The sequence below is a fragment of the Falco punctatus genome (genome assembly GCF_963210335.1).
Source record: "Falco punctatus genome assembly, contig: scaffold_91, whole genome shotgun sequence".
NCBI classification, from domain to species: Eukaryota; Metazoa; Chordata; class Aves; order Falconiformes; family Falconidae; genus Falco; species Falco punctatus.
This window is the reverse complement of record NW_027660237.1, coordinates 207,453-277,468: the sequence shown is the minus strand read 5'-3', so window position 1 is coordinate 277,468 and position 70,016 is coordinate 207,453. Positions and strand designations below refer to the sequence as shown.

General features: G+C 52.0%; 3 protein-coding genes across 3 annotated transcripts; all 3 read left to right on the top strand.

Moving 5' to 3' along the window:
- The first annotated feature begins 33,114 nt into the window (after positions 1-33,114).
- On the top strand, positions 33,115-44,521 carry LOC308057427 (heat shock factor protein 5-like). The gene is made up of 6 exons (XM_080411533.1): positions 33,115-33,415; positions 33,843-34,067; positions 34,167-34,360; positions 37,199-37,573; positions 40,807-40,904; positions 41,284-44,521. The coding sequence occupies exons 3-6, from the start codon at positions 34,240-34,242 to the stop codon at positions 41,311-41,313; spliced, it is 624 nt and encodes a 207-aa protein (XP_080267659.1). The 5' UTR covers positions 33,115-33,415; positions 33,843-34,067; positions 34,167-34,239; the 3' UTR covers positions 41,314-44,521.
- A 6,660-nt stretch (positions 44,522-51,181) lies between these two features.
- LOC308057435 (uncharacterized protein) lies at positions 51,182-56,829 on the top strand (the record flags this gene model as incomplete). The annotated part of the gene is made up of 12 exons (XM_080411539.1): positions 51,182-51,283; positions 52,431-52,623; positions 53,114-53,193; positions 53,369-53,494; positions 53,639-53,718; positions 53,835-53,955; positions 54,288-54,380; positions 54,789-54,893; positions 55,331-55,499; positions 56,067-56,368; positions 56,576-56,725; positions 56,809-56,829. The coding sequence occupies 12 exons, from the start codon at positions 51,182-51,184 to the stop codon at positions 56,827-56,829; spliced, it is 1,542 nt and encodes a 513-aa protein (XP_080267665.1).
- LOC308057436 (maestro heat-like repeat-containing protein family member 7) lies at positions 56,380-59,761 on the top strand. The gene is made up of 7 exons (XM_080411540.1): positions 56,380-57,076; positions 57,413-57,557; positions 57,673-57,810; positions 58,016-58,192; positions 58,289-58,444; positions 58,621-58,722; positions 59,000-59,761. Exons 1-7 carry the CDS (start codon positions 56,874-56,876, stop codon positions 59,240-59,242), a joined length of 1,164 nt encoding a protein of 387 aa, XP_080267666.1. The 5' UTR covers positions 56,380-56,873; the 3' UTR covers positions 59,243-59,761.
- Positions 59,762-70,016: the final 10,255 nt, after the last annotated feature.

Here is a 70,016-nt window from a genome sequence, read left to right as displayed (position 1 = left end):
ACGCTTTGCTGAGCATCCCCTACTGCTGCTCTCCTGGAGAGCACTTACACTCCCGGCTGCAGGCACCGAGGACGCTTCTGAAGGCTGGAGGGCTTTGCCGGAGCGCCTTCTACCTCAGAGAGAAGGATCTGGCATCGTGCTGACTGTGTAAACCCACAAACCTCCCGGTACAGACGAGAGCGTGCAGATGCCAGCAAGTCAGGAGGGAGCAGCAGGTCTTTCTGCCAGGCAGATAAACTGACACAGAGCAGAGCTGTCAAGGTTGGCCCAGGGCAGCTGCAGGCTTCATGTCCTGGGTGCCAAATGAGATGTGACATTTATTTAAGACTCTTGGTTGTTTAATATGTAAGTCTGGAGGAAAAAAAAAAAAAAAAACAAACCACAACAAAACAATCTCTGTACTGTAACAGCAATGTAGCCCTAGGTATTTCACTTGATGGGACAATGTCCATGGGTCTGTGGTTTGGGATGCTTTGCTGCCATGAAAGCACGTTTACTGAAGCCAGACGTACCTGCCCTATCGTTACTTACACAACACGATCTTATTACAGGCTGTCAGTTCTCTCATTCTTGCATTCTTACATGAGCAGGACACAGCTCACTCTGCAACCTGAACAAAGCGACACCTGAACTTGAAATTAAAAGAGAGGCTTCTTATACAGCAGTAGAGCAGATGCTTTTGGCTGTGCACTCCTGAGCGATGCTTTTTGAGACAGCAGGAACACCACCGTGTTTTATTCCAGCATCCATCTGCATGGCTATGGACACCGGTATCTTAGCACATCATGGTAACTTTTAACTATCTGAAAGTAAGAAATCCAGCACTGGGCCATCCTCTGTGGGGCCTGTTGTGCAGGAGGAGAGGGAATTTACAGAAGAGCTAAAATATCTTTCCCTTGATCAAAGCAAACCCTTGAACACGATTTCAAAACAAATTTCAGGTTTTATGAAGAATGTGTTCCTAGCATTCAACAGCCAGTACCTTCCTCCATCGATTACTGCTCTAAATATTAGGAAGCTGGTAGCCAGATGGATACGGCTGAAGAGAAACAAAACAGCACTCTGCTGCCTTTCGTCCTCACCATAATATTCTTCTTCTATCCCTGTAACTCTCTCCTTGCTGAATTTGGATTTTAAACCTTTTTAGGAGTGCATGACAATCAGGTTCAGAATATTTGGGTAACAGGGAAAGCAAGTTTAAGTTAATTTGCCCAGTTTGTCAGAAAACTATGCCTGGCTCTCACCTCTTCTAAAAGAGTCAGGTCCTGCTGCTTTTTCACTGAAAATACAAGCAAGCAACGAAAGCCAAGCTCTTCACTCAGAAGAGTGTCATTGTACCTCCACATCGATCCTCTGAGCAGCTCTTTTGCTCCTGCTACTATCACGATACCCAACTGCCTCACCACCGCCAGCATATTCTGGTTTTTCAAACAGCATGCAAAGGTCTACTGGTACCACTTCACCACCGGAGACGGGAGTCATTTCACCAGGCTAACGATCTCTGGAAAGCGAGAGGAGTCCCCTGCGGCTGGATCCAGCCCTCCCCACCATATGCTTTTTGCTGCACCTCCCATAGAGCTACCTCGATCAGAGTCAGGAGCGCTGCTCTGAGCTGTTTTGCTGTCAGGAAGCTAATGGCATCACCTTCAAAGTGTGCTGGATCTCTGACAAAGGCCACCTGTCAGTCCCCACGTTCGTATTTCCAGCACTAGAGCAAAACACAGGGCACTGACAGTCATTTTTAAGTGTTTCTCTGAGGCAGTGCTCATGAGCTACCTTCAGACATCATTAAAACCATCGCGCTGGTTACTCCAGCCCTAAGAGCAGCTTGTTTATAAACCTCACCGTTAAATAACTGCTGCCAACACAGGGGTTTCTGCAGGACCATTGCCCAGGCTACAACAAAGCTCAGGGCACCCTAATCATCACTGCTGCCACAGCTGATGCTGTCAACAGCTAAAGTCCCCAGCAAAGCCCCCTCCGAGCCCATGCAGCCCATCGCAAGGAAAGGATCTGCTACCCCAGGGCATTGCAAGCCACCGTGAGACAACAGATGGGGAGGAAAAGGGAGATGGAGAGCAATGACCAGCCACAGCGTCTACGGGACAGGTCGCAGGCTCTTCAGACAGCTCTCCTGCACTTAGGAGTCACTTTGCTTTCCACCAGGCTCCTTGCTGTGCATCCTCCTGTAATGGATCACCCAAAGTATTACCCATTACCTCCTCCGCACCGTGCTTAGGAAGGGCTGTTGGCTTTGTTACAGGATGAAATACTCCAGCGCAGGAATATCTGGGAGCCAGCACAGAGGCTTTGTGCTGCCCAGCGTGAAGGAGACTCGCAGAATGGATTGAAAGGACAATGAAACTGTTGGATAACGCAAGACAGCGCTGCCGCATATCCAGGATGCCGTGGGCTATTTTTAATCATTATTGGTACTACAGCCATGGTACGCTGGGGTCCCTGGTCAGCTGAAACATTGCTTTTGGCCCACGGGGAAAAACAGAGCAGGAATCTTCATTCTGATTGCCTGGCAAAGGCATGCTTAATACGACACTTCATAAATCAATCACCCTTCAAGCTACTCCTCTGCTTCTCAGCAAACGCTGATTGATCCATGAGGAAAGGAGACTAATGAATGGTCAGTTCTGCCCCGAAATGCATCCAGGGTTCATGGCACCTAAGAACGTACTAGTGATTTCCATTGATGATAGAAGAGACAAGCTGCAGTCCAGGATGCCCTGCAAAGAGATGAGAACTACATTCTTCCAGAAATCCTTCACAGGCTAAGAACGGGATAGGCGGCGTCACATGGAAGTCTGCTTCTGGGGATGAACAAAACAGCCAAAAGGGGACTTTTAACCTCCAAATAGCCCTCTTAGCACCCACCCCCCAGCCGTGCTCCTGCAGTCAACTCCACAGGTTGCTTTAGCAGCATTTTTGTCAGAAGGGGTGTTACGTAGTTTTGGAGATATATAGCCATGGGAAAAAAAAAAAAAAGATCAAGCAAATGAAGCACAAACCTAATTTCTCTTCTTCTACCCTCAAAGCGACAGACCATCGGCTTTGAAACACAAGGCCCTAGAGAGGGGCGAAGGCCATACTCTGTTTGCAAGAAATGTAACAACCTTATCTAAAACAGTATATATAAAGAAAAATCATTGTTACAAGCAGATGTGGAAAAGGGGAACAAAGACAGGAAACTGTTGTTAACTGTTAGCTGATCTGACATAAAGGAACACTTTGGAGACCAATTATACTCGCCCATCAATCTAATTGATTTGAACTCTAAAAGCCTATATAACCAATTATTTGTATAAAGTATTAGTTACCAATCCTCAGTCCATTGCAGTGCTGCTGTGATTAAGATGCAAAGTCAACATATAATTGCACAAACTCCTATTTACACCTTTTTTTGCCTACAGTATATGCCACCCTGCACTTGCTTTGAAGCAGACATACAAGAACATAAAAGTCCGACAGAAACTAGCCAATCCTGCTGGGAATTCTCACAAGTGAAGGAAGAAAAGCACAACATGCACTCACGACCCGAGACAAGCAGAAAGGAAAATCCCTTTGCAAAGTTCTTAAATGCCTGGCAGTCCAAGGGAAAGCTAGAGCAGCCTCTTGTAATAACCACGGTGTCAGAGCCTGGCTTACACCTTTGGATAACACAGGAAACAAGATCTTTAAAAACTCACCAAACAAAACAAGTTTGTCTGCGTCTGCTAGCACTAAACACAAATGGAAATAATAACATCAGTTCATGCACTACAGTGAAACTTTAGAGCCAAGAGAGGCTGCTGCTTAGGGAAGCAGAAGGTTTCCTCATCTCTCAGCACTGGTAAGAAGCCACTACAAGCCTGCCTGGTGTTGAAGGATCGGAGAATTGTGTGGCGATGAAGAGCTACAGACCTGACCAGCAGTGGCACACAGCGGTGGCCACCAGAAGCTATGGGGCTGTTGCCGTGAATATAGCTCGATAGCAACCGAACACACTGCGACATCAGAGCCCCTGTGAACGCTCACACCAGACCAAGGTTAAAACCAGAAATGGTTTTGGCATTCCCACCCTGGTAGCCTGCACAACACAGGCACAGCTCAGGTCAAGATGCAGCGAGGCAGAGGGTTTGCTCAGGCAAGTCCTGAGCCTCCTCCACTCCGGCTGGAGTCGGTACAAACCGCGAGGGCTCAGCAACCTGAGTGATCTCAGGAACGTGAAACACAACACAGCAAGGGCTGAACCTCAGCTAAACCCTGCTGCCTATCCACATCCATCAGTGGGTTTGCAGAGAAAAAAGACAAAGAAAAAGGCTTGATCTAGAGGCTAAGTCAATAGGATTTTCATTTTGTTTTCAAACAAGTTCCTGGAAGCTACTGATGGCAGTGCCAGCCTGGCAAGATGACAGGACCTTCGGTAGAAAGGGGGTTCTTAAAGGAAAGAGAAGAGAGGCATGCAGAGGTGGTTGTCTTCTCCAAAGTCTGCACAAAACCACAGACTAATATCACAGCGAGGTAATGTTTTACTCTTGTGCGTAGCTGAGATGCCCAGAGGTGATGGCACATCCGTGCTGCCGTTACTTGTGAGTAGCTGAGATGCCCAGAGGTGATGGCACATCCGTGCTGCCGTTACTTGTGAGTAGCTGAGATGCCCAGAGGTGATGGCACATCCGTGCTGCCGTTACTTGTTCAGCCTCAAACATCAATAAACACGTAGGGCTGGGATTTAATGAGCTTCCTGCGTGTGTACAGTGGCCACTAACACACCGCCAAGCCCTTGCAGAGGTGGCCTCATTTACCAAAGTAAGCTGATTCAGCTAAGTCCAGCATCAATTTCAGCTGAAGAAAGGGATTCAGCATCCCAACACACCAACATTCCCGGCTGGGAACCCCATGCTGATCTGTGCAGGAGCTGAGCAGTCAGTAACGCCCCTGACAATTCCCCTCGGCCCATTTGCAACGCGATGCAGCCCCTACTGCAGTTTCCCACCGTGGCCGAGATGCAGAGGCTGTGCTTGCCCTGCTGCCAGCTGAGCACGCCTGGTTCTGTAGTTACCGTCATCTTCACCAAACCCAAATGGCTCTAACACACCACATCAAACTCTCTGTCGTGCCACAGGTGACTGAAGAGCTCCACATCAGCTCCCTAATTAATCGTGGTTCATATGCCTTGATTTTTCCTGTGATCTCATGCCTCATTTCCCCCCATTTGTGAAGAAACCTCGGTGATTTCTCAAGCTGGTGGTTATCACTCACAGCTCCAGAGGCTGCCGCAGCACAGAGAAGCTGCCTGTGGTTGGACCGAGAAGGGCAGAGGCACCTCAGGGCAGTGGCTCAGGCTGTCCTGTGTAGGGCAGAAGACCCAGATCCTCTTCTGACATCCCCTGCCACCCTGAGCACTGCTGCCACACTAAATACAGTGATCCCCAGCCAGTTCTTCCAGATCTACTGTTGAGAGAGGGGTCTGCCGGAGTCAAGAAATTACTCAATACGAGTTATGCATCTTGCTCATCTTTATTGGCTTCTAATACTTCTTATACAGCCTCAATACACAAGCATGTTCCCAAAGCAAACATATATTGGTTATTAGCCCCTAAGCACGCGCTGCTCTCACACCACTAATTATCATGATTAGAACAAGCATTCTATCCATGCAGCTACTTGCGTTAGCCATGTTTTAGCCTTGCGGTTTGCTACTCCCTTTATTCCCATCCCGCTCCCTATCTCCCTTGGCCTTGCACCTGTCTTCCCTGACAGCTGCAGCTTGTTACAGCCACGGCCTGTTAGTACAACAAAGTTACTTGGTCTCAGGATTCAGGAGTAGATCAAGGCCACTTTCTTGTTAACTTCAGCACAACAACTTCAGCACAATTCTAATTCCAGGCCTGGATTGTGCAGATCTTTAGGGATTCTATGGCCACGCTTCTGCAGCCATTCTTCTACAATCAACCCAAGAAATTCTTCTGTTATTATTTTTTATGCTTACGTTGCCCTAAGGAGATCTTGTCTATCGTGCAAGTGTTGGTGCTGGCTTAGAGGAAGGGGAAGATCTGAGGCCAGCTCGTCACGCTTACTGACCAACCCAAACCACACATCCCAGTAGCTCTCCAGTGCTCAGTACCAACCCCCCTGCAGCAGCCCCCCGCGTGCGGGCAGCCTAAGCAGCAGCTGCCGGCCAGCCTTCGGGACTGGGGGGCTGGCGGGACCCTGCCAGGGAGGAGACGGCTCCAGCAGGGCTTGCTTCTCCACGCTGCAGGCTGGAATCACCACCCCTGACGTGTTCGACAAACACACAGATGTGGTGCTTCGGGACATGGTTGAGCGGTGGGCTTGGCAATCCGGGTTAAGTTGGACTTGGTCATCTTCAAGGTCTTTTCCAGCCTCAATCATTCTATGATTCTACGAGGCTGATGGCATTTGCCCCACGCCTAGCAAGCAGCAATGGGGAAGAAACGGTGCTGGGGACCCCCTGCTGTCAGGGCCAGGCAGCAAAGCTCAGGGGCAGGGGAACAAGGCAGCCAGAGCCCTCCCTGACCCAGGGCAAGGCAAGCTCTGCTCCACATCATCTCCGGCTCCCAGCGTGCTGCACTGAAGAAGCCTATTTAGCTGCTCTCTCCTGCCATACAGGAATAACCTGAATCTGGCACAGAGCAAGTTTTGCTGCCCAGGGCTCAGGAGGGGAGACATGACTTCACCCACTTCCTATGGGGACAGGAACTGAGCCAGCGCAGGAAAACTCACTCTGATTAACAACCACGGAGCCAGAATCAGACCCTGCTCGCACTTTCTACCTGCCCTTGAAGCAAGTAATTGAGGGGCCAAGGCTGAACTCCCCCAACTGTGCCCTGGGCGTGCAGAACCACAAAGGATGCTCTGAGCCTGGGTCTGCCATCCACAGCAAACAAGCCAAGATTTGCTTTAGCACAGCTCCTGCTCAGCAGCTGTCAGCCCTCCTGCAAGTTGTGTGGGAAGTTGAGGGAAAACAGGGCATTCATCTGCCAAACACCTAGATGGTTCCTCAGCAGGCTTTTAGCACAAGGCTGGAGGCTTCCAGCAGGACTAAAACCACCGAGAACTACTCCTGAGCCACACACGTTACCTCTCTTCTGGGGAAACCACTTTTTGGGGCTCTGAACCAAGGGGAGACAGAAGAGTAATGGAATAGACAGTCCTGCTTGAGGGCTGCCTCCTCTTGGGTATGCTGTCTTCTAAAATACTCCTATGGGTATGGGTTCTGATCTCCCCCCTCAAAGAGGGTGAGATCCTGCCCCCAGGCTTTTGCTTCTGCATTAGACTCACGGAGCTACTGAAAGAGAGCCATCTGCATCATTACTTTTATTACTGACAGCAATAAAAGCATCTCAATATATAGCGCCTGTCAGCCATGCACAAGCTCAGTGGTGCTTTGCTAATTACTGAAGTTTTCTGTGCTGACAAAGAGATGCCAAGGAATGCAGCAACCGATGGGGAAAAACTGCACAGAGGAATTTCAGTGCCGCACCACAGATCCCCTGGGCTAGAAGCGTGTTGTAGCACCTTGCCACAAGGGCCAGTGGGCACTGCAGGCACCCACATACAGGCACAGGATCTGGTCCTACACCTTGAAGACCACCCATCATACTATACTAGGTACTCTTTGGAGACAGGAGTCTAATGTGAGTCAGCATTTAGGGAGCTCTGAGTAGAGAAGCAATTCTCCTTTCACAACTCCAAGCATCTCTCTGGCACCTCCTGTCTCTGGCAGCCTTCTGCACCTGCATGGAGCACCTGCCGTAGACGTTATTGTTTCTGGATGGCATTGGACTGGTGGATTTGCTTTGCACCTCTGGCACACCTCTGGGAACCCGTCATGCATCTCCTCAGCCACGTGTCCCTGAGCAAAGCTCACCTTCCCACACCAAGCTGGTGCTACGCTGCCAGGTTGCAATAAATGTTGTTACTGCAGCAAACTGGGTTTGGTGTACAATCAGCAGCACTCAGGGCAAGCAGCTTGGGCATCATCTCACTTGAGCAGGACTTGACAGCTGAAAGAATATCGAAACTTTATGAATACTGACTTGGTTGAGACTAGGACTTACCTCCATAAACTTATTTTCCCACATCCACACGGTCCACACAGGGTGGGCTGAACGTCATCTGGGAAAGGCCAAGCGACCGACAGGACTTTCAGTGGAATTGAAACCTTTTCCAAACCTGTACGAGTGCTTCGCACGCAGGTTTCAGAAACCCTTTCAAGTACCATAATCTGATGTTAAGGTGCTGGGCAGGGATATGCTGGAGCCCAGAACATCCCAAGTCACCCTCATTTCAGTACGAGCTGGGATTTTTCACACCCAGACACATGTACACAGGTGAAAAGGAGGAGTTTAGGCATGTAAAGCACTGAAGGACAAGTTTTCATTGTAAATCATTACGCTCGTAGCAGCAAACATTTTCTCCACACTCATCCATAAATTTGTAGCAACAGAACCGCCACCACACACACAGTCTATCCAGGGGACAGTACCTGTGCTCCTAAGCAGCCCAAGGGACACACAATTTAAAGCAACCAAATCATACGCTAAGGGAAAAATTGTGACTTGTTCACATGGAAGAGCTCCATGCTTGCTTAAGCAATGCTAGGGACAGATCTGACCCAGCTTCAGCAGAAATTTAAGCAATGTTCACCTGATTCTGCGTAAGTCACCCTAAGAAGGGTGTGATCCATTGAGAACTACTGCTGCCTGCGAGCAAGTCAGTACCGATACACAGCAAAGCGAAGGAAACGCCTCCCAACACCTTAAACTGCTGGTTTGCTCTTAGCACTTCTGTTTCTTAATAAACACTCTGTTGGTGGCTCCGAAAGAGCAACCCAGCTGCTTTCTGTACGCACGTCGCAGGGAGCCTGCCGTGGTGCCGGACACATTAGCCAGGGCTCGCCGCGCGAGGTCAGGGAACGCTGTCTGGTGCTCTGCACTACTCCTGCAATAAGCTCTGCACCACACCTCGAAAGACTGATTGATTACACGTTTCTGCTTCACTTTAGCAATTAATCTCAGCAGCCTTTCACTTACCTGTGTGCTTCAAAGCTAGAGAGATAATCCCTTCATTATCCCCTTGCTCTCCTTCGCAATTCGTAGTTTATTTCAAAATAACTGTCACATTGTACTGGCAGGCAGGAATGAAATCCCAGGGAGCTGCCCATGTTCCTGGGAAATCACCCATCTCAGAGCCAGCAGAGAGTTTATCTCCGTGGCCTACCCACACAAATCACTTTTGCAAAGATTGACTATGGAAGAACCAGCTGTTTCAGTAAGAACAAGACTCTCAGGTTTTTCAAAGCAAGCCACAAAGATCCTGGCCCTAATTATTCACTCACTCTGTTCCGTCACAAAGTATAAACCCTACGGCCCTAGTCTCCACCGTCACTGCTCATCTGCCCCAGAGAAATTCTAGCCCTCTCAATTTCATCCTATAGATTCTGTATAGGCATACAAATAAGGCACTTTCTTGTGCTTCCCTAGCTGATATTTCATTTATTCTTCCTAGAAACTGTTACCCAAAACAATAAGCTCCTCTGAGTGAGCATAAACCATTCTCCGTGAATATGTCAATAACTGGAAAACATTAGACAAAGCTGAAATAAGTCGTAAGGCTACATAAGCGTTTGGAAGATACAGGAGCATTTGTAACTTCCACAAACCCAAGACAACTAAAATGCTCTTTGCCGGGCTAAAGCAGCACACAGTATCACCTCGGTTAGGACACCACACTTCCAAGGACCAACGCTGAGGAAGAGGGACAAACCAAACCTCCCTCTCAGGCGAGAGGAAACACACGCCAAGTGCCTTCATGCAACTGAGGAAGCGTCTCGTTCGGCACCACAACGTACCCCTGCTGAGCCAAGGCCGACAGAAGCATTTTAACATGACGCCTTTTCCTAAAGATATTCCCCGCTTACTCTTGAGTGAAGCTTAAAGCTGATGGTGTTTCTGTGGCCTGATCTTGGCTTCTGCTAGCCTAATATAAATTTTACACCTATCTCAGGAGGCAGCGAGCTCTTCCTCCCAAATCCCAAGAGCCCTCAAGTCCTGGCGGCATTAGTCCTGATGTCGTGAGCTGTGGGATGCAGGTGGGTAGATGTCGCGACAGAGGGAAGACACAGTCACTCGATATGAGTGATCAGCAGACTTCGTTTATTGTCCCTTACAGTCACCTTTTATGCCTTCTTATAATTAGCTCATACATATTACAAAAGTTAAGCTCATTATTAGTTAGTTGCCTAAATACCAAGCCTGCCCCTAGTTTCTCTTCTGTAGTTATCTGTTCCCACCTGCAACATTCTTTTCCCACCAAAATCTTCCTGTTATTGTGTAACAAGGACAGCCAAAGACAGTGTATTTTTCTTTACTTCAGATAAGCTGAGAGCGATGTGCATTTTTGTCCAGCCAGCTGGACTATGTCTATGAGACCTTTTTCAGCTACCCAGTCATCCACAGGTAGAGGGCAAAAAGAAAGAACAAGGGTCTGCGGCAAAACAACGTAGAAGCAGTGCAGGGGACAGATCTGTAAGAGACAGTGGCATTGCAGCGAGTCTGACAGAGGCACGCATTCCCACGTCGCGCTTCAAACATAGCACCGCCAAGGAATGAAGCTTCACACGTGCATATGCACACCGTAACGGAGAATCAAGGTTCCTCCCGCCTCCGACTCAGCAACTCCCAGCAAAACTGGATTCCAAAAAACCTCATTCCTGCTTGAGGGGATGCACTTTAAAAGCCCCCCTAAACACCAACTATTTGTCCCTTTTCTTTGAGGCAAAGCCGGGACAGGGGAGATACACCTGGAGAGGGAGTTAAGGTGACCAGGACAACAGGGAATGATGGTAGATGACAGTCATGGGGGGGCTGGGTGGAGAGCACCCAGCCGACACCAGCATCCCCCAGGGAGAGGCCGGCACACAGCCACACAGAACAAGGGCACACTCAGCCTTTGTCCCTTACCTGTTCACTTGAAGCACCAAAACATACTGAGGTTCTGAAATACAAGGTTTTAGAAGTAGTCTGCAAAGCAAGCTTCACATTTTTCTGCTTTGAAAGGTCTCTGTTTTGAAGGACGCAGAGACTGGGCACCATGCAGTGCCCAGACCTTACCTGTGTCGTAGTGTACTGTCAGGGACCCGGAATAATCACCAGTCTTCTGTGGGTGGAAGTCCACTGTTACTTGCATGGCATTGCCAATCCCAAGAGTCCCAGCAGAGCGATCAACAGAGAAAGGGCTGCAACACAGAGAGGCACATCAGGATTACTGTGGGACATTTGGGGACTACGCTCCTTCTGCCGTCTAGCTCACTCCAGCTCACCTCTATTAGCAAGGGGCCAAGAAACCACAGTCGGCAGCAGAAAAAGAGAACATACAGGGCCAGGAACTGAGCCACCGACCCAACTCCTGAAGAGCTCCAGCCTAAGCTATAAAGATCCTAAGCTATAAAATGACCTCATCTCCCCCATACCCTGCATCCAGTTCTCTGCAGCAAGGCTCAAGAGTCTGACTGCTAGCGATACGATCGGAGGAGGGTTTTTGAAGGGCACAGAGATGGCAAGAGTTATTTGCATGCACAACTTGACACTGAGTTCCTGAGGAATCCGTCTTTTCCTGCCACCTATAAACCTCAAGAGATACAAATGTCAAGGTGATACCTGTCCCAGTGAGATTACAGCCTGGAAATCAGACAGGGAGAACAGAAGTTTATTCTTGAAGAACAGAAAATAATTAAACTCCAATTGGCAGAATTAATCTTTTTTTTTTTTTTTTTTTTTTTTTTTTTTTACCTTGAAAGCATCCTGGTTTTGCCTAAGAAAGGGCACATTTTATCAGCATTTCAATGAAAGCTGCTCTAAGCCAAGAAAAATCTGTAGGAGTGCAAAGGCACATTGGAGTGATACAGAAACAAGAAAACAAGACACAAAAGGAGTACCCATTTACAGCCTGAACAATTAAATCTCTAGCTAAATGAAGCACCATTACCAGGAGCATTTCAAGGCACCTTTAACAGGAGGTTTTCGGTGTATTCACAAGCAATGCAGTCTGGGGCTCTGGGTTGTGATCCAGGCTTGGTAACTGTTTGCTTGGCGTACTAGAGAAATTCTGTGCAATGCGTTGGAAATAATGATGAAAAGGTGTTGGTGTACTTTGGATTTAACAAGAGCAGTTATGATTTGTGGCCAGGTAAACAGCTCTCAGCTGACAGACACATAATTCAGTCCTTTAATGCTCAGGGGAAAGTCAGATGCAACATGTTTCTGCACAACAGCAGCTGGGCTTTGTGGCTCTTGTACAGCCTCACTTAGAAAGCAAAAGTTATTTGGTTTAGCGCTTTGCCGGTGGTCAATTAACCTTAAAAATATGTTCTGCAGAGTTTCCCAGTGATTGGGGAATGCAGCCCACAAAAATAATGTGAAAAACTGGAGCCATGTGCAAGCTGAGCTTCGTTCATGTAAGCAGTGACAGCTGATGAAATTGCTGGAGTTCCTGCTCATTAAGGAGATATTGCTGCAATTAGGGGCCTGACCTGCTCCCATTACAACTAGCAAGAACATCACCAGTGACTAATGGGGAAGCACTGGGCCTGCAATGTTCACGTGCTGGACCTGAGACTTTTGAGAGGGAGGAGGAAAGCCAAGGTGCCGCCAGCCTCAGAACCGGACTGCTCTCCATGGCCCTGCACCTGCACTGGGGGTTGTGCCTGGTTATACTGGGCAGGGCTCTGCTGGTGCTCGGCTGGCATCACTGCCTGCTGGGGGAAAGGCACAGAAAAATTCCCCCCCACCTCTTTTATTTTGTTGTTTTTACCAGAAACATTGCCGGAACAGAAAAGTTGCTGGTTAAGGGCCACACTTCAGCACTACCTCCCACCCCATCCCCTTCCTACTCCATCCCCTTGTCTGCATACCCCTGCCCTCAGATAGCTGGGATGGGAATGACACTCCCGAGGATGACTTCAGGGGATGCCCGAGAAAGTAGATACCTTCACATCTTCAAATTACCAGAGAAGAGGATCCCACCGAGGTCAGGACTCATTCTCAGGACTGAGAAACAGAGCGCAAGTCAGACGCTGCACCTCCTGCCTCCCACCCCACGCTGTACCCACAGGACAACTTGGTTCCTGCTGTAGCAGGAGCTTGTTATCCCTCATGTAGACCTGGTTCTCCAAGACCCAGAGGGATGTAAGCTCCATGCTTAAACTGAACTCTGAACTTCAGTGCACGTCACTAAGCTGTTCCCTGCAGCCTACAGATAAGAGATGCTAAGGAAACGTCCCTGACACACTAATAGCCACATGAAAGCCACTGCCAAGAGATGAAGCTGGCAGGCTAAACTCTGGCCTTTTAGCCATTAATTGTGAGCTGCTCTTTAGGATAATTCTTGTCCTGTTAGATCTACCCTTGTAATGAATAACTACTGCTCCTGAAAAGACAGGAAAGATAAGGTTTGGAGGTTTTTTAACAGCTTCTCTTCTGACATCCTTTTTAACTATGCCCATTTGTACGTTTGCTTTGTTGTACAACATCTAAACTGTCACAGGTCCAGATCTCCCAGCGGTGCCTTGCAATCCCTGGCTTGTATAAACTCATCTAGCTGCACCAATCTGAGGGAGACCTTCCCGCCAGAACCTGCTGAGATCATGCCCGTAATTGCCCTTCAGAAAGGGAACACCACCAGATTAGTAAGCAATTTCGTTGTGATCTGTCTTGGTGTTTACATCTTGCTTGCTTTCACCAGGCATCAGCTCCCCATCTTGACAAAGCTGGGCAAAAGTTAAATCCCATGAGGATACCACGGGCAAAATACTCCTGACAAGTCAGAAACACAACTGACAAGTGAACAACGCTGACAATTCTGTGGCTCAGGATTTCCCGACTACCGTGCTGCCTTTTCTCCTGCAACCATACGTTTAGTCAGTGCAGTGTGCAAGGAGGCTGCAACATACTTCGTCCCATGGTATGGTTCTCTTCTACAGCCACAACCCCTTTAGTCCACTGGTGCCTTAATTTGCATTATAAAATCATCTGAGTTTGTGAGAATTGATTTCATTAAAAGCTGCCTCCCACCCCAAGACCGACAGTAAAATTACTGGTTTGAATTGCCTCATCTGTCAACTAAGACCTATTGCAGGAAAAAAACCCAAAGATCATTTAATCTTGGCATACAGAATTTTTTGGTAATGGTATAAAAGCCAAAGTTGAGCACTGTAATGCGGCGAATGAAGAGACGGGACGCAGCTTGATGCAAGCAGATGTCAATTTATTGTACAGAAGCACGAGGTTTTCTAGACTTTCAGAAGCTGCGCGTTTTAAACAGATTGGTTCTTGAAGCTAAGCCTTGCATACTAGAGGCAATCCCTGATTGGTGGTTAACTGCCATCAATTAACAGCAAGGTGTTACCTTTCCTTGGCGCCATCCGTCTCCCACCCCCCTGTGCTCTGCAAACATGCCTCATCATGTTAATTGTTGTCTAGACAAGCTCGAGCACATTCCCCTCAGCTAACTGATTGCCACGCATGGTCCTAGTTTCCAGCCCGCTCCTGCACTGTAACCATTCCAGTAAACACAGTCTGTTAGGGCAAAGCATCCAAGACTCCATCTCCATACTGAAAAAATCCTGCACAGAGCCAGCATCTGACAAGCTCTCTCTTTCCCTCTTTCCCTGCACATAGGCTCTGTTGTCACATCCCTGTACATCCCATGGTAACTCTCCAATCCCACGCCTCCATGTAGTATAATGGGTACTGCAGGGAGGGATGCAAGGCGGCTCCTAGCACTGTGCCAAGTAGGATCATTTCCTGAGCTTCCAGAGCTTGATGGGACATTCCTAAATGGAGCTTCTCAGACAGATCCTCTCTAACGCCGTAGCACAGCACAGCACAATGTAACATCAGGAAAAGGCAGTGCTGCACTGAGATCTGCTTCCAGGCAAGCTTGGGGGAGTACAGTCGAGATACCGGACTGCTGGGCTGCTATTCAGGGGACACAGCAGAACTGCATGCAGCCGAGGGATGGGAAATGCAAACACCTCTATTTGGGATGGAAGAATCCCTGGCAGTACAGGCTGGTGGGCACGAAAACCTTTCTACGGAAAGGGAGCTTAGGGGCTGCAGCACAGGACGTACAGGGAGATGCTGGGATAAATGGCTTTGCACAGCCTTGAGAAGGAAAGACGAAGGTTGGTATCACTTGGTCTTACTTTTCGTGTTGTGTGCACACCTGGTCAAACTTTGACACTTGCTTTGAGCACTGTGTTTGCTCAGATGATCTCCAGAGGTCTCTTCCAAAGTTATTCTATGATTTTATCTTCTCCAGCAGCCCAATTCCATTTCACATGTTCCCCAAATTTCCAATATTTCCTATACACCTGTGCATATATATAGGCAGATGGTAGACAGACAGGCATTAGAGGAACTCAACCTTTAAGAAAGTTCCCAATGAGGAATTCATTATGACATTTTGCTGAACACTTAAAGCCAAAAAAAAAAAAAAAAAACCCAAACCAAAAAAAACCCGAGCAAAAAGACAGGAACCTCAGAGTATTTAAAAAGAAATCTGAATGAAAGTGGGGGTGACCTAATTAGAATAAAAAAGTAAAACGCTGCTTATATTCAAAGATCATCAGTTTGAAATTTCAAACTGGCTTTCAGAAGTTCATAACGAAATGGAAGAGATGCCTTTGGCTGACATGGGAAATCTTACCAGCTTTGATCTCTGCGCACATGCAATCCAGTTATTCAGAATTGTACTTTCTTGTGTAGTTTGAAATAAAGCTTTCATAACGCTTCCCATCCCTTTGTTGCAAATCAGGACTGAAACATTCAATTGCTGAAGTTCAGCATAAAAATCGTATCAAGCAGGATTCAACATACGCTGGATCACTCAACAGAACAGTTGGCAAGGACATTGCCAAGAGATGCTACACACGACTGGGTACTTGTTTTGGTGGTGACGACTAGATCTGGAAATCCCAGAGGGAAGCTGTACAGGGATTTACAAGGTCCTGCCTACGTATTTCCACAGTGACAAGCAGCAGCCTGCTTGAATAGCATCCTGGAAGCCTGCTTCCATAGCCTTGCCAGGCTTTGGTAGGAGCCTCTTGGACCTTCACGCTTCCCAGGAGCAAGAGCAAAGAGCCTTCTCTTGACCCCTGTTTTCCTGGGGAAGAAACTGAAGCAACTCAGGTGCACTAAGGCAGACAGTCTTTGCTGCGTTCTGGACCTCAGCTCCTGCACCAAGACCTCTGGGACCAAGCAACTCGGAGCTAACTACCAGCCAGCTGAACTGGTTTCCTTGCAGGTGCAGTGTCCAAAATGCATTACCTTCTCCAGTTCAGCAAACTGGAAAAACAGTGACTGTCTTCTGAGACCAACAGGAACAGTACAGGCTGTCCACGACACAGCACACATCGGGCGCTTGACCAGGAGACTGCCGAAATACCACGTGCTTGTGGCCTCCCAAGGAACGCGTATATTTGGCCAACAGGGCCACATACCCATTTCAGAAGGTACTGAAGATCAAGGAGGTTGCCGGTAGCTACTACAAAGTGCTAGAGCACTTTCCAGGAGATCTGAGAGAGACAAAGCTCTACAAGAGGCTCCCACCCCACATACCAGGTATTTGCTGCACCTTTTGCCTGTGCGCCCATTGGCATTCTGCTTTGGGGCTAAAGTGCAGTTTTGAAGCTGCTGCCAGCTCATCTCCACTTAAGAGCTCATTCTAATGAAGAGTATTGGATCCCAGGGACCAGATCAAACCTACTGGAAAACCAGGTTCTGGACCCCACAGGGTTTTTGTCAGGGTCTCAATACCAATTGCTTTGATCTATCATCTCTGATTGCACTTGCTACTCTAGACAAACTGCTGATAAAGCTGCTGATAAATGTCTCTTCCACCAGCTCAGAGCTTGCCCATTTCTTAGCACTGCCCTTGGTCTGCAGGAACTGAGCTCCTAGAGCTGTCGTCTGCCCCGCAGGATCTTCCACAGCCCAAGGGCAGTCCAGCTGCCTTCTTACAATTGCTCTTTCAGTCTAACAGAATCAGCCTTGCACGACTGTGCTCTGAAGACACCGTTGCACTATAAAACTCCACTCTGCAGCTTGCAGAGTTTAAGCAGAGGTTGCGCCATGCTTCAAACACTATAATCAACAGCAAAACCCACGTGCCCTGCCCATCTCCAGCCACGGCAGCAGCACGGCAGCTCACATGCTCTGGTTCCTTTTTGTCGCTGTTTCCTATTATCACAGAACAGTGTTTTGCACAAAAAGAGATGAGCTCCCTACCTCTGCGTGCTGATGCAGTAGCGGGCCACCCGGTTACCAACGTTGCGAACCAGCAGCGTTTTCTGGGTGCTGTACTTGACAGGACAGGCTGAGAAGTTCACCTGGTCAGGGAAGTCCAGGATAGCTCGGGCACCTATAGCTCGGATAGGCACAACAAACTTCTCCCTTTCTGTGATGCAGATGAGCTTGTGGAAATAAACCTGCAGGGAAAGAAACAATCTCAGCACAATGCTTTTAGCACCATTCCCACGGCAGAAGGAAAACTGCTGTTTTCTAGGACTGTAGCAGTATCATTCAGTAACGCAATAGTACCTTTTACCTTCATGAGCTTTCATTCCAGTAGCATGACTTGCACAGGGTCGTTAACTTGCAAAGAAGAAACAAGCCCACTGATTCACCTGCTTTCGCAGCAAGCTGGCAGCACCACAATTATCTGATGCTTTGATTCTGAGACACCAGAACAGTCTCTTCGTGCAAGGGATCACAGCACTAATGGAACCTGCTTCAATCGCCACCGCAGACTATTGGAAGCACCACTGAGAACCCAGCTGTGCCACAGCACTAACTCCAATGCCAGCAACGCGGCGACCTTGTTGAAGTTTGGCAGGGGATGCTCAGGTACGTTTTCAAAAGGACTTCACCACATACGTGATCAACGGTCAGTCGCTGGGGAAATACTTCACAAGCTGGTGACGTACGGAATTAGACAATTGCGGCAGCGTCAGGGCAGTGTAGGGTACGGGTGTATTTCCTGCCCCTTCTCACAGCGTTATAGGGCCAAGGCTGGGGACACGCACCCTTCAAAAGCCACCTGGTCCATCTCCCCACACCAGAGCTGGCTCAGCTCCAGACCCAAACTGTTTTTGCGAGAGGTTTCACAAGTACCTAAAAGCGCTAACAGTTCCACCCCTGCCCTCAGCAGCCTACGCCAGCTCTGCGCTAGAGTTAAAGGGTGTCAGTTCTTCCTGTGTCTGAACTCCGTTTCCCTTTACATCTCACCCAGCCTCAGGGGACACAGAGACATCTCTGGCTGATGCCTTAATCACACCCCTCTGTAAGGTCTGTTCTAGAGGAGTAAGTGACGGCGTGCCTGGTTAGCACACCCACCCCAGGCAGGCGGCATCGGGAGCTGCACACGGGGGACACTCAGACACCCCGCCAGAGCAAAGCCAGCTGTGCAGTCCCAGCCACTGCCTTCTGCAGAACAGAGCCAGGCAATCCCCCCCGCGCCCCGGCTGTCTGGTGTTTAGCAGCAGGAAGGCAAATCAAATTACCAAAATCATGTTACTGTAGAGATGAGCAGAGCAGTCTCCAGATGTATGGCGTGGTGTCGCTGCGCTGGAACTATCACCTTGCCCCCACTGAAATCAGTGGTCAAACTGCTGCCATAGGGCCAGGAGCCATTACCCCCAGCAGCGCTCTTGTTGATGAGCTGATAAAAGCTCTGCTTCTCATCACTCACCGGCTGCCCTGATGTTTTCCTCAGTGCTTTTAATTAATTTGATATTTTTGTCATTGTTGAAGCAGCAAGCACTTTGATTTAGGAATTGCATACAGCAGCAAACTCCCTTCAGCAGAACTGATCCAGACTCCTCCACGGCTGGGATTTCTGCTCCCATCCCCATCCCCTCCTGGAAGGGCCCTAAGGCAGCCAGCCCAGGCACAGACACGTACCTATTGCTCTAACACAGGCGCTGACAGCCAGCGCCTCACCCGCCACCCAGCACCTCGCCTACCACCTGCTCAGCTGGGGTTTAAGGTTGTCAACACAGATGCTGCCCCATCCAAGACAAAAAGAATAATCTCTTTTTCTAGACATCTCAAATATTCACCCTAGAAACTGCACAAGGGCTTTTGCTTTTCCTATTTGGAAGGTAAAATACTAGGAAGGGAACTGCAGCAAGCAACCTGCATGATTTAATACCGCATTTCAGGAAAGCGTTTCACCTTCAGCAAGTCATTCTGAATTGGCAATTTTGTACTCAATCTTGCAGCTAAGCCCTCTAAAGTAAAAGCTATGGGCAGCCCATATGAATTTAAAGCACCTGTTATCTGGGTACTTCACGTCCTGCACTGTTTCGATCCTCAGAAACTCATTAGCAAATGAAGAATGTTATTTGCTTTTGTTGTTGTTGTTGTTCTTTTGGCCACACTACTGTAACAAAGGCATTGCAAAGCCAATTGAAAGCTACCTGCCTTATTAAGTCTTGGCATGCAATATTTACTTAGCTCCCTCTTTCAGGTGCCAGGTAGGCAGGGGAGGATGCAAGTTCAGATCAGCAGGAGGATAAAGAAAAAAGGAACTTCAACAACTGGAGCTACTTGAAGGAAGTAAAAGGAAGTAACTGTCAAGTCGTTGTCATTGCTAAGGAGCAAATGGATCAACAGCAATGCAATTAAGAGCCCAAGAAATAAACCCCCCCCAAAAGCAAGCACAGGCAGCCTTCCCAGCTCCCTTGCTGGTGAGGGGCACTGGGACCACCTGCACAGCAACGCACAAGGAAAGGGAATTCTTTCTCCATGGACCTGAGGGCAAGGCTAAAGCAGCAAGGATTTGGTTTCACAGAGACAACCACAACCTTGAGAGAGAGATGCCTCTCGCCATTCCTGCAGATGCACATTATGCTCCAAGCCCCCTCTCCAGGGACACCGTGGGACATGGCATCCCGTGCAAGGCTTGACTCAGCCCTTCAGAGCGGGCTGACCCTTCAGCCACGCTCTACCACCCCACCAAAGTGGGACCTTGCACCAGGCTGAATGCAGCGTCAGCTCAAACAGGGGGAAAGCCAAGGCAGAGGGGTGCTAGGCAGAAGCTGGCTGCTTGTGTCGCTGTGAACCCATGGTCCCTTAAGCTTTTGAAAGCTGAATTGCCCTCCCTTGGGGGTAAGAGGTTGCAAAGTCTCTACTGCAGCACTGCCTCGTGTTACCAGGGCGCTAACTCTGCTACACACTTGCTTGCAGCCTAGGGGCACAGTTGAGACCAGTGCAAAATGTTGTTCTGCTTTGCAACTGCAAACCCTTAGCAGACTGTTTAAGACCAGGTTTCTAAATAAACGTGCCTGGATGACAGAGGGGTTGCATCCCATCTATGCTTTAAAGTTTGTTGTGTTTAGACACAGCTTCAGGCTATAGGTTTTCATGCAAATACGACTTCATCCTTCATACAACTCCCCTCTCAATTTCAAGGAAGATCCAGACAGTTGTACGATGGTTCCCCTTCTCGTGCTCCCCTGTGACAAGCAGTATATTACAAGCTCTGGCCTTCCAGGTATCACCACTGGCATCTGAACTGGCACCCACTCAGACTGAAGCGGCTGCTCGTCTTTGGTGCTGTTTCAGGCTCTTTGTAAACTCAGGCTAACAGTAATTACTGTCACAGCAATATCAACCCTAACTGCCCAGAACCCCAAACTCAGATGTCAGTTTCCCTGCATAACCTATCCCAAAGGCTTCACTGAACTCCTTGCAGCAGCCAACCTGCACAGAAAAGATCCTTGTAGCATGAGGTAACACGGCAAGCCAAGCAGGGAAAGCTCCCGCTGAAACCCTGATATCAGAAAGGCTGGAAAATAAGGGCCATCACAAGACAGGAGAGACCGGAGGATGAAGATCCGTTTGCAGCAGAGGGGGTGCCCCTGCGCCTGCCCCCCTCACCTGCCGGTTCGCAGGAGTCTTTGAAATGAGTCACTTGGCTTCAGGTTCCTGTGGCGCCGGGCCATTTGCCTTGGTCTTCTGCTCCTTTCCTCCTCACAAGAGTCATCTTAAAAGTATTTGTGGAATAGTTTCTGTGCACAACAAAACATCTAACAGGGCTGGGCTGACTTTTAAAGGACTTATTTTCAGTAATGCAATAACTCGCTGTCCTGTCGTATTCCATAGTAACCAATGAGCATTAATTCAGTCTCCACCGAGCATCAGCAATGAATTTCACAAACCTCACAGACTGAACTTGCATTGCCTGAAAACAGTGCACTGCTACAGGGAAAAGAGCAAGAGGACAACACAGAATAAGCTCTGCTATGTTTTTATGTGCTTCTTACTTCCTTCTTCCTTTACAATAAACTATTAATAAGCCTGTAGGACGCACAAATGGAAGTATTTCTGTCTGTTGTTTATCTGCCAGTCAGTGCCACAATGGTTTCCAATTCAGCAGAGGCCGTCAGACCATAACGCAAGAACACACGGGAACGTGGGCTGGCACGAGAACACCCACGCTGTACAACTGGAGCCATAAAACAGAAACGTGCAAATCAGAAGCAGCAAGAGTAACAAATTGGAAATGTTGCCCAGCAGAAAAATTAGCAGTTCATTTATAACACAAGTGCCAATAAACCAAGAGGCACACCAGCTATTTCTTTTCTGACAGTCTGAGCACGTGGCACGTTCCCAAATGACTGCGAGACAGTAGGAAACTGCTCATTTTCCAAGAAAGGGCTACGTGGCATTTCAGCCACTAACAACTCACATGGCCCGATTAATTAGGGCTTAGCCACAATTTTACTCCTTTCAATCAGGAGTGACTTCACTGAAGTCAGACTTACTCCAGGGAAGAACAGATTCAAAGCAAGAGAATTATACAAACCAACTCCCCATCAGGAAGACCCGGACCCCAGTTCACTGGGTTACCCACAGTCCCTGTGGATCGTGCAGCATCAGGGATGTAGGGGTTGTTCAAAGGCAGCACTCCTGAGCCTTCCACAACTAACACAGATACTCTGCAGGCAAGCAACTGCAAGCCCAGCACAGGTGGCTTTACAGAACCATTTCCCAAAGCCTGCCTCTTGGCCAAGGGCTTTGCAAGGTGCTCTGCACCTCCTGACCACGCTGTGGATGCATTTCTAGCTGAGCGACAGCACTGCGGGACTTTGCTGACTCACACTCCATCAAGTATGAGACAAAAAGTCTGATTTGTATAACATTCTGGTTCTGCTGTACAATCCCCATGCGCTCCTCACCAAGCAGCCCACATCCCTCCCCCAATGCCCTGCAAGGAGCACAAAACCCAGTTTGGCAGAAACCGCCGTGGTGTCGCTGCAGCTGTGCAGAGGACCTTGCTGGCACAGCTCCCTAATGCCACACACTCACCAGTTCAAGGGCAAGACAAGTGACAAAGTACTGGACATGAGTGCTCCTGGGGGTTCTCTCACCCTACTTCTATTTGGGGTGATGTTCATCTGTTGCTCTGCTGCTTCTCTCTAGTTGAAGAGCAGCAATTTGCCCTTCATGGGAACCAATTTACTTCCACACCCAAAACGAATGCTAATTCATACTAATAAATCACATTTTAAAGGAAGCAGTGCCCTCTGCAAAGCCTACCTCGGTGAGATTAAGCTCTTATGTCACTTGGGCAGTATGGAGAACTGCCCTAGGCCAACATCATTTTTACCTTCCATACGAATGACGTAAAACCATTTCTCAGTCCCTCCCCAAAGCAACAGATCATTTCACAAGCTCAGGGAGCCAGGGACCGCAGGGCATTTCCTCTCTAGTTTGCTACAGCCACGCTGTTTGAGGATAGGACAGGGCATTAAACTAAATCTAAGCAGCGAACGCAAGATGAGAGAACAGCTGTGCCCAAAGGGATCCTGCGCCTCTGGCCTGGTGCGGAAACGCCAGCTGGCTCAGAGCGACCCCCTCACCTTGCATCACCCACAAATTTACACAAAGAACCGTGCCAAGAGGCAGCAAAGTGCTGGTGCAAAGAATCAGCCTGTCTGTCTGTGTTCCCCTGTAGGACAAGGCCTCAAGGACAGGAGTCCAAGTACTGATAGCCTGATGAATAGAGACTTGTTAGAACTTGCAGGGCACAAGCCCTGGGAACCAAGGAACAAGCTAACTGCAGACCCCTGAGCCGTTACAGCTGAGGAGGCAGCCAGGCGGACAGAGAAACAAGTAGCCAGATAAGGGAACGGATGGCGCCGATATGTAACTTTGTTAATCAAGAAAGCCGCCTAGAAAGAAACCTCCTAATTTGGGAATAGAAATTGTTGCTATGTCAAGGTAAACTAATAAGTTCCTATTGTTCTAACGGTGTGCCTTAAATATCAACCAATCCCTGTTTTTTACGCTTAAGATTTAACCAATCAGTGTGTAATATGTAGAAGGTAGAAACGTATAATTGTAAGAAAATCACTAATAAACCGACAACTTGCTTGCATCAAGCTGCGTCCCGTCTCTTCATTCGCCGCAAATTGGTGACCCCGACATGATCCGGTGAAGGATCTGATGTGGACGGACTCTCGAATCGCCTATCTGAGCGACATGCAATGGATCCCACAGAACTTTGAATGATCCGCTGAAAGGAAGCGGGAGCCGGCCTGAACACCCTCCGGAGTTGAGAGGTGAGCTGTGGGAAATCCGTAATGGGGAATCAGGCTTCGTCCCCGGAAAGAGACGTATATGAGCTTATGAAAGGTCTCCCTAACAAACATGAGAAAAGTATTTCTGGGCATGACCTTAAAGCAATGCTTAAGTGGGTGCAAGTAAATATGCCTGCAGTGACCGCAACTACAATTTTTATGCGGGAACTTTGGGACGACACAGGGGTGAAATTGTGGGATTCTGCGACAAAAGGCAATACTGAGTCCCACCGTCTGCTCTCTTCATGGAGAGTTATTTTTGAGACTCTGAAAGCACAAAAAGAAAAGGCAGAGGAAGGAGAGGAGGAGGAGTCGCAAGCTCCTATAGCCCTGTCCTTATCAGCCTCTAAATCACAGTGCTCTAAACCCCTGGGTGTCAATGCAGTGGAGTATCTGCCAGAAGAAGACCCCTTTGACCCGGGACCAGTAGAGCCTGAACAAGAACCTGATTTATACCCTCCTGATCTACGTGATGTGTGGGCAAAAATAAAGAAACAAGCCTTAAAGGAGGGGGATCTAGAAATGGCTAAAACTACAGTTGCTCCGGTCTTGTATTCTCAGGGTCGGGCAGGGGGAGCACGATGGGAGGCTCTTTCTTTTTCGGTTGTTAAAGAACTGCGCCGCACGGTTACGGAACGTGGTATTTCTTCTCCCTGTTTTATAAGTCTGTTATCTTCTGTGTTTGATGCTTATGTCATGACTCCTCATGATTTGAAATCTTTAGCACGATTGCTGCTAACCCCGACTCAGTACACGTTATGGGAGTCGCACTGGAGAGGGGGACTGCAAGCACTCCTGCTCACGTACGTTAACCATAATGATGCTGCATCAGCTGCGCTGGCAATAGAGCATCTTGCGGGCACCGGTGCACGTGCTGATCCGGTAGCGCAGGCTCAACACTGCCCCCGTGCGGCTCTCGAGGCAATTAGAGAAGAGGCGAAAAAGGCTTTTTTCCAGGTCTCTGACGTACAAAAGCCACAAAAAGCCTTTACTAACATCACTCAGGAGTCTCGAGAACCTTATATGCAGTTTATTGATAGACTAAAACAGGCTTTGGAACGCCAAGTAGATAATGCGGAAGCTCGGGATATATTGTTAACAAAACTAGCTGTTGAAAATGCTAATGTTGATTGTAAAAGGCTACTGAAGTCTCTTCCCAACCCGAACCCCGCTCTGGTGGAAATGGTGGAAGCATGTAACCGAATCGGTACGGTTGACCACAAGTTTGAAGCTATGGCTGCTGCTTTTGCAGCGATGCGTGGTGTGGGGAATTGCTATGGTTGTGGTAAGCCTGGTCATCTAAAGAGAAATTGTCTTGTGAGGGCTGCGGGGAATAAACAACAACCTCCTCGTCCTGGATTTTGTCCGATATGTCGGAAAGGGTGTGATTATGCTAATCGATGTCGATCTAAGTATGACTTCCAGGGACAACTGATACAGGGAAACCGACCGTGGAGCGCGGGGCAGCTAATCACTAATAAACTGACAACTTGCTTTCATCAAGCTGCATCCCATCTCTTCATTCGCCGCACTGACCAACTTTTTGTTTGGCTTCAACCACCGCTGGAAACCTGAGTGATTTCCCTCCCATTATGAAGGCAAGATCCATGGTGGATGGAGATCCAGAATCATTCATGCTGGAAGGGACCTCAGGAGGTGTCCAGGCCTACATGCTGCTCAGAGAGCGATCAGTTATGGGGTTGAAGCAAGTAGCTCAGGCTTTCCTTCAAGTGGGGCTTGAAAAGCTCCAAGGATGGACATGTCACAAGCTCTGTGGGACATCTGCTCCACTGCTTGACTGTCTTCATGGGGAAGGACATTGTCTTCCCTTGCTTCAGCTGATGCCCATTGGCCCTCACAGTCCCATCAAGCACAACAGGCAAGAACCTGGCTGCCTTTTCCTGCTGATATGGCCCAAGAAGATATGGGAAGGCTGTTATTAGGTGTCCCCAAAGCCCCCTCTTCTCCTGGCTTTGCACCTTTCAAACAAATAAGGCCCACGGCATCCTGGGCTGCATTAGGAAGAGCACTGCCCAAGGGTTGGTAGAGGTGATCTTTCCTCTCTACTCAGCCCTGCTACAATTTGTCTTGCTGACTTGCCCTTGATTTCTACTTTACCAACGTCACCCATACTTGACTCAAACGTGCCATCCACATTTTCACCACTCCTGCCTTGTCTTTTTGTTCAAAACAAGTCCAGGAGAGCTCTTGCACTATGTTGGTCAGGGATCTTCTTCCACCTTCCCTTCAACAAAGGCCTTCAAGTAAAGGTCCCTTTCTCTAGTGCTCTAAAGGAGATATTGCTCTCCTTCTAACCTTCATGAGGTGCTTGAGAGAATCTGAGCAGAAGACCTTTGTACATGGAGGAGTTAGTGATGAGTGTCACAGAAAATCTGAGCAGGCCTGTGCTGTGCTCCACGTACCTCTTGGCCTTCAGGCTGGGCTGTGCTGAGTGTTTCCCTGGGTTGCAGAACAAGCCATACTGGAAGAAGAAATCTGCAGGAAGCTGCTGGTGAATGGCCAACCGCACGCCCTTACCTTTGTCTGGGACTGCAGTTACCAACTCCCAAGTGAACATCTCCTCTTAGAACACGAGAAGTGATGACTAGAATGGGTTTCCCTGGCAGAAAGCACTTCAAGAGCTGACAGGAGCGGTGTGGGATAACCCTTCTGCAGGCAGGATCTGCACCACTTGCTGCACCACCCTCCCAACGCTGGAAACTCCGTGTTCCCAGCCTCGGAAGGGACGGCATACAGCTGACACGGTTGTCTCTGTGTGTAGAGAGTTTGCTCTAACCAAGGCCATTTGAAATGACACTTTGTCTCAGAGTCCAAGTGCCTTTCTTACTGCAGCCATAACCAGCTGGGCTGCTGATGGCCCATCCCCCAAGGGAACTGGACACTCCAGGGACCTCAAACTTGCCTTCATGGCCACGTGCCTCCAAGTGGCCTATGAGCTTCTCAGATGTAATGGGTGTCACAATGATAGCCCAGATCATCAGCCTGCGTGTGGCCTCGGTTACTCCTTGGTTAGCGGCTCCTGAATGGGAGAAGGCAGTGACAAAGAGACGCGCAGCAATGGAAGAGATGGCCAAGGACCCTGCAGGTGCCATGAAGGCTCTGCAGGAAGAAGTGTGAGAAATAGCCCCTATAGCTTTTCAAAATGGAATGGCATTAGATATGAAGCTGGCGGCTGAAGGCAGAGTCTGTGCTGTTGTTGATACCAGTTGTTGTGTATATGTAGATCAAAGTGGGAGAATTTCTACAGATATATGTGTTAAAAAAAATAAAAGAACACATCCCAATATTGCTCATGAGTTCCAGAAATTTCACGCCTTCTATGAAATTGAAGACATTTGGAATACGCTGACGTCCTGGTTTCCTGGTTTACAGCTCTGGGTTAAGAAGTTCATCTCTAGATGCCTTTCTCCTCTTTCTCTGTGATCACTCCAATCCATTTTACCTATGTAGCTTCTGCTTTAAGGTTCAGAGAGGAAAAGTTGGACTGTCTTTCAGTAGTGTCTGTAATTTTCCCTATGGGCAACTCTTCAGTTGTGGCAATAGACTTCATGGGGATCTGCACGAACTAGCAATAATACAGCTGAGAAATGTATTTTTTATTTATTAATTTCTATCCCAGTCCCCTCACCACCACCACCATCCACCATTCACCATTAGCAATCCCTCTTTTAGTTCTGGTTACACCCCATACTCTAAGGAAATCAGGCAATATTTACTGCCAAGAATTTGCTACATTCAGCTCTAATAGTGAGGCTGGAGAGTTGAGGAGCAAGGCTGTCCACACAGTGTTTAGCTCCAGGGACTGATTTTCCTACCTGTCCGCACCTCCTCAGGAGACACTCTGCATCAATAGCAATTGGGAAAGCCTTCTATCATTTCTCCAAAGTGCTCATTACCTGCCTTTCCCTTTCACTGTACGGCTGAAACTTATCTCATTAAGTGTAGGAGCCAAACTTGAAGACCAGATGTCCCTGATGGAGGAGACAGGGCTTGTCAGGGCATTCTTCCTCGGCATGAGCCCAGGGTGTCTGTGGTGCTGTGGACTTCAGGTATTCAGAGGAGACTCAAGAAACCTCTCAAGAACACCAAGTCAGGAGCAAAGCCCACAGTCCCTGGAAGCGTTAACAGGCCCCGCTGAGGGCCATGGCTGAGAAAGCCTCCCCATGGCCTTGTTAGAGCCCATCCTTGGAGGCTGTGAGTGCAGGTAGGCAAAGGCGCTGTGCAGGCAGCTCTGCTGCTGAGCAAAGCCTTGGCTTGCTTGATGAAGCAGAAAGGCCAAGCCGTGACCTTCAGCCTGTGGGAAGGTCGGTGCTGTCCCTCACACAGGGCTCAGGGCTCTTCCTGGGGACCATGGAAGGTGGGCATCCAATGCCGAATGGGATTGCTGTGGGAGATGGTGTTGAAGGCTTCCCTAATATCCAGGTAGACAGCACCCACATTGTTTCCCTCACCCACTAGACAGGTCACCTTGTCACAGCAGGAGATCAGGTTCATCAAGCAGGACCCGCCTTTCATAAACCCATCATGGCTGGTCCTGACATCCTGGTTTTCCTTTGCCTCCTGTGTGATGGCGCTCAGGACGATCTGCTACACAACGTTCCCTGGCGCTAAGATCAGGTTGACAGGCCTGTAGTTACTCAGATCCTCCTTCTTACACTTCTTGTAGGTAGGCACCACTCTGAAAAACCTTCAGTGTTCTGGGACCTCTCAGTTAGACAGGACTTTTGATAGTCATCGCTGTGGTGAAACAGTTGAGGAAAAAAGCAATGATTTTCACAGTATTCCTGTATCATGAGATTTCCTTAGCCAAGAACACTTTCCAAAGCACTTTGTCCTTCCTGGATATAAGGTTCACCTGCACCACAGGTCTTCTGTGGCTGCAGAGAATTCACTGGTAGCAATGCCCTCTGCTGCCAGCACTGCACAGTCCAGCCCTGCATGTCTCTGGTCCCAAGAACAGCATGGATTGCTCTCCTTAAGGGCATCTCATTTCACCTTTACAGTGCCAACTGCCAACCACCCCAACATGATCTGCAGGAAAACTTCTGCTTGTGTGTGACCTTGGGTACCTGTAGAGGTATTTTTAAAGTACCGAGAAGACATGTTGCCATTGTCCGGGTTAGACAACCCAGGCCTGTTAGTTGAAGCTGCAGAGCAACTTTAAATTGTCCTGGGAACAAGCAGTGTGAGAAAGAAAACAAGCTATGCACGGACAAGAAGCCAGGTGCAGAAGTCCTGGGAACCGCGAAATCAGCACGCTCTCATCGGCACACTCTGATCAGGCGCCTGCAGCATGCGCACCGATCAGTGACACAGACACCCACGTGGCCAGAGACTTTTATCCAATCACCTGTGTGTAAAGTCGGGTGGGCGGTCGGTTTAAGTTATAAATATGACCTGTTTGTTTAATAAACTGAGCACGACATGTAGCCATATTGATGTGATTGTCGTGACTTGGCCGACTCTCCACGGGGGACCCTCTTTGTCTTCCCACTGAAAAAACGCCCCAGTTACTTGTAATATTATTTAAATGCAGTCATTTTAGTACTGGGGAACACTGCAACAGACTGACAGCATGATAGTCTTAACAGTCCTATCTTGTAGAAATCTTTCTAATTTCTCAGAATGTATTTGGCAGTATTTCTTAGTGTAATAATATCATCTTCAACCTCAGCTTTTAAAAAGGTTTTGGGGAAAAAAAAAAAACACACCTGCAACAAAAATAGAAAATTCCAACATGTTTTATGGCAACAGTTTTAAATGAAACTGTTTCAGCATTAAAATTCCATTAGAAGTGGGACAAAACCTCCCAGCATAAAGACAATTATCTAGAGATTCAATTACTGAAACTGCTTGCAATCAGCTTACTTCAGTGGAATATTCTTTTTTCAAGCTTACAAGAAAAAAACATTCTTGAAATGAATCAGAAGTCAACACCAAAGTTTCTCTACATGACAAAGCAATAAGGCAATTTAATATGGTATTAACACATGAAACAGAGGTTAACTATGCTTTTCAAAGATCACTTAAAACAGAACTGAGAAAAATGGGCTGATGATATGTTCTTAGGCTTATGTTCTAAAATTGTCATGTTCCATAGTTTCAGATGAGTCAGCTGAGTAGGAAAGTTGGTTGTCTGGTACTATGCTCGTGCTTCCAGACCTAATCCCATCCATAATTAAAAATAGAGATTATTTGCCAAAATTTGTCAAATCTGAAAACAGTTTTGAGTTTTGTCTTATCTGACTTATTAGCAAAAGCATCTAGGTCCTTCTTTCCTTCCTAATTAAGATGACATGGATAGAAATATTCAATGTTCACTTATGTTGATTCAGAACAAATTAAAATGTAGTAGTATGAGACTCTGCCTTAGCTGTGTTACAAGAGGTCTGGAGCTCAAAGATTTGTACTGCTATACATCAATAAGAAAATAATATCCATCCTTCTGTACTAGCTGATTATTTCTTTAACTAGAAAAAAAAAGTAAGAAAAATCACTTTTCTTCCAAAATGTTAATTCTCTAGGGAATGTTTTTCAACTGTTCTTTGTTACCTTCCTAACAAAACTGAAACTAATTACAGCAACACTTCTTACCACTCACAGATCTAACATGCATATAATCATGGTAAGAACAGTTATTTTCCAGCTTTATAGTATATATGTACATTCCTCTTATGCATTTAGAGGTGGACTTTTTCAGCCCAGGAAGGGTGACTGTACGTAGCGTGTCTGGCCTTCTGCAAATTACAGGCTTGATAATGTAAACTGGTCACTTCCTCAACTAACTGGTAGCTGAACAAAAGCACACATTGATTTAAATTTTCCAGGTGATGAAAAATTCTCCACTTAACCTGGTAAAACCTTCCAGGGATTAAGTGCTGCCTTTACTAACAGTAGTATGTCCTTGGATGGTAGTCAAGGTCAGCACACTGCATGGAAATGCAGCTGTCCTTGCCCTGACATACAGTAGACAAGCTAACAATAACATTTTTGTTCAGCTCTGCAGAATCAGTTTGCAAAATGTGTAATTTAGATCGTTCAGTTGGTAGGGGTTTTTACTATATATATATGTATAAGCAAGGGAAACATAGAAAACTAGGAGGTTATTACAAAAGGTGGGAATGGAGATTAAGCACTGGCAGGAGAAGAGGATTATGAATTTCTGGCAAAGGCCCACCTTCTCGTGTGTAAAATAGGCACATCTCTGGTGTCCCACAGCAGGGAAGGAGGAAGAAAGCTAGCTGCAGAGAAAGGCACAGCTGTGAGAGAGGCAGACACCAGGGAGTAACTGCCATGGTACATGGCAAATAGGGGCGTGCGGGCTAACAGCAACTTGAGTTCACATGGGTGAAAAAGAAGGAAAGCACTGAGTCCATAACACAAATTAGTAATAAGCTATTTATTCTTGCAGCTCCCATCACCTTTGGCTAATAACAATCTTTGACAGCAAAGTAACGATTAAAGTCCTCAGGACCAAATTTAACCCACTGACCATGAAGTGGCTGAAGTCAAGAATGGCCAGTGGTACCAAAGGGACCGATGTTTCTGTGCATTAGTTCTAGGGAATCATGCTCTGCATTTCAGTGATGGACTACGTATTGCTGGCTCTGCCCTGATTTACGGATGATACACTAAAAACCTCACCTATCCCACCATCAGGTAGTCATGGTCTTCTGGCACTCTCGCTGCACAGGGGGAGAGAAACCCAAATTCATTTCACTGAAGTAATGCAAAAGACAACCTCAGGAATGCCGAGAAGAATTTTTTGTGAAGTGGACATCTTTCTGGATTTTTCAGATTTGCATTCAGTATGCTTTACTTAAGTTTTAGCTGTTTACACTGAGCAACATAATTCTTAATAAATTATTACCGAGGGGGAAAAAAATGCAAAGCCTCTTGGGAAGACGACAGCATGAGCTTACTAGAATCGCAGGCCATTAATTCCTTGGGTAAAGCAACATCCTGCTGTGGTGCTGGATTTAGCTTTGATGACAACATTGACAACATTTCTGTTTCTGGTTTAATTTGAAGTGTGAAACTCTGTTAGCAACCCCGCCCAAACATCATTTTCCTCACTTCAGCTATGCGGAAGAGCAGAGGGATATTACTTTCAGTTTAAAAATAGGAACAGTTTCCCATCAGTTTATTCAATTTTGCCCCCTTTCTGGAACTTACTGCGCTTTTGCTTGCCTTGGTGGTTAGGGGCTGTGCTGTAAACCAAAGCAATAAGGACGACTTTAGTTAAAGAAGAGGTTTGGGTTTGTACCTTCTTGCTAAGAAATCTTACGACAACTCCAAGATAATGTATTTGAGGTCACGAAACACACGGATGCTCAGTCTTCTCACTACTGTCTTGCTTTGAGGGCAGCCAAGACAGAGGAATGTCATTTTCTTCCGCCGCTGCTGGTGACCTGTGGGCAAGATGCAAGCAGAGAGAGAGATCACCGCACTCTTCCTTCCCCAGCTCCCTGCTCTTCTTTGCCTGTTGGTTCATAGCAGATTCCTGTTCTGCAGCGGTAAGGATGGTTCTGCTGGTTCCTGCAGTCTGCCTGCAGCCACAGCTGACAGCACAAGGCTGAGGAGAGGGCAGATCTGCACCAGTGCAGCTCAGGCACCGCCTCAGAGCTGTGCCACAGCACAGTGCAAGCACTCGCAGTGACAAAGGTGCCGCTTAAGAGTTCTGGTCTTTGTGAATATAGCTAATCTTGTTCTTTTTATTCTTTCCTCTCTTTTTTCTTCACATACACGCACACCCCCACACCCTCCCTTAGCCAAGTAACATTGTGGTACCCAAAACATCCTGTGGCAATTAGTTCCCCGGTTTCCCTGTGATTAAGTACCTGATTTGATTTCTCCTATTTGAAAACCTCCATTAGCCGTGCTTGCCTCCTTTACACTAACTACAACTTCACTACCTATCTTTTTATACAATAACCGCCCCTCTGAAGATTCCTTCTTCAGCATTTCCTTCCGCTGAAGCTAGTTCTTATACTCGCTGCTGATTTTCGCTGCCCCATTTTAACCCCACCTGATCTGTTCTGGTGTGGGGATCAGAACTGCACAGGTCTCGGGGGGTTTAGGGCAAATGTGACACAATTCCCGATTCGTTCCGCGTTCCTCTGCGCTCCTGATAAATTTGCTTTTCCTTTTGTGAACTGCCAGCGGTTTTTAAGCCGACACTTTGCAACACCTGCTCTGCCGGCAGCATTCCTCCCGGCGGGGTAAGCACCAGCCCGGTGCACCCCCGGCACACGGAGCAGCTCCCCAGCCCCGCGCTGCCCGCGTCCCCCTCTGTCCCCCCCGTCCCGTCCGTCCCCGCCGCCCGCACCCCGCGGCAGCCGCGGCAGCCCGGGCAGGTCCGGCTGCTCAGCAGAACCCGCCCCCGCCCCGCCCCGCCCTTCCCGAGATCGCCCCTCCCTGGGATTGATGTGTCACGTGGTCCTGCGGTCCCGCCCCTTTTCCCGCGCGCGGTCCCGGGGCGGCGGGCAGCCATGGCGGGGCGCGGGGCTGCGGGACGCGTGCTCCCTGCTCTGCCCCGCCTGCAGCCGCCTTCCACGGCCCGGCGCCCACCCGCGCCGTGGTTCAAGGACCTCCAGGCTGCCGCCGGGACGGCTGCGGGCTGGCGGCGGGGCCGCCCCGAGCGGCAACTTTCGGCCCCCGGGCCTCAGCCGCCCGGTCGCTCACGGAAGCTACGGGAGATGCTGGTGGCAGCGGAGCTGAGGGGCCGGCGGGGTGAGGGGACCGGCGGGGCGGAGGGGATGGCTGAGGGACATGGTGGGGGTTGAGGGACATGGCCCGGCTGAGGGGACTTGGGGAGCTGAATGGACGGGGGGAGTGAGGGGGGCGGCGGGGCTGAGGGCACCCGGCGAGCTGAGGGGGGCGGCGGGGCTGAGGGCACCCGGCGAGCTGAGGGGGGCGGCGGGGCTGAGGGGGGCGGCGAGCTGAGGGGGGCGGCGGGGCTGAGGGCGCCGGCGAGCTGAGGGGGGCGGCGGGGCTGAGGGCGCCGGCGAGCTGAGGGGGGGCGGGGCTGCGGCCGTGCCGTGCCGAGGGACCGGGGCGCTGCGCGGACCAGGGCCGCGGCGGGGCTGAGGGCCGGGGGCCGCGCGCGGCGGGCGTCGCAGCAGCCCGTCCCCGTCAGTGCCGACACCTTCCCCGCCAGACTGTGGCGGCTGGTCAACAGCCCGCGCTGCCGCTCCGTTCGCTGGGTGCCTCCGGCCAGGGGCTGCTCATCAACCAGCCGCTCTTTGGGTGCGAGCTGCTGGGCACCGGGCTGGCCGTCGCCGCGCAGCTGGGTGGCCGTGGGGCAGCGGCAGCCGCCGGTTTCTTCAAGACCAAGAACTTCATCAGCTTCATCCGACAGCTCAATCTCTACGGCTTCTGCAAGGTGGGGATGTTGCTGGGGAGCAGTGTGGTGGGGGCCGGGCCCAGAGGGTGGGCAAGGCAACGGTGGCAACTGCACTGGGTCCCTGCATCACTTCCGCAGCCCCCACTTTTGCCGTGACCGCCACGAACTCCTCGTCCACCTGAAGCGCCTGACGAAAGGCAACAAGGCGAAGATGGCAGCGGGCCTGGATGTGACCAGCCGCCCACCTAACCGCTTCCAGCGCTTGCTTGGCATGCCACTGGCCAGGCAACTGCTGCTTCCGCCCTCGACGCTCAGCAATGCCAACAGGCCTGGTGAGTCGGAGTGGGCCGTGTGGGGCCTTGGTGGGTTTTTGAGAAGCGCTGGGTGGCATGGGTTTTGAAAATCAGCACTCTCCTGAGGGAGAAGGGTTACCTGTCCTTGCCGGTGGCATCTCAGTTCACCTGGTATAGGGAAGCTGTTGTTGTTTATGCAGGTAGATCTGCTGCCAGTAAGCATGAGTAGCATGGTTCACATGTATTTCAGGCTGCCTGTAGACTATAGTACAGTCTCCATTGCGTACTACACTAAGAACACCCTTGCCTGATCTCTGTGGAGCTGGCACAGCTCTACCAGATGAACGTTACTGCTTCTTGCCCGTCGGTAAGGATGCCCATCAGTAGGGGTGGTTAATAAGCTGTCATTAAATGTGTGCGAAACAGTGAGTCATGTGAAGTGATCACTAGAGCATCCTGTTAGTTTTGTGCAAAGGAAGCAAGACCTGGTAGTAAGATTTTTGTCAGTTGTCTCCTGAAAAAGAATTCACAAGCTACGCAGTTTTTAAAATGGATCGCATGAGTAGGTGAGAGCTAATTAGAAAATAATACTGCTGAAAAGCCCTAGAATGTGTTTTCTTTCTTTCTAACGCTCTTTGGGAGGATCTGAGTTTTCCCAAGACAAGTCTGAGCCCTCAGGATTATTCCACACATTTTGTGTCGGCCCAAAAGCTTTGTAGCTGGTGCTGTGTAAGGAAGATGTGAATATCTTGCTCTGCAGTGCTCTTGGGCTGCTCTAACTGTGGGCTGCTGCCAGAAGAGCACTCCTGCTTCCCATTCCCTTGGTGGCGTGTTAACTGTCATCTTCCTTGCAGCTGATACAGCAACGTGTTGGTTCAGCGCAGTGATCGGAGAAGACTTTAACAGCCTTTTTGTGGCTGGCTCTTGGACCCGGGTGATGCACCCCATGGGTGCAGAGCTGTAAGGCGCGGTGTAGGAGGAGCGACAGGACTGTGCGACCAGGAGAAGGGGAGAAGCAGTTGATGGTACTGCTCTCTGCAGCACCGGCTGGCATTTAGAGCAGAGTAGGGTATCACCATACTCTTGGTTACTGTGTCAGGGTAGGAACTGTCATCTAATTCAAGTGGTGTTTTCCGTGATGTGTGTGGAACTGCACGTGCAATACCAAGAAAACAAAATGAAGCATCGGAGAAGGGATGGAACTTATTTCGGTAGGGAGGCTAGGAAGCATTTAAATTAATGATTTGATGTGAACGTTGTTAACGCTAAGATGAGTCATTGCAGACTTCAATGACATGTGGTTTGTCTGATGTAACGCAGACCACTGGTAAAGGAAATTATTAGAAAGAGACGACTTGTTCATTTTTTGTCCTGTTTTGATGGCTGCAGTTTCAGAGTTTTTGCTCTAGGAGTCTCATTTTCTAGAAAGACAGAACAAGGAAAACATTGGGGTTTCTATGCAGTCAAGTTCTGACAGGCTGACAATGCGCTGTTGCGCTCTGTACTGACTATTTAGGGACACGTCTTTGCTGTAAATGTGAGGTAATTTGATAAGAGATACCTTTGTTTGCAAAGCGTCAGTCTGTTCCCAATGTCTTGCAGCATGGAACGCTGTGTTAAACATTCAGGAACAATTCCTGTACAGCAGCGGGAGGTGGGTAACTTGGCATCCTGTGGTGTCTTGTGTATGTGTTAGAACTAGATAATCTTCATGTCCCTATCCAAAGGTGAAATATAAACAAAAGGATTTTCATACCCCTGTTCGTTCTCTCTGTTTATAAATGGTGAAAGTACTGAACAGGAAATAAACAGTCTTATGCATTAAGTCTTAGCAAATCTTCAGGGTCAGCTGGTATTTATTTAGTGATTCTTAATGGTTAAATGTGAACTTGCAGAATAATGACTGTATGTTACTGATTTCTTGAATTAGCTTCCATCAGAGGAGTGCCAGAGGTAAATGTGAGGCTATTTTTTAAAAAAAGTCCTTTTGAGTGAGAATTGGAAACTACAGGTCTGAGAAAGCCTGGCTTCTAGATCAACCCTATTGATGTGAACCATCCTGAAACTTGTAATTCTCCTGGCTAAATGCAATCCTGCAGGGGAGTCACAAATGCAGTAGTTCTTAGAGAAATCAATGAGCACAGGCGTTCGGGGTGTTACTGTCAGTGTTTCAAGAAAGCCACCAAAACAGAAATCGAGCTGTCATGGTATAAAAGCAAATACCATTTCATGAAACAGTAACTGTCTGAGAGATGAAACTGTAAAATAATAGAGAAGAATAAAAGGACTATCTAGGAAATAACAAAATGGCAAAGTCTGGGATATTTTAGTCTGCACCGAACTAGTTGAGCTGACTGAGAAAAAATGGGCTTTGAATTTTTTTTCTTGACCAAATAAATGACTTGTCATAAACTACTTGCAAAGTCCTTTGGAGGATTTTGTCATTGCCCTTCCCTTAGCTGTTTGTGAACTGTCAGTAGTGGAGTTTGGTAAAATCTTGCTTTATGATGTCCCTTTCTTAAAATGTATTGTCTGATTTAACACACAGTACTTTCAAAATTGCTTTTGTTTGGTTTAGTAAGTTACTACACTTTCCGATGTATGGCACATTTCTAAATACGGGTAACTCATTACTGCCAGTTTAAGGAGATTGAATGCTACGCAGACACCTGTGTTGGCGCTTCACTCGTGTGCCACACAGCAGTTACTGCATGCTCGGGTCTAAGAGTACAGTCTCCTTTCTGGGTTAAGTATGCTGGAGCAAAGGTAGTCTTCCCAAATAATGTTGCAGAGCCTTGGCTCCTCATATTGCCTTTCTTTGCCTGTGAAAACTCCTTTCCTTAACACTTGTTTCACTTTAATTTGTACCCACTGCAGGACTGCTGACTGTAGGGCAGTTTCATCAACTTTACGGTCAAGGTGTTTTCCCTCCTTACTCCTACACGGCAACCTCGTGCCGAGCCCCCAGCACTTCACCAGCACAAAGATTAGATCCGACTGCAGTCCCTTCCACTTGGATCCAGCAGGGACCACTTGGGTTGCTGCCAGGGCAAGGGGCTTGCCCAGCTTTTCCAGATAAAGGGGCTGCCTTTCCGGTACTCCAGACGCTTCCAACGGGAGCCACGTACACACTCCAGCCTGTGGCTTCTCTTCCGCCACTTCAGCAAGGGACTCAAAGCGTTGCCGCATCCATTGCAAATTGTAGCAGCTCTGCATCTTCAGTGCCATACTCACAAGCCTGCTATCCAACAGGTATGGAAAAAAATTTCTGCATTTGCTTTTCAAAAATAGATTTTAAAGTGAGACTATTTTTCTATAATACTCTGCCATGTGTATATCTCAAGTGAGAATTGGAAAGTGTCCAGTCTAAAAGGAAGATGGACCTTTAAAGCAAAAGGAGTTTCTGTTTGCTATTTGTGTCCTTCCTCCAGATTTTGTTTGTCCCCTTGTGATTTTCTGGATAGCCTTTCTGTTGAGGTGAAAGGGTGAGGAGAAAAACATTTGTCCAAAATGTCGGTGTGAGGCTAACTTTCATTTTTGTTTTTTCAATTAAGCAAAACTTGGACCATGATATTAAAGCACTGAGACCTTGTTAAGAAGTAGTATCCTAGGCCGTGGTCTCATGTTTTTCCAGGTCAAGGTTTTAAACCTTAAAGATCAGTCAAACGTACTGTGTAGAACAGGGGTCCTCAAACTTTCTAAACAGGGGCTGGTGCGCGGATTAGGTGGCAGGAAGTCATCTGTGGCTGCTTGGTTTCCCCCTCCAACCCCCGGCAGGGTGGTGGTGATGTGGTGGTTCTGTAAATACGGGGGGGCGGATTGAGGACCCTGGGGGGCCATATCTGGCCCACGGGTCGTAGTTTGAGGACTCCTGGTGTAGAATATTTCATTCTGCTCGTACTATTTTTGTATCCAAATTTTTTTTCTTGCTTAGCTTCTTTATGTTGTATTTTTTTATGCACTGAAGACTAGAAAGTACAAAAGTCTTGGCTTCTTTCTTTTTTTGAAATTATTTCTGCCACAATTGTCAGTCTCACTTAATCACTTGATTACAAAATAAATCAGTCTCACTGAAGTGTTTTTATTCTTCAGAAGAGGAGTTGAAGCAAATTACTGTTCTTTTCCTTGCCCTTACCTTGAATTGGAAAAATCACATGATGGGTTATTTTCTGGGGAGTGGTGGTCTATTTGTTGTTGTTTTGTGGTGTTTTTGTTCAGTTTCCCTAAAACTTCTGAAATTCAGAACAGTGACCCTTTCCTTGAACAAACTAAAGCTCAGTTATTATTCTTTCCTTCTGCCTGCTCCTCCTTTGGCAGCTGCACCTTCACAAAGACAGCTATCTATCCCTGTTTAGAAATCCTACACAGTGAAATCATTACATCTTTTGTGCATCTCTTCTGAGACCTCTGCTGAGAACATTTCAGACAATAATCACTAGTTTCCATAACGTCATTTTTGTCAAGGAAGTGTTCTGAGGAGCTGGGCATTTCTTGTAGACACATGTAAATGTTTAAGAGACAGGCAGTTTCTGCCACGTGCTCCTTGCCTTGTGCCCCTTATGCAAAGATTACTGTGGTGGCCAAAGTGTGGAGCCTGCCTTACCAGCTGCTAACTATTAAGTCTTCTCCCAGGAGCAGGTGTCCTGAGAATCACAGAATGGTTTGGGTTGGAAGGGACCTTAAAGATCAGCAAGTTCCCACCCCCCTGCTGTGGGCAGGGACACCTTCTATTAGACCAGGTAGCTCCAAGCCTCATCCAGAATACTTGCTTCATTAAGGTGGGAGGTGGTCCCCGCTTTGTGTTTCTGTTGGTTACAGAGCATAGGCTGAAACTCATCATGATGAGTGGTAGTTGTCTCTATCTCAGCTAAGGCCCCAGCCCTCTTCCGTAGTCAAGGGAAGGAAAGGGGCGTCTCGGGTGCGATTCACATTGCTCGGTTTAGAGTTTGTCTTGGGGTAAGATTACTGGTGTCCTGGAAGTGCCTGTTTTGAAGTACTGCCTGTAGGGGAGCTGAGGGAGACCAGCGCAGATTTAGACATGAATATGTAGATCTCTCTCACTGGATGACGCTCGTTGCTTTAAGTTTAAAGGATAACTTGGCTATGTTGCTCAGGTAGAATCTTCTGGGGTGGGAGGTGGGTGTGAGAATGTGGTGAAAACATACCAAATTTTGCAAGGTGTAATCAAAACTAAAATACAGAAACTTAGGGAATCTGAGGCATTTGAAAACTCCAGTGAATTAATTAGCGTTTCTGAGAGTGTAAGTGACATTTCACTGGAGTATGATAAATCTTTTAATTTTCACTGTCACTTAGGACTGTCTCAGTGGTTTTACTTCTGTGCCTGTGTATCTCTTAATCTCTCCGTTATCCTTTCTTCTGTATATTATAACATACAGCATGCTGAAAGCGTGTTTCTTCATATGTCCACATGAAAAAGTCTGGTTTCCTTCATCATGAGAGCATAGCAGCAAGATTAGTTTGTTTGGAAAGTGATAGTTAACCTTAAGATACATATTTAATAAGTGAGAGAACTGAAGAATGTATGTTCAATCTTATTCTTGACTCTTTTCATTTCACTTTTGAAGTCCCATTAAATGAAATCAAAGTAGAACTTTCTGAAAAGATTTCTTTTTATGTGTATTCAAACTTGTTTGTTAACTTCTGTGACAAAAAGTTTTCCCTGGTTTTTCATTATGATTCTTATTGAAAAGTCAGTAAAATAAAATATGCTCGTCTAAGTCTTTTTTTCCCCACTAGCCTTAGACCAGAATTATTGTAAGGATTTAGTTCTGTTTACTTTCGGCTATCTGCAAAACCTTTGACAGTAGTAGAATCGGGTCAAAGAAATGCGTTGAAGCTTCATTATCTGAAAAATTCATTATAATGAAAAATCAGTCATGGAGACCATGTGAGACATTATTAGTTATTGGTGCCACCTGACAGCACAAGTCCAATTGCGCCTTTTGAATACATCTGTTCCTGTAGGGTTCATTTACAGATGAAAACCTTTCTGGTGAGTGGTAGTTCAGGAGTAGTCATGATATTCTTCGGAATGATACACTCTTGGTTAAGATAATTCATTTTCTTTGTAAGTCTTAAAATTCACATGGTCACAAGTGTGTATGAACACCTAGGCTCAGCTATGTGAATACACTTTTTGTGGTGTATTGTGACAAGAAACTCAAGCAGCCAAATCAGAGAGGTGATATTAAGACACAAAAGACTGATTATGAAGTTTCTGCATGTATGTGTGTGTTTTATCAATTTTACAATATATATTTTTAATATATCTATACATATCTTAAAATAAGTATTTTTAAGATTAAGAAATTGGTCTTAAAATCACTTGGAAGGTAACAATAAATTTCTGGAATTTCACTTACTGTGTGATTATTGAAATGTTTAATCAAAGTAAGCTATAGAACTCTGCACACCAGACACAGGTTCCGGCAGTCTGATAGCTGTGTTTTGAATTCTTGCAGCCACACCACAGAGCTGTTCAGCAGCAGCCCACACAGATCCTCTGGCTGGCTGTGCTGGTCCTACTGCTTCAGCGTGCACCCACGACAGCTTTGTCCAGGTGAGCGTAGCCTACTGAAAGGAGGTGAAAGCGAAGGAGACTGTATGAATGAACTGCAGGTTTATACACTTGTGAAATTCAGGATAAAAATTTGAAAATTGATCTGCTTGATAAAGTGAAAGTGATGTGGTTTACAAATACCTATTTCAAAGAACCACTGAATGTTAAACGGGTAGTTTTGTAATTCAGGTTAGGTTTCAGGGTAGCAGCATAGCGGGTGTCCTCATCAGTGGAGTGTTTTTTTGCTTGACTTCACCAGAATCACTTTTAGTTAATGAGCCTGCATTTGTCTTGGAAGAATGTTCTTGCCTGGACAAAAAGAGATTCTTTAATATTATGAAAATAGTGAGAAGCAGCTCCACTTCTTTGTCCCGGACAGCTTCCTGCAGTCCTGAGTTTCATTTGTTGAACGAGAAAAACTAAGGTGACTTTTTGGAATGGGCCCCACCTCAGAGATCTCTTATTAAAGATAACTCCAGTACTTCCTGTAAATGCGTTATGTAATTCTAGTGGAAACTGCACCTTATTTGGAGGGCCTGGCTTATCAGGTATCGGAAGATCTGAAGGAAGAATGCAAGGGCTTCCTTTTCTATTACAGCATAACGCATATACTTTTTTCCCCCCTCCCAGAGGACAAGCGTAGCAAGTTATGCTTATGTGTGTTGAAAAAGGGTTGACCTACCCAAGCTTGATCATCCAGTTTCCTGTCTTGCAAATTTCAACCTTTGTCTTCTATTCATGAGGTTTTTTTTTAAAAAATAAGCTTATCCAAGATGGGCAGGTTATGGCCAGGGTAACACGTTAGTGTAAGGCTATAAATAGCCAACAGCCAGTCATGCCGTCGATATTGTAGTATTTATTTTTCGCACAGTGCATCTTTGTCCTCTCACTTTGATCGTGAGCTGCTTTTTTCATCCAGGACGTGAGGATCCATCTGAGCGATGGGAAGTCACAATGAAATAGCTTATCTCGGAAGGCCGAGATCAATGGGATAGTAAACCATTCCAAAGGAGTTGTCAAAGGTGGTGTTGTGGCTAGATTGAAGGATAATATACAGTGTCCAAAGGGTCTAGTAAAAATCAGTTGTTTGGAGAAGCAAGTCCGTGGGCAGTGTGTGGAGTCAGAAGAGCTTTAGGCCACTTGCTAGTGGTTGCTTTGTTTCCTGGAAACCCCCAGCAAAAAGCTGCCGAGCATCTGGGCAGACTGCGGGAAGGCGATCCTCTGCGTGAGAAGGCCAAAGGTGAGCAGTGCCCTGTATCAGTTCCACCAGGTCAGTAACCAGCTGTCTCTGAGCAGGGTAACACAGCTATCGTACCGCGTGGATCAACGGGACTTCTAGAGATTTCTGAGTCTTCGCATAGCATAAGTCATTTCTCCTGGAACGTGGTGACAGGCTGTGCAGGTGGTACAGAAGACAGCAGTTTGCCTGCGGTTCTTGCTGAGCTGTGGGGAATAATCAGTTTGCCTTTTGTGTGTTCTGGGGCATATACTTCCCCAAACTTCTGCTGGGGGATGGGGCAAGCTGCAGTATTGAGCATCCTGCCCTGCCGGTGTATCGATCATCCATCAGTAACCACTTGCACAAATCCTCAAAAGCGGTAAAATTCATCAGCTCTGGCTGACTAAGCATTTTTATTGTTCTTCACAAAAAATAGAACTATTGCATGGTATATTTCCTATCGTTCCACTCAATACCTTCCACCAGTTGCAGGAATTCAGTGCAATGCTGTTGAAGCGTGGTTTGCGGGGTGTTTTAGGCTGTTTGGTCCCGCTGTGTGCTGCTAGATAGGAGTGGCAAAGCCTATACGAAACTGCTGGACCAGTCCCGAAGACAGTGAACCGTATTGGCGCGCTAGTAGTCAGCAAGCTGGTTACCAGCCCCGTTTCTGTTGGATCCAGATGGTGCTTTGTGGTCTCAGAAAGAAAAGCTGGCACTCTTGGACAAGGAAGCTTAAACCTTGTGCTGTTCCTTACTGGGTCTTGCAGAGAGCATCACTTTTTAAGTTTAGGAGAGATTAAGACAGGTGGAGTTTCTGGGTCTTGGAGGCCAGCTGCTGGGCTTGTACAGTACGCACCTGAGCTGCTGAAAGTGTTAGGTGACCCTGACTGGAACACGGGCAGACAAGGCCTGTAACTAACTGGTTGGTTGGCTGCAGTTTGCTCTCCAGAAAAAGCTACAGAGAATTACTGCATGGAATGGCAAGGGGACATAGGTGGTTATACCCAGACATGGTGGCTGATGATGGTGTATCTCACCAGGTTTCTGAAATCGGGGTTTCAGAGGTTTGTATTACACTCTCATCACAGTTGGTTACAAAACAGGGAGCTCGGGTACAACTTCTTGCCCATTTTTCATTTGGGATCTCTTAAGTGGGGTTTGGATTAGTGTGATGAATCAGTATCCTTGGGTAGGAATGAGTCTTTTGAGAGGCCTCCTGCTATCTTCTGCAACAGCAGTGCTGGCAGCTCACAACCATTAGCTCAATACTTCCCCGCTGCTTTATCATAGATGTGAACTGAGGCTACATGTTGGATTTCAGGGATTATTTTTTTTTTCCTGCCCTCACCTCATTTTGTTTTGTTTTGTTTTTTTTTTTATAATAGCAGCCCTGCTGTTTGATTATTGCTATTACCATGGTTATTAAGCTGTCAGTATTTCCTTGTGGAACTGAAGCAAGAGGTAACAGGAAATGGAGGAAATGAATGTGCAAGAAAAAAGAAGAAAAACTTTCTGACCTTAAAAGCAAACTACTTAGGACTGCTTTTATTTGTAATAAGGAATGATAATCAGCCATGTTATTTCAAAAAGAAATCAAGTCTGAACTAATTCCGATTTCCCAAGCGCTCAAGCCAGATTTGTGTAGTACTAGCAGTCCCTGAAAGTCCCATGTAACTCTGTTAAACATTCAGGAACAATTCCTGCACAGCTTCACTTCACCCGCTTCAGCACTTCCTGGACCATGGTCTCAGCCATCTCTTGAAGCTCCTGGTCTTCTGCCACCATAGTTCAGCAGCCTAGGCGGTGTGCTCTTAGATGCTTTTTGTCCGGCAGGCTTGGAATGCTAAAATGGGGAACAGCTGATGAGTCAGTGTGTTCCTTCACCTCGATTTGCTTTCCTCTTCCTCCCAAGACCCACGTCCAGACAAGTCCCTAGCAGTCAAGCTTGAAAAAATCTGGTTTCTCTGTACGCCACCTGGCACACGCAGGTTTTGAGAGCACAGAAGGAAACGATCCTTTTCCTTGCATGACCTGGCTGTAAGCTGCCAGCCCAAGGAAGTGTTCTTGGGACAGGAGGCGCTCTGAAAGTCCACCGCAGGCTGCCAGCCTCACACAAAGTGGGGAAGAAGTCACGAGTCGAGAACAGAGCCTGGCGGCAGCCCAAAGTTGTCCTCTCCCATCAAATGCTCTTTTGCAGCTTGACAGCTTGACTGTCATGGCAGAAGGAGCCGAAGCCTTCACCCTGGCACAGATACCACCCCACACTATGCAGAAACGCTTCCAGAGAGGCTCTTGCAGGGCATGGAGCCAGGCAGCTTTTAACGGGCACCCTGCTAAGGAGAACCAGGCAACAGCAGGCTCTCCACTAAGCCGATCAAAGACCTCCTTGAAGAGAAAACCAACTCACAAATGTCCCATCACCGGCACTTTCAGGTTCAGGGGTGCTGCACCTTTGGATGCAGAAGTCTTTGGATGAAAACCAGAGTTTTCACCCGCACGTGAAACCAGCACCATGGACGCTAAGCCCATTGAGTGCACCTCACAGGTTCATGCTAAATGTGAGTCTGTGCACAGACGGGACCACTCAGGGTGCCCAGGCACACTTTTGCATCACAAAGGGCTAGTGCCTCATGTCCAAGACGCACAGGGGAAAAGAAATAATAGAAGGGGGGAGACGAAGTAGTCCCCGGCGAGGCAAGGAATGGGTTACAACCCAGTGGGCTGGCAGAGCAGACCCAGGATCTGACAGCCACCCTCAGGTGAGGACACATGGCACACCAGCCAGTTGCCACCTCCTCAGCAGCCAAGCACTTCTCGCAAGCCCCAAGCACCTGTGTGCATGGCAGCACCTTCTCCCAAGGCCCGGCTACCAACGCACTGCTGCACAGCAGAGGCAGCCCCCAGCATCCACCCGGCTCCTACTCACTGGCCTCCCTTTGCTGGCAGGCTTTTTGGAGCTGCTCTGGCTGCCTGGTTGTCTCCTCTTTCCCTGCTGCTGCTGTTCTTGGCCCTCAAGCTGCTGGAGGCGGCGTCGCTCTTTCTCAAGAGCCTCCAGTCCTTCAATCCTCTTCTCGATCACGGTGAGATGCCTGTCAAGAGAAAGGCAGGCATCTGAGAAGGAGCCGCTCTGTCCGTCTTGCACAGGCCATTTTCTGCTCAGCCACTCCTGTCATCCTGCTACGTGTTGTGCTGCTCCAGCAGTCCCTGCAGCAGCTTACAGCTGCCTGTCCAAGGCTCCAAACACAGACCCCGCCGATGGGTTTGCAGCCAGCACAGGCTCCTTCCACCTCTGGGCTTCGTGTGTTTACTGGAACGTGAGGCTCCAGGACTTTGATCGGGGATCATGGGCTCCCTTCAAGAGCAAGCGTTACTTGGCCTTTTCTTACCTCTGCCTTTTCTTTGCAGCTGGCAAACTCCTCCTTTGCTCCTGCAGCAACCACTCTCGCAGGCAAGAAACATCAGTCCGTCCTGGCAGTTTGGAGGTACCCTCTAATTTGGCCAGGTCTTCCCAAAGCTTTTTCTGAAAGGTGACACCAAGTTGTGGCTTGCTGTTGCCTGGATGAGCACTCCTGCCCGCGTGTGCTAAGGCATCCCACAGGCCCAGGGCAGCGCTCTGCTCCAGCCACGCAAGGAGGGCAGAAGAGGTCCTCGGGGCTCTGCATGCCTGCATGTGACTTTCCTGCCTGCGCCCTGCACTAGCTCAGCCCGCTGCAGAGCCCAGCCCGGCAGCACAGCCCTCACCTCTCCTGCACTGACCGCCTCCCCAAGGTGCCACAAGTAAAGCCCCAGCCCTCGGCACCGTGCCGCTGAGCGGCATCCACAAACACTCCGCTTTGCTCTACCTCCTCTCGCATGAACATCTTCTCTGCCTCCAGCTTGAGTGTGGTCAGATACTGCCTGTAATCATTGAACTCCTTCAGAGTGCAAACCACCTATGGAGAGATGAGGGGAGACATCCCTCAAGAATTTGCCAGCCAGCTATGCAGACTGCCTTCCCCAAAACAGCCCAAACCCAGCAGGAGGGGAGATGCTCCTCTGCTCACCCTTCCCTCCCCTTCCCGGTGGCAGGGCCCCTGACTCTTCCACCACGCCATGGCTGAGCGGTGCTCCTAGCCGCAGCGCCAGGCCTCGCACCGGCTGCCTCAACACTCAGGCAGTGCAAGGCGACCTGAGGAGAGCCGGAGTGGGACTTGCCAGAGGGATGCTGGCGCTGCTTCTGCTCCCAGGGAAACGAGCCCCACAGCCCTGTGCTCCCCACCAGCAACAGGCAGCTGCAGCAAGCGCTCTGGGAAGCCTGCTTGAGGAGGGCTGCTTTTATCAGCCCCATGTCCAGACCTACTTTGTTGTCACTGGTGATGTAACCCTCTCCCTTCAGCCTCTGCAGGTTGTCCTGGCGCTGGTGGTAGGCCCGCAGGTGCGGGTCATGCAGGCTCTTGTATTCTGTGCTCAGCAGGCGGCAGTACGGATCTCCCAGATTGAAATAACCAGAGGGCTGGTGAAGCTGTAGGAGAGATTTTCCAGAGTGTAAAGGAGGCAGGAGACCACAGCTAAAAGGTGCCAGGCGGTGCTTGTGAAAAGGTAAAGGTCACTTGGAGACCAGCGCTCTGCTCCATCCTTCTGAATGCACGGAGAGCGCCACAGCCAGACTGCGGGGGCCAGGCTGGGCTGGGCTGGGGGAAAGACCTGGACACACTGCAGACAGGGCCCGGGCCACGCACTTTCACAGTGCCAGAAACCGGTCCAGAGAACCCACAAGTCCTCCTCTTCATCACCACACCAGGGAGTCAGGAGCTTCCCTCTACTCTCCAGTGCTGCCACGTGGAGGGGCTACAGCACTCGCTGTTGAGCAGGTGGCCACAAGGACTTCTTGGAATGGTGGGGACACCATCAAAGAGGAGAGCTTTTCTACCCCTTTCTACTTACTTTACCTTTTCCCCCAGCCTTGTCCTGTAGAAGACAGGCCTGGAGCTAGGCGACACGGGGATCTTGACCCCAAGTGGGAGGTTCAGCAGCCTAGTAGCTCCTTCTGCCAGTGGCTGTCTCCTGTTGCCGAGCTAGAAAGAGGGAGACGCGGGCACTGAGGCACTATCTCCGTAAGCCTGCTGCACAGCGCTCGCAAGGTTCTTGGAAGACTCCAACCACGGGGAGCGCCAAGAGCAGCCCAGTCAAAAGCTGCTCTCTGCTTCCTTGCCCCCCTCCCCACAGCTCCCATCCCTTCCGCAACCCATGTCTGTGTCCTTTTGCAGCAACCCCTCCCGCCTGCTTAGCCGTAAGCCGCGCTGGGCAGAGAGGCAAGGCTGCCTACAGACCCTCCCTGCTTCCACCCAGCTTTCGATCCTTGTCAGCTCCCCAGGCACTTCCTGAGCCCCTGGGGCAGGCCTGCATGTTCCAGGCTCCCAGGCTGAGCCCTCCCCATCGGCTCGTGGCTCACCTCTCCCCTCTTCCTCAGTGCACTCAGCTGTGCATCTACATTTTGTGCACCACCAGAGAGACGGTGCTCCATGGCTTCTTCCAAGAGCTCTCCTGGAGCTCTGATCCTGCGCTGGCACCCCTTGCTCCAGAGGCACTCAACTGTGGCCACCACGGCCGGTCTCCCAGCAAGATGCTATATAGAACAAGCGCACATTGTTGCATCATCATGTTGTCATGACACCACATTCTGTACACCTGCATCCTGGGAGGACCCCACGCCAGAGCAGGATGCCTGAAGGAGGCTGTGACCCCACGGGAAGTCCACGCTGGAGCAGGTTTCTGACAAGACCTGCATACCCGTGGAGAGGGGAGCCCATGCTGGAGCAGGTTTGCTGGCAGGACTTGTGACCCCACAAGGGACCCCCACTGGAGCTGGGGAAGGGTGTGAGGGGTCCTCCCCCTGAGAAAGAAGCAGCAGCATAAACAACATGTGATGAACTGACCACAGCTGCCCTTCTCCCTCCCCCGGCAGGAGGAGACAGGGAAATCGGGAGTAAAGTTAAGCCCAAGAGAAGTGAGGGCTGGCAGGAAGGTGTTTCAGATTTGGGTTTATTTCTCATTATCCTGCTCTGATTTGAGTGGTAATAAATTTAACTAATTTCCCCAAGCTGAGTCTGTTTTGCCCACGATAGTACCTGCTGCGTGATCGCTCCATCCTTATCTCGACTCATGAGCCATGGAGCACCTCCAGCCCAGAATGCGGCCCCAACAGCGTCCCCTTCCACAGGCTTCTTCCTGTGTCTTCTGTGGCCCCTCCTGCATCTGCCTCCCCATGGGTACCCCCTGCTGTGCACCCCCACATGTCTCCCCCCACCTCCTGCCCCAGCAGCTCCACACAGGCCAGAGCAGCAGAGCCGGGCCCTCCTCTGACTGGTCACAGCACCCGTGCCACGAGCTCTCTGTTTTGCTGATTGACTGCATACCAAGCACAAATGAATTCCAAGTCAACTATAAGAATGAAGGCCATTTATTAGATTACAGTGTAATACAGGAAAATAGCATGCAGTATGATAAAAGGAAACAGTACTGGTTCCGATGCACAATATGATAGAAGAGCAACAGGAGCGAAGCATCAAATCGTTACTGCAAAGCATGACAGAGACTAAGAGAAGGATACATCACCAATTACCACCTGAACGTCATCCAGGCCCACCCTTCAGCTGGGAACCCCCTTGCAGCCGGCGCCACGAGTCTCTCGGGAACTGGGAAAATTTCTACGTGGTGTGTCCACCCATCCGTGAGGCTTCTCACCCGGGCCTGCAGCTTGCCCGCCTTTATACTCGGCAAAAACCAAAAATACCTTACATGTCTAGCGTATGTATGTCAATTTCTAAGTTTAGGCTAAGTGCAGGCACACACTATCTCATGCTGCATAAGGTTCACACACGCCGGGGCATCGCCCAGACGCCCAAGCGCGGTGGAGTGACCACCATGACACAGCTGCGCACAGTATCAATTGTCCGGATGGCGCTGCTCACATCTTGCTTGTTCAGGGGCTCAGGACAAACACCACCTGCTCCTTACAGTTGTCCTGGAGCTCCCCGAGTTCACTGCCCAAGTGAAGCCGTGCCTAGTTAAAGACAAAGACTTTTTCATAAATATATTTTACAGTATTTCTTAGTGTAATAATATCATCTTAAACCTTAGCTTTTAAAAAGTTTTTTTTTGAAAGAAAATGGGGAACAGCTGATGAGTCAGTGTGTTCCTTCACCTCGGTTTGCTTTCCTCTTCCTCCCAAGACCCACATCCAGACAAGTCCCTAGCAGTCAAGCTTGAAAAAAATCTGGTTTCTCTCACAGCAACAGTGTGATTAGAACTGTAGCACTCTTCTTCCTTCCAGACTTCAACCATCAGCATCATGCATCTCCACCCCACTGGCCCTGCAGCAATTACTCACCGATATTTTAATATTTCCTCTGCCAGCTGAAGTAAAGCTGATGTTCCACACTCTTCTGTGAAAGCAGAAGGACCTGAATAGAAGGCACTTGAAGAAGTTAAAAAACAGAGTGGGGGTGGCCCTGGACCAGCTGTGGGTGCTGAGCAGTGGGAAGGAGGCAGCGCAGGAAGAATGAGAAGAGGAGGGAGGCAGTGGCAATGACAGGACCTCCATCATCCTTGCCGTGCCCAGTGGCTCCTCCGTTTCCACTTTTGGGTGAGCATGGTGCCACATCCCACGGCCGGGCAGGAGAGGTTCCCAGCCATGCCCACACCATCCCATGAATGGCCTCTGCCCCCCATGCAGAGCATGGGCAGGGGGCAGGATGCACGCCAGCAGGGAGGGAGGGAGGGGCAGATGTTTCCATGTCTTGCACCCACTGGTCCCCTTTTGGTTTCCAGAAGGGAAGGGCTAAAGCAGCTGCTCAGGCAGGACGGAGCAAGCCAGGGCTTGGGAAATGTCTCTGTCCCACCCCATGGGGCTTTGTCCTGCCCCTGTGCCCTTCCCCATGGGGCAGGGCCGTGCAGGCACCTGCGTCTGCCCAGGGCTGGGGGTCAGTGGGGCCTGATGCTGTGTCTCCTCTGCCTGCAGCTCCCGGGTGCTGAAGGAGCTGTGGGTGGGCACGCTGCTGGGGTAACTGGGGGGATGCTCCAGGCACAGCAGGGGGAACCCAGCCCCGCAGCTGGGCACAGGTGCCCCTGTGGCTGCAGGCAGCTCTCGGGCAGAGCTGCCTGACAAGAGAGAAGAGGTGACTTGGGGCTCACCCAGCTCTCTTCCTCTCCCTTCCCACTGCACAGGCCACCAGAAGGAGCCAAGGGAGCCCGGGTGACCTGTCTCCCATCAATCAAGCTCCTGGAGGAGCTGAGCTGCCACTGCCATGAGTGTCTCTCTGCTCTGGGCTCTGTCCCCAAGCACTGCTCCTCCAGCCGAGCAGCAGAGGTGTCACTTCTTCCCCTCCTTCTCTCCCGCCCCGTGGAGGACAGTGCGCGCCAGGAGCCTGGAGAGGCTGACGGAGGCACAGGCAGAGTTGAGAATGGCTGCCTTGCACCTGCCTCTGGCTGCGCTGTAGATGTGCAGTGAGTGGTATAACCCTGCTTTGTTTGGAGGGAAGGAGGGTCCCAAGGTGCCACTCAGGGAGCAGACAGGGCTGGGGAGCCACCAGGAGTTGTAGAGGACAATGAGGAGTGAAGTTGAGCCTGGGAAGAAGGGAGGGGTCGGGGGAAGGTGTTTTAAGATTTAGGGTTCTTTTCTCATGACCCTACTGGGATTGGGCTGGCTATCCATTCAGGTAATTTCCCTGTGCCAAGTCTGTTTTACCTGTGATGGTAATGGGTGCACGATCTCTCCCTTGTCCTTCTCTTGTCCCGCAAGTCTTTTGTTGCCTTTCCTCTCCCCTGTCCAGCTGAGGGGGAGAGTGATAGAGATGTGCTGGCAGGCACCTGGCGTTACACTGGGGTGAAGCCAGCACCGACTCAAAGGCTGCAGACCCAGGCAGAGAGGCTGGGTAACAAGAGGAGGCTGCTGTCCTGAGGGAGAGGTCCCCACACCCCGGGACAGGCCACCCACACCCCAGGCACAGGCACTCGGCACCCACAAAGCAGAGCAGGCAGCCCGAGGAAAGGCTGCCAGGCCAGGGGAACAGCAGTGCCAATGGGTATCTTTATCGACAATGTAGACGAGGGGATCGAGTGCACCCTCAGCAAGTTTGCGGACGACACCAAGCTGGGCCAGGGGATGTTGATCTGCCTAAGGGTAGGAAGGCTCTTCAGAGGGACCTGGACAGGAGATCAGTGGGCCAAGGCCAATTGTATGACGTTCAACACAGAGAATGCCGAGTCCTGCCCTTGGGTCACAACAACCTCCTCCCACAATGTTACATACAGGCTTGGGAAAGCTGCCTGGACAAAAAGGACCTGGGGGTGCTGGGGGACAGCTGGCTGACCGTGAGCCAGCAGTGAGCCCAGGTGGTCAAGAAGGCCAGCAGCATCCCAGTGTGTGTCGAAAAAGTGTGGCCAGCAGGACCAGGGCAGTGATTGTCTTCCTGTACTCGGCACTGCCAAGGCCGCACCTCAAGCGCTGTGTTCCGTTTTGAGCCACTCACTACAGGGAAGGCACTGAGGTGCTGGAGCGTGCCCGAAGACGGGCAGTGAAGCTGGTGAATGGTCTCGAGCACAAGTCTGATGGGGAGTGGCTGAGGGAGCTGGCGGTGTTTAGCCTGCAGAAGAGGAGGCTGAGGGGGGACCTTCAGACTCTCTACAGCTACCTAAAAGGAGGCTGCAGGCCGGTGGGGGTTGGTTTGGTCTCTTCTCCCAGGTAACAAGCAATAGGACAAGAGGAAATGGCCTCAAGGTATGCCAGGGGAGGTTTAGATTGGATGTTAGGAAAAATGTCCTCACTGACTGGTTGGTCAAGCATTGGAACAGGCTGCACAGGGAGGTGGTGGAAACACCATCCCTGGAGGTGTTTAAAAACCCACCTAGATGTAGTGCTTAGGGCCATGCTTGAGTGATGGACTTGGCAGACCATCAAGTTAATGGTTAGACTTGGTGATCTCAAAGGTCTTTTCCTGGCGGGCATGCCGGGGCGTCTGAGCAAGGGGCTCTGGGATACACCGGAGGTCAAAGAGGGGCCTGGAGGCACCCCGAGAGCACCCAGGTGCCCACGGCTGAACCAGCCCCATGCCCCTCCCAGAGGGCTCCGGGCCCCTCCCTCCCGGGCCAGTGGGTCACAGTGAGGTCTTTGTGACCTCACCTGGTGACACCACACTGCAGTGCCTGTACTCACCACGGCCGTGGCCCCAGCCCACAGTTTCCATCAGGACAGCGACGGGACAGGGCAGGAGCACGGAGCGGGCGAGGAGCCCCCAAGCACAGCCCACGTCTCTCCCTGCTGCACCCAGCAGCCCCACAGCGCCCAGGCGTCTCGCCAAAGCTTCCCTTTTCCCCACACCTACCCCTTTCCTCTGTCCTGCAGGATGATGAGGAGATCCCCCAGATTCCCCAGTGTAGCCTGGGAGAAGGATGGGGCTCCCCAGGAGAGCAGGTCTCCACCAGAGCCCCACGAGGTGTGCATGGTCCAGCCACTGGTGACTGGTGAGTGAGGGGCCCTCTCGGTCTGGGCAGGGCTGAGGCCAGCGAGCGCCCCATGCTCAATGCCACGATAATCTTTCCGTGGCACACTGGCAGCAGGGGTCCCATGGCTCGGGGACACGATGCTGCCTGGGTGACAGGGCTGCTCAGCGCTGGAAGTGGCCCCAGCACAGCCTGTCCCAAGGAGGGAGAGAGCAGAGGGGGGGACCCAGCTCCTGGCCTGGGGCACAGGCAGCCAGAGGCAGCGGTGCTGTGGGATGGGGACCTCTCCTGCCCGTCTGCAAGCCAGTTCCTCAGCCCTGGGCACCGGGGCTTTCCCCACCGCACCGTGCCCCAGCATCACAGCCCATTTGCCAGGCACCCTCCAGCCCTGACACACACGGGATGACTGGGCCAGGGGAGTGGGCACGGGCTGGACGCAGGGCACATCTTCCTCTGCTCTCCTGCCACCCGGAGCCTCTCTACAGCCCTCCCTGCTCTCCCCCTTTATTAGATGCCAGCTGGTTGCCTGTGTACACACAGGAGAAGCAAAATGTGGACTTCATCCAAGCCTTTGCCAACAGCCCAGAAAAGGTAACCACGGCCCTTCCGAATGTGGCTGTGCCAGCCTCGGCAGACAGGGGCTCTGCTGCCGGGCTGGGCAGAGCTGCTTCTGCCAGCTCTCCTGCACCCCCAGTGCTGTGGTGCTGCTGTCCCTGTGTCCCCCCTCTCACACTCCCCGTTTCTCACTCCGTCCCCCCACTGCCAGGAGGAGGGCCAGAAGATGAAGTTTCTTGAGAGCATCTGCAGCCTGTGCAGAACCGCCAGGCACCATGGCTTGTCACAGGGCCTGGATATCTTCTGCCACGGATACGAGCTGGCAGAGAAGGTCAAGGTGAGGGGACACCCGGTGGCTCTAGGGAAGGGGGCAAGGACCCCCGGCACTGGCACCCTGTGAGGACAATGCTTGGCCACTGCAAGGGGCTGGTGGTGCTGGGTGCTGGCAGCTGCCAGGTCCCATCTCGGTTGTGCTCTGTAGGAGCTGGTGGAACAAGAGCCCAGGGACCAGCTGCGCACAGCAGTGCGGCAACTCGCCATGCTTGCCATCGCCGAATTGAGGTACCTACCCATCCCTGCTGGGGACCCCTTCCTCAGAGGCCTGTGTGCACCCACGCGAGGCCTCGAGGCGCTGCTCGCAGCATCGGTGTCCAACTGGCCCCTCTCTCTCTTTGCAGCTCAGTGCAGACGGTGCTGGAGGGCAAAGAGAAAAGCAGTCTACATGCCTGCTGCTTGAGTGTCTTGGGGCTTCCTCCAGCAGAGGAAATGGAGGGACTGGACACTTCCCTCTACGTCAGGGTACGTGCTGGGTACTTCAGGGACCTGCAGGAGCGCCCGGTCCCTCTGGGCTGCTCCCTGATAACCCTGTGCTGCCATACAACCAGAGATCTGAGGCAGGGCAGGCTCTCGCTTTTGCTTTCCCACCCTCGTCCCTTTGTGCCCTTCCCGTGGGCCTGGCCCCATCCAATGCCGCAGGTTGCTCTGTCCGCAGCACACTGTCTGCCCCTGGGTCTCTCCCGGAAACTGCGAGGCCGTGTGGGACTCCTGCGGCGGCTCTGGGAGTTCAGATCAGTCTCCTGGGGGCGGAGGAACAGTAGAATCACTGCCACAACTCTTTGTCCTCTCTGCAGACCCTGAATGCCATGGACACCATGCTGGAGACAATGGTGCTCAGCTCTCCTGCCTCCAGAGTCAGCAAGGAGAACTTGCAGAGTATCTTTCAGGTCTGGCATGGGCCAAGAGTGGGCTTCACAGGGGCCATTCCTCACCCTGGAGGGAAGGGGGTGCCCACTCCTGAGTGGGTGGTCCCCACACCAGCGCCATGCAGAGAGACAGCATGGCAGGGAGGGTGCGCACCTGCCTTGGGTAACTGGGGGCTACCCACCAGGCTCTTCTGCAGCACAGCGGCTGCAGTGGGTGGCATCTGCCTTCCTGCCTGGCCACAAGGCAGGCTCGGGGCATTTGTCCAAAGCCTGTGAAGGACCCTAGGGGCAGGAACGCCACTACAGGCTTTGCCCCAGATCAGAGGAAGCATTGATGGACTGTGCAAGTCCAGCCCTGGAGCTGAGCAGCGCCGCTTCTGCTGGAGCGCCTCTGCCCCCAAGGCACACCAGCAGCTTTTCTCTTCCAAGGTGCTGTTGGCTTTCACCAGCTCTGAGAGACCAGCTGTGCTTGAGAGGACTGTGGGCAGGATTAGGATGCTGAGCCATTTGCTGGCCAGCTATTCCTCACTGGAGGTATGGAAGGACCAGGTACTCTCCAGCCAGGCCACCTCCCATTCCCTGCACGCCGGCACAGCTGGCAGCTTTGAGGCACCTGCAAGGCAAGCCTGGGCACAGGTCTGGGTGCTCTGCCAGCCTCTGTGCTGAAGTGGGGGTCTTGGTGCCTCTGTTTCCCATGGGCTTCTCTCCCCAGCCCCCTCTTTGCCAGGAGCCAGCTTTGCCCCCAGTCCTGTGTTGGACGGGACTGCCCAAGGGACATGGTGGGAGCCCAGGCCTGGCAGCTCTCCCTGTGCGGGGCTGCCACCCAGCTAGCTGCTTTGGGAGCTGCGGCCAGCATGGTCCTGCAAAGCTCTGGCACACCTGGGTCCAGCCCTGGCCACGCTCTTGGGGCCGGGGCTCTGGCCCCAGGCGCCTGCCCTCAGCCCTTCTGCTCTTCTGCCTCCCTCACCCAGGCTGCTCAAAATGAGGACAGACGTGCCTCCTGCAGAGAGATCCTCATCCCAGTCCTCGGGCAGCTGCTTGGACGTCTCCTCCTGCTCGTGTCATCTGGGGAAGAAAAGACCAGCCGTGTGGCTTTGGATGCTCTTTTCTCCCTTTTCCTATTCACCCGCCAGCAAAAAGGTAAGAGAAGCAGTGGTGGGCTGCCTCCCCCGCCCCTGCACAACGACATCAATCGAGCTGTCTGCTTGTCTTCCTGCGTGTTGTGGCGGGCCCTTCCTGTGCTTGCTGGAGGCACCACCATGTCACCAGCACCACCTCTCCCCTGCTCCTGACCCACGCTGTGTCCCACACAGCTGATCGTCCCGTGGAGCTGAGCTGCTCCTTCGCTCAGGAGGCAGCCCCACTCCTCATCCCCTCTCCCTTGAAGAGCTTGTACCACTGCCCCACAGCACTCCATCCATGCGAGCCATACCCCACGTCACTGTTATTCCAACCACAGTTTAACTGTGGGACTGCATGCAGAGCTCTAGGTCCTTGGAGTTGACCAGGCCAGGAGCATTGGCATAAATACACGGGAGGCAGGTCACCCTTTCATTTACATCTCTCTCCACCACCTCCTCCTTTCACTGTGGGTCATCACCTCCCTTCTCAGCCATTCCTAGATCAAAGCTCTTCTCAGGAGCTGGTAAGCTTGCTGGCAAAGCAGCTGGGTCTCACGCACTCTCCTGTGTTTGCCCTGCTCTTTAGGCACGACACTGTCAGAGGAGAATGCACAGCTGCCAGCGGCTTGGGAAGCTGAGACCACCTCCTTGTGCTGTTCACCCACCACCAGAGACCTTGCCATGGTAAGGAGATGCCCCCTTGCCTTGCCTGTGGCATCAGCAGGGCTCTCGTGTGAGAAGGCATCCAAAATCAGCGGGGCTGGCGTGGCCTCCCTGTCCCTGCTCTCAGCAGGGTTTCTTCTGTCCCCAAGCAGGGACAACGCGAGGGCTGCACTCCAGTGCCCAAGCAGCATTTTCCGCCTGGCCAACAGCAGGCCCCTGTTCTCTGTAGGGCCAGCACACTGTGCCCCAGAGCCCAAGCCTCCTCCCTCACCCTGGGGGCCCTCTCTTCTCATCCTCCCCCATGCAGTGACTGCAGCCTCTGCTACCAGCACTGCTGTGCATCTCTCACCAGGGCTGCTCGCACTGTCCAGCTTAGCAGCACCATCAGGGCACTCAACGTGACATTCTTCACTCCCTTCCTTCCTGCCATAGGCCTTTGCAAAATACCTTCAACCATCTGAGAGGACAGACATCGTCCTCACAGTCATTGATACCCTGAGAGAATTAAATGCCAAGAAAAAGCCGCTGGGCAGCAGTGTGATGGACGTGGTCATGGCAGACCCTCACGTCTGGCTGACAGATGTAAGTGGCCTGTGGCTGGATGACCCTGTCCTTCAGCCCTGGCAGGCCTTGTTCCTCCCTCCATCCCTGCCTCCGGCCCAAAGCCAGGTGTCTCAGGCACCTGAAGCCACCTTAAAGCAGGAGAGGGACGGCAAGGGCAGCTGGGGCAATGGCTGCCCTCCAGTGGCAGCACCACCCTCACTTGTGTCCCCTCCAGGTGCCAAAGATCATGAGCTGCATCTATGAAAACTGGGAATACGTGACCATGGAGTCAGGCCAGCGTAGCATGGAGTCACTGCTGCTCCTGATGGCTAACCAGTGCCCTGGGGGCGTTGTCACCACGCTGCTGAAGATCGCTCCACGAGGAGACAGGTACCGGCCCTGACAGCCAGGAGGGCTTGCTCCTAGTGGTGACAGGGACCGGGAGACTCTCTGGCTGCCAGACCCAAGGAGTACCGCAGGACACCCCCGAGGAGCGGGGCTTTCCCCCGTCCCAGCACCCATTCCAGCCCTGGTGGGCTGGCCGCGTTCCCAGCACCAAAGCCAGCCCAGAGCCTCGCCACCACCCTCTGTCCCACCCCATGGGGAGCACAGCACCTCAGCCCTCTCCTGCCTGCCCAGGGAGGAGGGTCTGCGTTACGCGGGGCTGGCCCAGGCCACAGTGCTGGGGATGGGGTCGCCCTGCTGACAGAGCGCTCTGGCTTGCAGCACTGCCCTGGCACTGTGGGAGGTGATGCTCTCCACGGCCCAGACCTTGGAGAAGGTTCTGAAGGAGCTGTTCATCAAACTCCAGGACCGGCAAAACAGGCTCTTCTACACATACCAGGAGGACACCTGTTTCGTTCGCTTGGCTGTGAGTTACCAGAAGAAGCCCCAGTGCTCTTGTCCTCAGCTGCTGATGGGAACAGCTGCGCGGTGTGGGGAGTCATGCTGGATCTTCTGGTCACTCACCGCTGGCTTTCTTTCAGCTGCTGACCTGCACTGATTTGGAGGATGAGGAATTCTCTCCAATGTACAAAGTCTTGAGGTTTCTGAGGAATCCAAGCCCAGCAATGCTCTCATTGGTGCTCAGGAGCCTCATGACGCTGTCAGAGAGAGCTGAGATGGTGAGCAGGGCATCATCAAAGGGAGCCATATTGGCAGCCAGGGGCTGGGGCAGCAGATAAGCTGGTGGATTGGCCTTGACTGGGAGTCAGGAGGTTGGGTGACTGCTCCAAAGGCCCTCCTGGCCATGGTGAGGCCTGGTGGCTGCCTGGGGAGCTTTCCGGGCATAGTCCTTTTCAGGAAACAGAAACTCTGTCTTTCATGCAGGCAAGAAAAATGGAGGTCTTCATGCCAGACATGATGAAGGTCCTGGAGGACGGCAACACAAATATCAAGATGAAGTCCCTGGTGGTCTCGCGAAACGTCATAGGTCACCTGAAGAAGACAAAGGCCAGCCCCATCGCTGTCCAGCTGATGGAGAAGCTCCTGCCCCTCTTTGCTGCGGTAAGGCTGATGGGGGAGCCCAAGCCTCGTGGCCAGGCGCTGGTCGGGGACAGCTACCTACAAGGACGCAGGTCCTACTCTGCTTCTCTCTACCAGGGCTTCAGCGAGCTGAGAGAGCTCTCCATCAGCCTCTTCAGAGACCTAATGAAGACTGTGGTGAGGAAGAACGAGAGGCAGATGAAGACAAAAGTGGAAATGGGCTTGCTCCCTCTCATCTTTCACACGAGCGACCAAATCCACAGCGTGGCCAAGGTACAGATTCCAAAGCTAAGCAGTGATGTAGGGATGAAAACCTGAGATGTTTGGGCCAGGGTACCTCCCAGCTTCCTAAGGGCAGGATGACCCCAGGAAGAAAGGAAAAGGCAGGGAGATGCCAGGTCTCCTTCCCCAGGCCGTGGTGCCATCTCCCAGTTTCTGCTGTTCTGCAGGCCGCCAGGGAAGCCCTCCTCGCTGCAGCAGAGCTCCTCAAGTGGAAAAAGCTCAAACACCTGCTGCAGAGCCATCAGACATGGAGGATTGCAGAGTGCTTGGTGAGGACAACCCCTGGACGAGGGCTGCCCCACAGGTCTGCCCTGTGCGCTCTGCAGCTGTGCCTCACCTGCCCTGCTGCAGCCCGCAGCCCACAGCCTGGAGCTGCATCCTTGTTCCCTGCCCTCGAGAAGAGAGCCCCAAGGGCTCTTCTCCACACCCCTCTCCCCGCACCCAGCGGGAGGGAGGGCTCTGGGCAGCGGCGGGGGCTGGCAGGCGGGAGTGCTCCGGCCAGCTGGGGAGGCTGTGTGACACCCCATACCCTTGTGCTCTCTCCAGCTACAGCGGGACAGGCGCAGGACCGAACAGTACTTGAATCAGAGCCTGCCATACCTGGAGGATGCTCAGGCCACCTTGCGAACAACGGCCGTCAGGTTCATCGGTGAGCCACAGCCCCCAGGGTCCCGCTTTTGGCAGCCCAGCCCCAGTCCCGCCGCTGCACCGGCAGCAAGGAGCAGCCCTGTGGCTGCCAGAGCCTCGGCTGCCCCGTGCAGGGCCTTGGCCTCTCTCTCCCACCCTTGACCATGCAGGTGGGCTCGGTGGCTGCCTTGCTCAGTCCCACCCGCCTCAGCTACTGCTCTTCCCTGGGGTCAGCCTGGTGAGGGGGAGGAGGGCGTGCAGCCCAGCCAGCTGAGCTGGGGGCTGTGCTGCTGGGAGCACGCTGGGGAGTGGGGGGTCTGATGAAGCTCTGTCCCTAGGGCTTGCTGGGCAGCTCCTGAGGGACCAAAGGGAGGAGAAGCTGGCTGAGATCTGCAGCAGTAAGTAGGGAGCGTGGGCTGGAGGGGATGCCCGGTGGTTTTCACAGACACGGCAGTTCATCTCTGCTCCGTTTCTTTCCATCACAGCCCTTCAGGCCTTGGAGGAAGACAATGAACCCTCCATCTGCTCCCTGGCAGCTCAGACCACCTCCATCCTGAGCACTCCAAGGGTGCGGCAAACGTCACGATGCACCCTGCGATCACTGTGCTGCTGGTGCTGCTAAGCCAGGCAGAGGTGCAGCTCTTCTCCAGAGAATGGCTGCGATTCAATAAAGCTGGAAGAAGAAGCCTGAACCCAGGGTGTCTTTCCCATGTGGAACTGACAGGCAGCGAGGAGAGGGCATGGGATGGGTGGTCCCAGCTCTGACCTCCCTGTAGTTCTCCGGGCACCCCAGCGACACCACAGTATCTGCTTTTACTGCACTGCCACGTCCCTGCACCATGATGCACTCAGGAAGGTTTCCATGCAGAGTACAGAGGCGCTAAGGGGGCCAGAGGGACCCTGCAGGGCTTCCTGAGGGACTGTGGGACAAACAGAGTGCCTGGGTCACCATGACTGCCTCGGGAGGGCTCCCAAGGTCTGGCTAGTCGAGCAACAGAAGGCTCTGGGGCATTACAGACACCTATGGAGGAGTGCCGCGGGGACTCGAGTGGAATGGTCAAGTCTAGGGACCAGGCCCCCAGTCCAGCGGGCTTTCTTTGAGTGCTTGAGGCTCTGCAGAGGGGTCTGGGGTGCAAGGAAGGGCTCAGGATCTGGGTGGACTAGCGCGAGCCTGAGACAGCTCCAGGGCAAAGACAGCTCCAGCGCACCCTGGGGCAGAGGGTGCCCAGGGCCAGGTGGCCTCCACAGCCATCAGGGACCTGGCAACAGGCATTGTGATGCGTGGGGGGAGGGAGCGTGGCATGGGCTTGTTGTGCTCATCATCTCCCTGCCCCTTTGCAGTGCCTTGATGTTGCAGCTAGCCCAGGCACCGCCCCCCACCAGCATAGGGACCCTTGCACAGCACTCCAACTAACATCACTGGCACAAGCTGCCCAGAGAGGCTCTGGAAACATTGCAGCACCACCTGCACATGATTTTGTGCAACCTGCTCTAGCACAGCCTGCTTTTGCAGGGCGTTGGACTAGATAATCTCCAGACGTTCCATCCAACAACGACCACTGTGTGATTCTGGGACTCGTGGCACTTTGGCTGAGGAAGAAGAGGTCAGGATCCTCAGGCCACCCGACACCTGACTGCCTTCCCAGTGCCTGTCCAAGAAACCTGCCAGTCCTCACTAACAGAAGTTGGACCTGCACACGTGGGCTTGCACATGTGCATGAGCACTGCAGGGCAACAGCCTTCTCTCTCTTCCCCATCCTCCACTGCAGGGCGAGCGCAGATGTTCTGTGGAGGGAGCACCAGTCCCCACGGGCCCTGCTGCCCTCCCTGTCATGCACTGGCCGTTCTACCCCGGGCTCCCTCTACTGTGTCCCACACCACTGGCCTGGTGTGATGGCAGAGCCAGTGGCACTACCCGGCTCTGCACCTTCCTGGTCCATCAGGGCAACCTGGGTGCCAGTGGGGAAGCTGGGAATCGCCCTTGGCCAGGGCCTCTCCCTGGAGCTGCCAGAGGAGGAATTCCTTGTGGATGGCAGGGATGCCAAAGCATGAGGAGTTCCCCATTGGATGGCAGGGACAGTGCGTAGAGCCCCATCGATGTGCAGCCACCCCCAGCAGCCCCTCAGCCATGGCCATGGTCACACAGAACCTCACCGAGGAGCTCATCCATATCGTCCAGGGCACCCTCATAGTGACCAGGCAGTACCAAAAGTTTCTGCAAGTAATGATGGCCAAGTGGCAAGAGGCGGTCTGTAGTGGGACACACACCACACACACCACCACCCCACAGTTGTCTCCCTCCCCCCCGCCAGGAAAGAGGAGCAGCAGGAAAGAGGATCAGCTCTATCCAGGGCTGCTGGAGCCCAGAGGGTGGCCCCAGGTCCTTCGAGTGGAGCTGCTGGGGGCAGATGCGCACATGGAGAAGATGGCAGATGGGGACAAAGACCAAGGGCAGGACACGGTGCCAAGCAGAAGCAGCCCTATGCAGATGGGCAGAAGGAGCCCAATGGGGATGAGGAAGAGGAGCCCCATGACACCAGACAGAATCAGCTCCATGGGCCTGGGCAGCACCATCCACGTGGGGCCAGGCAGGAGCACCCCAGCAGAGCCCAGGCCCCAGCACCATGTCCCCATGGGCAGGGCACATGGGCAGGCGGCCTCAGGACCGTGCTGGGCAGGACTGTGCCTGCAGGACGGCTGCTCCCAGCTGTGGGGCTGCCCAAAGGCTTGGTGGAGATGCCACTGCCAGCACCACTGTGTCTGTTTCTGCAAGCCCCCGTGGTGGCAGCGCTGCTCCCACAAGAGCAGTGGGTTCCCCTGCCAGTGAGCAGCTGGTGAGGTGCAGGGCTGGGACCCCCCTGGGCTGCCCCCTCATCTGAAATGTTAAATCTTTCCTCTATCCATGGATCTATCTGTGGAGCTCATCCATCCATCCCTCAGCTGGGGCTGCATCACCCTCAGTGCCTGAACCCAGTGGGGATGGTCTGGCATTGGGCACTGCTGGCACCCACAGAATGGGGGGTGGGGGTGTCTGGTACCACAGTGGGTGTGCTGGCATGTGGGGACCCAGCTGGTCTAGAGAAAAGGGCCAGCATGAACCTCATCAGGTCCAACAAGTGCCAACTCCGGCCCCTGGGGATGAACAAGCCCAGGCCCCGGCACAGGCGGGGGCCACCTTGCTGGAAAGCAGCTTGGCAGAGAAGGTCCTGGCGGGCCCCTCAATGAGCTGCCTGCTGGGCAGGGGATCTGTGCCCCTTGCAAAGGGGGGATCCAGTATGTATTGAGACCCCACGGTGAATCCATACACCACAAATAGAAAGGCATATTATCCCCAGGTTGGCATATTCAAATGGATAATAAACGGGGTATGGGCTTGGTGCCTTAAACATTTTAGTCCAAACTAGATAATAGAGTTGAAACATGGGAATAAATCCCCCACCCCATCAGAACACTCCACTCAGGAATTGTTCGTGAGCGATTTGTTGTGAATCGTGGAATAGAACCATGGCATACCCCAGACTTGAGAACCCTTATTCCAGGCATGTGTCCTTGTTTGGGTATCCAGGCACCAGGCTTTAAACTGCATAACACGTTTGCAAACACGTCTGCAGATCCCACCTCTTATGCAAAAACTACCAATCAAGGAAACACATTGCAATATGCAGTTTTGCTTACCCACAAAACAAAATGAAATTTTGCGTGAGAAGGAAAAAAACCAAGCTACGACCCATCAACACGCTCCACCGTTCAATATCCAGCCCCTCAGGGTCCTTTCTGAGCATGTTCGGATGGGAAGATGTACTTTGTACTACCTACTTCCTCAAAATTATTTACATATGCATAAGGCACTTGCATATGTCACTTCGATCCTGGGGGCCTTTCTTGGGCTCTTTAGAGATCGTTGGTGGTCAACAACTTGGTGAACTTCAGCTGAACTTTCCTGGGGCACCTGCACTCTACTTGTTGTTACAGAACTTCATTTATTCTCCGTGCTGTATGGTCTTGAAGGCAACACACCATTACCCCACTTCGCTCGTCTATTGCTATAGCCCAGGTGCCTCAGAAAGCTTGCCGCCCCTTACTGAGCTTATTCAATAGGTCGAGTTAATCATTGCTCTAGTTGCAGCCTCTCCGAGTGATTCTTTATAACTTAATCCCATCAGCGAGGAGAAGCGTCCAGCTGTGCCACTGAAGGCAGCAGCCTCGAGTCACCAGGCTGCTCCCTACAGGAAGCAATCCCGACTGCCTGGATCTCGCCGCTGAGAGGCTGTATTTAAAAAATGAAGTGTTTTCCAGCAAGGGAAACAAGGCTTGAGCACTCATACTCCGGCTGGTGACTCTCCCAGGCAGCTGCATATTCTCAGTCCCTCAGCAGGGCAGGTGTAGCCAGAGCCCTGTCGGAGTCAGCAGCAAAACACGCTAGCCCTATTCCTGCAGGAACTACAAACGCCGGGGCGGCTCCGGGGCCTCTTTCCCTCCTTAGCTCTCGGCTCACCCCCAGGGCTGCCCCGGTCGGGCCTGACTCCAGCTGCCCCAGGGCCTGCACTCCAGGGGGTTGGAGCCTCCCCACAGAACCCCCGGGCAGCCAGCAGGCAGCAGACACCCCTGTGCCAGCCCAAGAGCATCCCTCATCCCACGGCCGGCCACAGGTCCCCTCCGCCGGGCCACAGGCCCAGCACAGGCTGTGCCTGCCCAGCCCAACATGGCTGCCAGGAGGCTGAGGGTGGGCAATGGCAGCTCCCAGCATGCCCTGGGAACAAAATGGCTGCCAGCAGCCCTGCGCCTACAGCTCCCAGCATGCCCCGGGAACACCATGGCCATGGGGCAGCCCTGGGCCTACAGCTCCCAGCATGCCCTGGGAACAACCTGGCCATGGGGCAGCCCCGGGCCTACAGCTCCCAGCATGCCCTGGGAACAACATGGCCATGGGGCAGCTCCGGGCCTACAGCTCCCAGCATGCCCTGGGAACAACCCAGCCATGGGGCAGCCCTGGGCCTACAGCTCCCAGCATGCCCTGGGAACAACATGGCCATGGGGTAGCCCTGGGCCTACAGCTCCCAGCATGCCCTGGGAACAACCTGGCCATGGGGCAGCCCAAAGCCTACAGCTCCCAGCATGCCCTGGGAACAACATGGCTGCCAGCAGCCTTGGGCCTACAGCTCCCAGCATGCCCTGGGAACAACATGGCTGCCAGCAGCCCCGAGCCTACAGCTCCCAGCATGCCCTGGGAACAACATGGCCATGGGGCAGCTCCGGGCCTACAGCTCCCAGCATGCCCTGGGAACAACCCAGCCATGGGGCAGCCCTGGGCCTACAGCTCCCAGCATGCCCTGGGAACAACATGGCCATGGGGTAGCCCTGGGCCTACAGCTCCCAGCATGCCCTGGGAACAACCTGGCCATGGGGCAGCCCAAAGCCTACAGCTCCCAGCATGCCCTGGGAACAACATGGCTGCCAGCAGCCTTGGGCCTACAGCTCCCAGCATGCCCTGGGAACAACATGGCTGCCAGCAGCCTTGGGCCTACAGCTCCCAGCATGCCCCGGGAACAACCTGGCCATGGGGCAGCCCCGGGCCTACAGCTCCCAGCATGCCCAGGGAACAACCTGGCCATGGGGCAGCCCCGGGCCTACAGCTCCCAGCATGCCCTGGGAACAACATGGCCATGGGGTAGCCCTGGGCCTACAGCTCCCAGCATGCCCCGGGAACAACATGGCCATGGGGCAGCTCCGGGCCTACAGCTCCCAGCATGCCCTGGGAACAACCCAGCCATGGGGCAGCCCTGGGCCTACAGCTCCCAGCATGCCCTGGGAACAACCTGGCCATGGGGCAGCCCTGGGCCTACAGCTCCCAGCATGCCCTGGGAACAACATGGCCATGGGGTAACCCTGGGCCTACAGCTCCCAGCATGCCCTGGGAACAACATGGCCATGGGGTAGCCCTGGGCCTACAGCTCCCAGCATGCCCTGGGAACAACCTGGCCATGGGGCAGCCCCGGGCCTACAGCTCCCAGCATGCCCTGGGAACAACATGGCCATGGGACAGCCCCGGGCCTACAGCTCCCAGCATGCCCTGGGAACAACATGGCCATGGGGCAGCCCTGCGCCTACAGCTCCCAGCATGCCCTGGGAACAACCTGGCTATGGGGCAGCCCCGAGCCTACAGCTCCCAGCATGCCCTGGGAACAACCTGGCCATGGGGCAGCCCCGGGCCTACAGCTCCCAGCATGCCCTGGGAACAACCTGGCCATGGGGCAGCCCAAAGCCTACAGCTCCCAGCATGCCCTGGGAACAACATGGCTGCCAGCAGCCTTGGGCCTACAGCTCCCAGCATGCCCTGGGAACAACATGGCTGCCAGCAGCCCTGGGCCTACAGCTCCCAGCATGCCCCGGGAACAACCTGGCCATGGGGCAGCCCCGGGCCTACAGCTCCCAGCATGCCCTGGGAACAACCTGGCCATGGGGCAGCCCCGGGCCTACAGCTCCCAGCATGCCCTGGGAACAACATGGCCATGGGGCAGCCCTGCGCCTACAGCTCCCAGCATGCCCTGGGAACAACCTGGCTATGGGGCAGCCCCGAGCCTACAGCTCCCAGCATGCCCTGGGAACAACCTGGCCATGGGGCAGCCCCGGGCCTACAGCTCCCAGCATGCCCTGGGAACAACCTGGCCATGGGGCAGCCCAAAGCCTACAGCTCCCAGCATGCCCTGGGAACAACATGGCTGCCAGCAGCCTTGGGCCTACAGCTCCCAGCATGCCCTGGGAACAACATGGCTGCCAGCAGCCCTGGGCCTACAGCTCCCAGCATGCCCCGGGAACAACCTGGCCATGGGGCAGCCCCGGGCCTACAGCTCCCAGCATGCCCAGGGAACAACCTGGCCATGGGGCAGCCCCGGGCCTACAGCTCCCAGCATGCCCTGGGAACAACCTGGCCATGGGGCAGCCCCGGGCCTACAGCTCCCAGCATGCCCCGGGAACACCATGGCCATGGGGCAGCCCCGGGCCTACAGCTCCCAGCATGCCCTGGGAACAACCTGGCCATGGGGCAGCCCCGGGCCTACAGCTCCCAGCATGCCCTGGGAACAACCTGGCCATGGGGCAGCCCCGGGCCTACAGCTCCCAGCATGCCCTGGGAACAACATGGCCATGGGGTAGCCCTGGGCCTACAGCTCCCAGCATGCCCTGGGAACAACCTGGCCATGGGGCAGCCCCGGGCCTACAGCTCCCAGCATGCCCTGGGAACAACATGGCTGCCAGCAGCCCTGGGCCTACAGCTCCCAGCATGCCCTGGGAACAACATGGCCATGGGGCAGCCCTGCGCCTACAGCTCCCAGCATGCCCTGGGAACAACCTGGCTATGGGGCAGCCCCGAGCCTACAGCTCCCAGCATGCCCTGGGAACAACCCAGCCATGGGGCAGCCCCGGGCCTACAGCTCCCAGCATGCCCTGGGAACAACCTGGCTATGGGGCAGCCCCGAGCCTACAGCTCCCAGCATGCCCTGGGAACAACCCAGCCATGGGGCAGCCCCGGGCCTACAGCTCCCAGCATGCCCTGGGAACAACCTGGCCATGGGGCAGCCCAAAGCCTACAGCTCCCAGCATGCCCTGGGAACAACATGGCTGCCAGCAGCCTTGGGCCTACAGCTCCCAGCATGCCCTGGGAACAACATGGCTGCCAGCAGCCCTGGGCCTACAGCTCCCAGCATGCCCCGGGAACAACCTGGCCATGGGGCAGCCCCGGGCCTACAGCTCCCAGCATGCCCAGGGAACAACCTGGCCATGGGGCAGCCCCGGGCCTACAGCTCCCAGCATGCCCTGGGAACAACCTGGCTATGGGGCAGCCCCGAGCCTACAGCTCCCAGCATGCCCTGGGAACAACCCAGCCATGGGGCAGCCCCGGGCCTACAGCTCCCAGCATGCCCTGGGAACAACCTGGCCATGGGGCAGCCCAAAGCCTACAGCTCCCAGCATGCCCTGGGAACAACATGGCTGCCAGCAGCCTTGGGCCTACAGCTCCCAGCATGCCCCGGGAACAACCTGGCCATGGGGCAGCCCCGGGCCTACAGCTCCCAGCATGCCCTGGGAACAACATGGCCATGGGGTAGCCCTGGGCCTACAGCTCCCAGCATGCCCTGGGAACAACCTGGCCATGGGGCAGCCCCGGGCCTACAGCTCCCAGCATGCCCTGGGAACAACATGGCCATGGGGCAGCCCCGGGCCTACAGCTCCCAGCATGCCCTGGGAACAACATGGCCATGGGGTAGCCCTGGGCCTACAGCTCCCAGCATGCCCTGGGAACAACCTGGCCATGGGGCAGCCCAAAGCCTACAGCTCCCAGCATGCCCTGGGAACAACATGGCTGCCAGCAGCCTTGGGCCTACAGCTCCCAGCATGCCCTGGGAACAACATGGCTGCCAGCAGCCCTGGGCCTACAGCTCCCAGCATGCCCTGGGAACAACATGGCCATGGGGCAGCCCTGGGCCTACAGCTCCCAGCATGCCCTGGGAACACCATGGCGATGGGGCAGCCCCGGGCCTACAGCTCCCAGCATGCCCTGGGAACAACCTGGCCATGGGGCAGCCCAAGGCCTACAGCTCCCAGCATGCCCTGGGAACAACATGGCTGCCAGCAGCCCTGGGCCTACAGCTCCCAGCATGCCCTGGGAACACCATGGCGATGGGGCAGCCCCGGGCCTACAGCTCCCAGCATGCCCTGGGAACAACCTGGCCATGGGGCAGCCCCGGGCCTACAGCTCCCAGCATGCCCTGGGAACAACCTGGCCATGGGGCAGCCCCGGGCCTACAGCTCCCAGCATGCCCTGGGAACAACCTGGCCATGGGGCAGCCCCAGGCCTACAGCTCCCAGCATGCCCCGGGGCATGCCTTCTCCCAGCAGGCCATGGGACATCCGTGCCCTGCAGTGGGGCCCTGGGGGACACCAGCCCCCAGCCCCGGCCCTGCAGGCCCTATGGCCACTGCCCGGGGCTGCCCAAGCACAGATCCTGGCCCTGGAGCCCCCGTGGGGCAGGGACGAGGGGGAGAGAGGCACGAGCGACAGGAGACGTGGGTCAAGGCGGAGGGGTGGCCGGAGAGGGACAGGAGGGGGCCAGAGGGGCAGGGGGAGCGGGAGGGGCTGGGCAGGGATGGAGAAAGGACAGGCACTGGGGAGGAGCAGGCAGAGGGTTGGAGCGGGACAGAGACAGAGGGGCAGGGGGGTGCCGCAGGGAATACAGGATCAGCAGCAGGAGAGAGGGACAGGGAGAGGAGTGGAGGGGTGGGAAGGGCAGCAGAGGCACAGGCCAGCACAGACAGGGTGAGGGACCAGGATGAGCAGGCTGTGGCTTTGGCAGTGGGTGGCAAAGCTGCTTCTGTGGTGTGCCTGCTCTCGTGAAAGGAGCTCCTGCACCAGCCTGAGGGCAAAAGAAGAGGAGCAAGGAGCGAGGTGTCGCAGTCCTTAGTTTGCAGGTTTAATGTATCGTCCCTGTTCAGAAAACATAGCGTGTATGTGTGTCGGTGGTGCCGGCAGATTTTTATTCTTTATAGCAATTTCTTTAAATACCGGACTTCATGCAGAAGGTTCACATGGTGCTGTGCTTCTAGTAAACAGAATTGCTTTTATGCATGCTGCAGTCTGGAGGTGGCAAGTGCCAGGTTAGAGATGAAGATGGAAATGAAAGCAAGTGACGCACATGCAGTGGTGATCCTGCCACAAGCATGCTGTGTATTGACCTGGGAGAACGCTGCAGGGACTCTCAGAAGTCAAGGTTTTCAGTGCTGTTTCTGTATTTAATACCCAAGGGATGGTTTCCCTCTGCGTGTGTTTCTGTGCAGGCATGTGCATGGAACATAGGTGTGTCCCTGTGCCATAAGTGGGACTGATGGCAGCTTTTCATTTCATTCCAACTCAAAAGTAAAGAAAGACCGTACCTGCAAAAGAATTCAAACAGCCGTCTTTGTTTCCCAAAGCGAGCATAGAAGTGTGAGGGAGCGGTTTACAGGTTCAGAACTTCAGCCAGCTCTGGATGGTAAACCCTCAGGAGAGGAAAGAGAAGCCCCACTTTTTTAACTACAGCTCTGCTTCCCTTAATGTGTCTTCTTGTTAGATTGTGTCAGCAATCAGATTAAAAGCACATGATTAAATTGTGCTTGTTTATGAAGATATTTGAGGGTTATTTACTGTCTTAATTCCTCTTACGAAGTGAGGCACACTGTTGCCCTGTGGGCAGTACAATGTTGTGGCTGGTAATTTTCCTTTTCTTCCCTAGTGTACGGATGCATTTATGAAGGCAACTGTTGGGTCTTATTGGTGCCGCACAAGAAACCAACGTGTGAAACCCAGACATTCACTGTTAGAAACAGGAAGAAGCTATGGGCCCTTGCTTCAGATTCTGCAAAAGATGTACCAAGGCTGAGGAAAGTGGCAAAAAGGGAAGAAATGCCGTAGCATAACTTTGGGATGGCAGGTGAGGTTTCCATCAGTGTTCCTCAAATGTAGCAGCCTCATTTTGTTTGCGGATGTGGTGTTGAACTCAAACTGCGAGACTAGTTTCCTTTATTGCAGGTGATACTATAGCGCACGTACCTTTCATGTCCCAAGTGAAGTTGCCAAGGCTCTAGTTAAACTTCTGCAGAACCCTCTCAAATTTTCCTTAGTGCGTGATTTCCTTCAGCAGTCAAGTCCAGGTCTGTGGCATACAATAACCCCTACCCCATTTGGGATCTGGATGTGGCTGATTTTTAATTTAGACTTATCTGCTGTTAGAGATTTTCTTTTTTTGGTCCGAATAGGGAAATGCTGATTGTGTGCATTCTTTTGCTTTTTCATAGTGTTGTTCCATGTTTAGTCATTTGTTCCTTACAAAAATAATGTATGGGTGTCTATGAAGCTGGAGGTGTTTACGTTCTTGTGGCTGAATGTAGCAGTGGAGCTATCTTGCTGT

What these genes read in the sequence shown, in the direction of transcription:
- LOC308057427 (XM_080411533.1), top strand. Translation starts at nt 34,240, where the DNA reads ATGGCAGCGGGCCTGGATGTGACCAGCCGCCCACCTAACCGCTTCCAG. An exon ending in CAGCAATGCCAACAGGCCTG is followed by an intron (nt 34,361 to 37,198) that starts GTGAGTCGGAGT and finishes TACCCACTGCAG; the next exon opens with GACTGCTGACTGTAGGGCAG. An exon ending in CCCACGACAGCTTTGTCCAG is followed by an intron (nt 40,905 to 41,283) that starts GTGAGCGTAGCC and finishes TGTCCCGGACAG; the next exon opens with CTTCCTGCAGTCCTGAGTTT.
- LOC308057436 (XM_080411540.1), top strand. Translation starts at nt 56,874, where the DNA reads ATGGCTGCCCTCCAGTGGCAGCACCACCCTCACTTGTGTCCCCTCCAG. An exon ending in CCTGTTTCGTTCGCTTGGCT is followed by an intron (nt 57,558 to 57,672) that starts GTGAGTTACCAG and finishes GCTTTCTTTCAG; the next exon opens with CTGCTGACCTGCACTGATTT. An exon ending in GGAGGATTGCAGAGTGCTTG is followed by an intron (nt 58,723 to 58,999) that starts GTGAGGACAACC and finishes TGCTCTCTCCAG; the next exon opens with CTACAGCGGGACAGGCGCAG.